The following is a 52,243-nucleotide window of genomic DNA, read 5'->3' on the forward strand; positions in this document are numbered from 1 at the left end:
TTGGTACTTACTATGAAGACTATATGCCAACACTGGAAAGTTATGTTAATTCAGGTTGTTGGAAGCCTTGAATGCCAGAACCATTTCATATTTAGTCTTCAGTTAAGGGGAGTCAAAAACAGGGCGCTTGCCCTGGAAGCTGATTCTCCTCAGATCTGAGGAAAAATAAATATCCAGGTTCCTTTAGAACGAAAGTAACAGAAAAGAGATGGACGTTTCCTATGTAAATATGAGGAGAAAACACTAGGCCAGAACAATGAAAGAGAAACCTAAATTCTAAGCTGATTTTGGTGGTTGAAAACTGAATAAACACACTTAAAAAAAAAACTTTTTATTTTGTCTTGGGGTATAGCCAATTAAACAATGTTGTGATAGTCGCAGGTGAACAACGAAGGGACTCAGCCATACATGTACATGTATCCATTTTCCCCCAAACTCCTGTCCCACCCAGGCTGCCACATAACATTGAGCAGAGTTCCATGTGCTCTGCAGTAGGTGAAGAGATAGTTAGGGAGTTTGGGATGAATAACTAACAAGGACCTGAATAACACACTTTTGAAGAATCCATGGGCCAAAGTCAAATGAGAAATTAAAAGTATTTTAAACTAGATTCAAATGAAAATACAACTAATTTTGACAATTTAGACTTTCCCTATACAAGTGTAAAGCATAATTTTTGGAATTGGGGAAAAAACTAATGAATGAAACTAGGTAATTCAAGATTCTCAAGAACTTGAATTATGCTCCTGTGTATTGGCACCCATAGGCTAATTAAGGAGGGCATGGTTAGTACTTTTTGATGTCTGTTTTCAGATCTCTCCCCCCGCTTTCTGGCATCTTCCCTTGTTAGACGCTAGTCCTCTCATTGACTTCTTATTTAAGAAGATATACACTCAAGAACTTTGATCTTTCATCTTTTGAAACTTCCTGTGTTTTCTTTGAAAGTCCCTTACCTTGGTTGTCTGTGACTCTAGGAGACTCTAGAACAAAATTTGAATGTCCTTAATCTTCAGACACACTCAGAGGATCAGAAGCTTTATGGCCTCTTCTATTCCTCAAACAAACAACGTGGCCAGTTGTTCAATAACCCCTGGAAAAGGGCAGCTAGCCAGCTTCCAGGCGATGCTGATGCAGATGCTACCTTGACCCCACTCCTAAGATGAATGAATTCACCACGAGGGCCCCTGAGGCAGCAGTACATATTTTGTTGTTGTTTAGTCACTCGATCTTGTCTGACTCTTGCGCAACGCTGTGGACTGTAGCCCGTCAGGCTCTTTCTGTCTGTGAGACTTCCCAGGCAGGAATACTGGAATAAGTTCCCATTTCATTTTCCAGGGGGTCTTCCCAACCCAGAGACCCAACCCGCCTTTCCTGCATTGGCAGGCACGTTCTTTACCACTGAGCCACCAGGGCAGTACGTGTTTAGCTGACTTTAAAACACGGACTCTCCAAGCCCAAAGAGATCTCAAAGTCCTCTAGTCTAGGAGCCTTTAGCATTGTGTGTGTATGTGTGTGTGTTTGTGTATGTGTGTTAGTTGCTTAGTCATGTCCGACTTTTTGCAACCCCATAGACCGCAGCCCGCCAGGCCCCTCTGTCCATGGGATTCTCCAGGCAAGAACACTGGACTGGGTTGCCATTCTCTTCTCCAAAAGGAATTATAGAAAGAAAGTGAAGTCGCTCAGTCGTGTCTGACTCTTTGCAACCCCATGGACTGTAGCCTACCAGGTTCCTTCATCCATGGAAGTTTCCAGGCAAGAGTACTGGAGTGGGTTGCCATTTCCTTCTCCTCCTTTAGCATTATAACCTTCCAATTCATTGTCTCACCTACCGCTTTCAAAGACGGCCCATCCTGTCACTGGCCAACTTAGCTCCTATAGCTCATGGTTTCCTAGGCTTTGTGCAAAGCACTGGAATCAAGAAATAAATATCTTTCCATCTATTTGTATCATCTTCAATTTCTTTCATCAGAGTCTTATAGTTTTCAGAATACAAGTCTTTTGTCTCCTTAGATAGGTTTATTCCAAGATATTTTACTTTTTTTGATTACCAAAAAGAATTTTCTGATCTTTCATTGTTCGTATATACACTATAGAAAGGCAAGAGTTTCTGTGTGTTAATTTTGTAACCTGAAACTTTACCAAATTTATTGAGGAGTTCTACTAGAATTCTGGTAGCATCTTTAGGATTTTCTATGCATAGTATCATGTCATCTACAAAGAGTGACGGTTTTATTTCTTCTTTTCCAATATGGATTCCTCCTATTGCTTTTTCTTCTCTGATTGTCATGGCTAGGCCTTCCAAAATTATGTTGAATAAAAGTGGTGCCAGTGGACATCCTTGTCTTGTCTCTGATCTCAGAGGAAATGCCTTCAGCTTTTCCCCAACTTACCATACAGCACAGGGAACTCTACTGAATATTCTGTGAGAACTTATATGAGAAAAGTATCTGGAAAAGGATGAATATATGTAAACGTAGGAGGGCTTCCCATGTGGCGCTAGTGGTAAAGAACCGCCTGCCAGTGCAGCAGACACAAGAGACCTGGGTTCGATCCCTGGGTCGGGAAGATCCCCTGGAGGAGGACATGGCAACCCACTCCAGTATTCTTGCCTGGAGAATCCCATGGACAGAGGAGCCTGGCGGGCTGCAGTCCGTAGGATCGCAAAGAGTCAGACACAATTGAAGCAACAGCTAAGCACATGTGCATGCATGTCTAAGTGAGTCACTTTGATGTGCGCCTGAAAGCAGCACAACGATGTAAATCCAAACATTTTTTTGAAAAAATTAAAAAAAAAAGCAGAGATAAATAACAGCTAGCTCTGCTTTAAAGGGGCTTACAGTATAGGAGACTGTTAGAAAGTTCTCTATGCAGAAACAAATCTACCTCCTTCCATGATATTTCTGCCTATTGCTTTCATTTGTTTTTTCATTCATTCAACAAATATTTGTTGAATACCACCTGTGTGCCTGGCAGGTTTGGGTGCTGGATGTTGGTGATATATTAGCAAGTAAGTCAGAGAGTTTGCCCTTTAGTTAATTTAGTTTCTAGGTCCACCCATGGGAGCCTGTAGAGGATAAGCACAGTCCTTCTGCCACATGGGCAGACCTCAGCTCTTCATGAAAAGGTTGCAATTTCCCATTTTAGCAAGGTTCTTCATTTAGCAAGGTTCTAAAACCCCTCACCAGTTTGAAGCTATTCCTCTGAATACACTCTGTTGTTCCTATACTCTGCAGTGGGGGCCCTAGAATGGAATTTCTGATGAATTTGAATTAAGAGGCAACCAGTAGATTCCCCAGGAAAACCTCTTGTCCAAGCCTCTCATGTGAACTATGCTGATGTCACCACACTCCTGGGCACCAGCTGGTTCCATATACAGTTAATGAGACCCTTGGGGACATTTCCCCATAACTACACCATGTACAGATGTAAGCAATATTCACTGAGGTGCCTTGTCCCAGTGACCTTCTCCAAACGATCTATTACTCATGAGCTCCTACCCCAGCAAAACCCTTCCCAAGCACCAGAGGCAAAGCAGAGAAACTCCCACCTCTCAAAAAACTCAGAGCAGAAAGAGGAAAAGGTCATGTAACTCAGAGGAGAGGTCACGGAGAGTTAGAAATGTAGGGGGACATCAAAGAGACTGGATCTGGAACCTTAAAGATAAGTAGATTTGGACAGGCAAAGAGGATTCTCCAAGAAAAAAAAAAAAAAAGGCAAGCACAGGCACTCTCAGAAGCAGATCTATGCACATGGGCTCAAGAGAAGCACTGTGCAACCTCAGAAATGTGAGGTTGCAGCCAGCGGGGGTCGGCCCCTGAATGACACAAAAACAAAGCCCTGAGGACTCACAGTTTGCACTAGTGGTAAAGAACCCACCTGCCAATGCAGGAGACATGAGTCCCAAGTTCGATTCCTAGGTCGGGAAGATCCCCTGGAGGAGGGCCTGGAAATCCACTCCAGTATCCTTGCCTGGAGAATCCCGTGGACAGAGGAGCCTGAGAGGCTATACTCCATAGGGCCGCGAAGAGTCAGATACAATTAAAATAACTTAGCATGCACGTAGAGTCACAGAGCATTTCTAAATTCAATTTAAACTGAGGTGAGGTGAGGTGAAGTCGCTCAGTCGTGTCCGACTCTTTGCGACCCCGTGGACTGTAACCTACTAGGCAACTCGGGCTAATTCATGGCTAAAAACGTGGTCTCCTATTTTTGTAACATCTGCACAGATGACTCTCAAACTTTAGCCAAAACCAGAATCACCTGGAGAGTTTACAAAATGTAGATTGCCAGACCCCACATCAGAGTTTCTGATTCAATAGGTCTGGGGTCACGCCTGAGAGTTGGCATTTCTAACAGATTCCTGGATGATACTGATGCTGCTGGTCTGGGGCCAACACTTTGAGAATAGAAGGGCTGCTCTAGGAAAATAGATGAGCTCTGTTGTGACTATCACCCTGTGTAGATGAAGCCCACTATACCAAAACGGTGTTTGCTGAGTGCAAGAGGAGCCAGTGTTTGAATGATCACATTTAAAATCTGTTAGCCTGTGTTTTTGTCAATATAATGGGCAAGTTCTGTTTGTTTTCCTAGTTTCCTCTTCTTCACCAAGGTTTGTTTTATGAGAACATCTGAGATGGAAGAAAGGAGGGGCAAGAAGGGAAACCCATGCAGTGCTTGTTAATCTTGTGGGTATGAAACAGGTGCGAATGAAAACAATGCTTGTAGAGGACAGACAGAGGTCAAGTTTGCACCTTGGCCTTGACAAAGGTCAAGAAGCAACATTTATTTACATCTATTATGTGTCAGGAATCTCATTTGGCACTTAATATACAGGATTTCATTTCTTTTCTCTCTCTCTGACACACACATACCCCTATATATTCAAAAAGTTGATATACCATATTTGACTATGTGCTACCAAGTAAGGTACACTTTATGCTTCACATATAACCATGTATCTTTTTAAAATACATTATTTGAATTAACCTTTACCACTACTGCTTTCTTGTTGTTACTTCTTTTGTGTATCTGCTCAGTCATGTCTGACTCTTTGCAATCCTATGGACTGTAGCCCACCAGGGCTACAGAGGGTGCATGGGCTTTCCCAGGCAAGAATACTGGAGCTGGTTTCCATTTCATTCTCTAGGTAACCATATCTTAATTATAATTACACTGCAGAGTAGTTTCAAGCATCCCATTGTAGAAAAAGGAAAAACTCAGAGCAATTGGGTAACTTACCTGAGCTCACAAACCTTGAAATATTAGCTCAAGTCTGCCTGACTCTCAAGTCCAGGTTCCTTGTCTCTAAACACCAAGTCAAAGCCACTAGATCTCAGCCACAGAATGTCCAATAGACCCATCTGATCATTATAATCACTCAACAGACAGGTACCAATTTCCTGCTCTGGACCACACACTCATCTAAGAAGCTGGAAATACAGCAGGGGACAGAACAGAGTTCTCCGGTGGTTTTTGAGCAAAAGGGAGCAATGATGAAAAGAGCAGTTCAGGAAACTTAATCTAGTACTAGTACACACCCTGGGGTAGAACACTAAATCTCCATTTCCTGTGCTCTCTAGTACATAATGCAGTGTCTGCTACACAATATATGCTTAAGAAATGTTAAACGGAAGAGTGGAGGGCTGGAGGTGTGTGCAGGATGAACTTGGCAGAGAAGGGATGAGGCCGGAGGAGGCTTTTAAAGAATCCAGACAGCATGTGATAGAAACCAAATCCAGCCACCTGCAGTGCCATCAGAAAGAAAGGGATGGAGAACAGAGATATTACAAAAGAACGCTACAAGTCTGGGCCATGTACTCTATATGGGGGTGGGGTCAAAGGAAGGACTTCCTCAAAGGAAGGAGGACCCCCAAAGTGTGCTTGAGGTCACCTCTGGGTTCCTGGGACAATAAGGTGATGTGAAAGGAAGCTGAGAAGTCAAGGCAGAGAGCTGGCTTGAGAGGAAGAAGCCGAGTTCAAGTTTGGAGCCAGTGAATGAAACTAGCTAATAGGGGCTGCCCAGCAGGGGGTCAGAGATAAAGGCCTGGAGCCAGGAGAGATCAGTCTGGATTCTTTGCAGGGACAGGGAAACTCTTTGCATATGCAGATACTGACATTTATTACACCTGGCAGGCAGGTACAATGGCTTGATTTAGCCCAGGGGCTCATATTCAAGACAGCAGTGATGGTCAGTTAGAGTCCCTCCTCCCCTTGCTAAAACTGGAGGGGTGGCAGGCTCCAAAACAGGAGACAGGGAAGATGGTTTGCTTAGAGGGCATGTCATTTGAAAACAATCACCATCTGTATTATAACTGAACTGTCACTAGTTTGTATTTATATTTTGGAAAGTTAAAACAATTTTAAGTAAGAAGGTGGGATTTTTTTCCATATATATTAAATGTAAAGGCATGGTTGAGAAACATGTAATTAGATAGGAAAAAGACAGAAAAATGGTTCAACAAGATGAGCTCATGGAAATTATTGTAAGTGGGCTTCAGAAGAGGCAAATTTGATTTTGTTCTTAGGAAGATGTTGTTCAGTGGCTAAGTTGTAGCCAACTTTTTGTGACCCCATGGACTGCAGCACGCCAGGCTTCCCTGTCCTTCACCATCTCCCAGAGTTTGCTCAAACTCATGTCCACTGAGTCAGTGATGCCATCCAACAATCTCATCCTCTGTCGCCCCCTTCTCCTCTTGCCCTCAATCTTTTCCAGCAACAGGGTCTTTTCCAATGAGTTGGTTCTTCACATCAGGTGGCCAAAGTGCCGGAGCTTCAGCTTCAGCACCAGTCCTTCCAATGAATATTCAGGACGGATTTTCTTTAGGATTGACTAGTTTGATCTCCTTGCAGTCCAAGGGACTCTATAAAGGAGAGGAAGGCAAAGTGGAGCCTTAGAGTCGCATATCATGGGCCATCCAAAAAAAAAATGGTGTCTAAATGAAAAAAATGCTCCTATTATGGAAAGTCTGGAATTCCACCTGTTTTCTTGTCCTCCCAGCATAGACAGTGGTGGGAGCAGAAGTGCAGGTTCTTTCCCAGAGCTCTCTGTGTGGGCCAGTGTCTACCCCAGGGGCCTGCAGGCGCTCATGCTTACTCCTTCCTACTTTGTTAGGATGTGGGGTAAATGCCATTTGGAGTCAAAAGACAGATGATGGATGGAGGGGCCTGCAGAGACTTAACTGGTGTTATTACGTGAAGCTTGGAAAGAAATATTACAGATGAGCACCTTGGTAATACAGGGTGGTAAACAGAAAACTAATGGCTTTACTTATGAAATGGCTCAAAACTGGATCTGGTCCCAAGCCAAGGGAGCAAAACTCTCAGGGGAAAAAAATAATCCACATGGCCAAAATTTTTGTGGCCCAAGTAAAACCAGATACCGAATTCGGGGCCCATATCAGTCTAATCCATGAGGGTAGTGTGATACAGGGAGACCAGAGAGAAGAACCTAGTGGGCAGGTGGGAGAATCACCTGTAAGAAGGGGAGTACTTGGGGTTTGGTACCAGAGGGAGCCCTGAGTCCTCTGGTTGCAAGAATGGACGCGAGTGAAAGCGCAACATCCAGGTGTCCTGGGCCAGAATGGTCACCACCTGCCAGCCTCCCCGGCCTGCAGTCCCCTATATCTGAATAGCCTTTTTCTCCACACCTCATAGCCCTGGGGGTCCCACAATTAGAGTTCATTCAGGATGTGGCCTGGTCAGGCAAGCGGGGTACAGGCCAGACCTCCATGGCCAATCACATGATGCTCACGGCCACTCCTTACAGCATCTGACATTTGAGTTACTTGTTAGAAGAAAGCCTGCAAGAGCCCCCAGGACATCATTGTCCCCTGACTGCCCATAGAAAGCTTTTTGATTTTGGTTAGGCCACTTGGAGTGGAAAACTGAGCTCCAGAAGCGATAGTGGTTTATTTCATCATTGCTTATAAATGGCCAAAGAATGCAGCCAAGCTTCCAGCCCATCCACCTGGGAATGTATGGCCCCTGGTGCTGCTAATGGGTTCTGTGACCGCCTCTCTAGCTCCTCTGTCCCTCTAAGAAGGAAAAACTATCCCTGCGGTTTTCCGGGGGAACCCCATAAACAGATATGCCACAAGTACCTTCCGTATGACAGGAGCACTATATGGATTATCCCTCAACAACAGCAAGAGGAAAGTACAAAGTTTACCACTGAGGAATAGGTCTCAAGGGTGTGTAGTGACCTGGCCAATTTCACTCAGCTAGTGTCACAGAGGTCGGACTGGAGCCCAGGTCTGTCTGACTCGGGAGCACATGCTCTTTCCCCCACACTATGGTACTGTCACCAACCAGGGCTCGTGGCCTCCCACAATCAAAATAAATTGATAAGAGGCCAGACAAGAAATTCAGGTAAGGCATTATGGGGCTCCTGCAGCTGCAGGAGGGAGCAAAACAAGTGAACAGGTTCCCTCACTCACTGCCCAAGGAGGGGCAAGCTGGTTCCTTAACATGCAGCGAGAATAGGGGTGTGTCCAGGGGCCACACCAGAGTGGCTTAGATGGTTGGCCCACCCCTTTGGTGGTGTTGAGTGCAGGGGGCTTTTGCAGTACCCTGCTTTCCCGACTCCCTATTGTTGCTACCAGCTCTTCAGAAGCAACAATTGGTCTTTTTGGTCTTTTTGCCTCTTGTTGTCTAGGATTTGCCTTAGCTGGGCATGCATGCAGTTATTTTTAGTCCCTTATAGTGTCTTTGTATTCTGTTGCTCGAGGAGACATTTGTCTAGGTCCATGGCTTCCCAGGTAGTGCTAATGGTAAAGAACCCGCCTGCCAATCCAGGAGAATGAAGGTTCGATCCCTAATCAGGAAGATCCTCTGAGGAGGGCATGGCAACCCACTCTAGTATTCTTGCCTGGAGAATCTGATGGACAGAGGGTCCATAGGGTAGCAAAGAGTCAGACACAACTGAAGCGACTTAGCACACACTCACACATGCGTGCATTGCAGTAGAGGGTCCCAGGTCCCAGGTTGTCTCACTACCATGAAGAAGAATCGACTCGGCACTGGTCATTGGACCAGGGTTCAAGAGTAAGCTGAGACCTGAGAGTTTCATTCTTCTGGACCCACTCAGCATAAACATGCCAAAAGCTAAATTGACTAGCAGAGCAAGGAGAGAATAGAGCCTCTCGGGTGCTTTGCCATGTCTGCTCTCCCACTGTGTCTGGCCGAGAACCACCTTGGCCAGGGTCAGAGCCACGTCCAAAAGGCAGACAGCACTCACGCCAACTGCATTCTTCACTCCAGTACTTTGAAGGCAGCAGAAGAGGAGACAAGCCTATGCAAAAGTGGCAGCATCTGTCTAGAGAAAAATATAAACAAGAGGTAGGCCAGGACCAAGAAAACTGTCCCCAGAACCCAATCTGGGCTGCCATGTCTAAGAGGATCGATGAGGATCCTGTGCCTTCATGGAAGTGTAGTAGTGCAGAGTTAGCCGCTCAGTCATGTCCAACTCTTAGCAACCTCACAGACTGTGTAGGCCACCAGGCTCCTCTGCCCACGGGATTTTCCAGGCAGGAATACTTGAGTGGGTTGCCATTTCCTCATCCAGCAGATCTTCCTGACCCAGGGATCGAACTCGGGTCTCCCACATTGCAGGCAGATTCTTTACCATCTGAGCCACCAGGGAAGCCTGCCTCTATGAAAGGGGCCAACTCAAATAAGAAAAAACTTGGCAACTTGGCCAAGGCAGCTCTCAACACGACCTCCCTCTGACCAGATTGGAACTCTGAGTTGTGTGATTTTTGCTCTTGGACAAAATACAAGGAGGCTGAAGATGCCAAAAGCACAGTAGGGACATGTTAGTTCTGAGCTGTTCTGAAGGAATTCAGGTTTGGCAACGAACACCACTTCCCTTCACCAGTCAATTGAGATTGATGGGCAAGGTATGTGCACATCCCAATGTCAGCAAAGGGCCTCCATCCAGAGGCTAAGACCCCAGTGCCCCAGAGAGCTCCTAGCAGCGACATGCCAGGGCCGGTGACCACCCAAGGTCTTGAGAGCCAGGGTTCTTTATCACATCACATACATTGTCAAACACCAGAAGCACGTCATACAGGAAGGAGGTTTATTTAGCGCTGAATACAGGAACCCAATTAAATTTGAGGAGATTCTGAAGCACTGGAGTAGAACCAAAATCCCAGAAGAGACACTGGGGAAAACAATAGCTTTAGTGAAAGACCATTACAACATGCAAACAAAAGGAAAAAATACAGCTTCAGGAACAAACAGGAAACCATTGCTTAGAAGATATCTGTTATCCTGTGATTCAGTGAAAATGCCTCCAGTGGGTTTGGTCTTGTTGGAAGGAAGACTAAGCTGGTGAGGGCAATCGTAGCCCCGGTACAAGCAGCCTGGATCTTCTGCACTGGGACACAGACCTTCAGAACTGGCTGTTAGTGCCAGTGCAGGCAGGCAGAGCACTGCTGGGGTAAAGGGTTCTAGAGGCAGGCGTAGAGCAGGGATTGCAGGGGAGTCTGCAGGGAGAGAGAGAATGAGTTAGACCTGGGAGTTGAAAAGTATCTCAGTGATAGACAGAAAGGTAAGACCAAACGTCTTAAGGACAGGTCCACCAGCAAATTACACAGCCCGATGGAATCTACAAGAGCAGTCCTGCTTTCACTCTCACTGGATCCCTCCACACCCAGGAGTCCCTTGGTCAATGTGGCTTAGGGACCCTGCTATCATTCCTGTAACATTCTATCAGCATTGCCGTCTGCACACACCAGGAGAGGTGAATGTTTCACTGGGAGAGCATGCACAGGGAAGCTTGTTCTTTACAATGAGATCTTCCACAAGCACTTCAGTGCTCTGTGGAATGGCGTGGCCAGGAATTGCCTAGATCAGTGATCCCCAACATTTTTGACACCAGGGACTCGTCTTGTGAAAGACGATTTTCCCAAGATTAGGGGTCGCGAAGAGGGGATGGCTTGGGCAATAATGGGAGCAATGGAAAGCGGCAGATAAAGCTTCATTCATCTGCTGCTCACCTCCTGCTCTATGGCCTGGTTCCTTATGAACCAAGAACCAGGATGGCCTGGGGCTTGGGGACCCCTGGCCTAGATCATACATACTTGCAGTCTTCACTCTCCAGAAGGTTCTGGTACGTGTTGATCTCACACTCCAGCCGGGCCTTGACATCCAGCAACACCTGGTACTCCTGGTTCTGCCGCTCCAGGTCAGCCCGGATCTCAGATAGCTGCTCCTCCACGTTGCTGATGAGGGTCTGCATCTGGGCCAGCTCAATGCCAAAGCGGGCCTCAGATTCACACAGCGAGTTCTGCAGACAGTCCTTCTATAACGGGAAATAACAGGGTGAGAGACCTAGCTGCCCCTAAATCATTCAGTGAAAATCCTGGCCACGCTCAGCCACATGGGACAGATTCCAAGAAGTCACAGGACACGCCTGAGCTCTGGATAAACCGCTGTCAATATGGCCAAGGCTTTTCACCAAAAAAAAAAAAAACCTAACTTGAATGGTGTCATGTTTACCCATGCACCCCCCATGCCTGGCATAGACATTCAGTAAAATCATGTAGAATGAGTGCCTAAACCACCACACCTGATTCTGAAGGAAGTGACTTTTAATGGAAACCACTGTCTGGGTCAAAATAACCTTGACAACAAGGCATCAAGTTTCAGAGGACTCAGATCCTGAGCTCTGACTTAACTGCTAATGAAACCAATTAGTGAGACATCTAAGCGATGTTGCTGTGAGCCCAGGGCCTGTGGCCCTCGCAGCGTGGTGAGGGTGAGGAGGACCATACCAGGCTGTGCTGGGCTTGGCGCTCCACCTCCAGGGCGTTCACTGTGCGTCGAAGCTCCAGGATCTCCGACTGGCAGCACTGCAGCTCCTCTGAGCAGGACATGGCCTGCAGGCTGATGCCCTCAGACTGTAGCAGGAGCACACAGAGAAATGACCGCTCCCCTCCCTGGCCAGATGCAGCCGGGTCCCTCCCTGCTCTGCAGCACCGCCCTCACCTGAGTTTGGAACCACTGCTCCACGTCACGGAGGTTGGTCTCCACCACGGCCTCGTACTGGCCCCGCATCCCCTCCAGCACCCTGCCCAGGTCCACGGTGGGCTCCACGTCCAGCTCAATCTTGAGCTTATCTCCCAGCTGACGCTTCAGAGTGTTCACTTCCTACAGAGACAGAGAGACCAAGACCTGCAGTAAGAAAAGGGCATTTCACAGAGCAGAGAGCCCCTGAGCCCCCTCCCCGACAAGCAGCATGAGATGCAACACCACACACGCTGATGTGAAAGGTCTTGCCCTGGGTCCAGTGGGAAGGACCCACCTGGAGACCTGCCTAATCTCACAAGGCGCACCTTTAGAGAAGAAACCCCACTCTGCCACATCCCACTGGGCCAGTCTGACTCTCAGGCCCAGATCAGTCCTTTATCCTGCTGCCACCTGAGCCCAGACTCTAACCCTGGAGACCCTTGGTGGGAGGTGCTCCCTTCTCTGCCCAGCACCCTCCCCTCCCCATGGAGTCTGCAGCTGTAGGACCAGACCTGCTCGTGGTTGCTCTTGAGGCAGAGCTGCTCCTCCTTCAGGGATTCCTGCTGGGCCTCCAGGTCAGCCTTGGCCAGGCTCACATCGTCCAGGATCTTGTGCAGCCCACACAGGTCCTCCTCCACCGCCAGGCGCAGGGAGCGCTCACTCTCCTGCCTTCCATCACAGAAGGCGCAAGTCAACCAGATGCCAAGGAGAGCCCCTCTCCGCTGGCCCTGCCCCAACCCTCTTCACCAGCTTGGACCCTCGTTTGCTCATTGGGCTCAGCACTGGCCTTGGACCTGAGTTAGACACAGCGCCCACTCTCAAATAGTTCACTGTCTAGTGAGACATTCACAGCGCTTAATCATTTTCACCATTGTGAAATGAGGCAACTTTGGTTCAGAAAGATTAACTGACCTGCCTAAGATCATATATCTTAGGACCCAACACAGGGTTCATGCCATTGTATGAGCTATTAGTTAACTAGGATAAGCAATAGCCAACCGCCTGGTCATTGATTTGCTCCTTTATCCCTTATGTTGGGATATTTTTCCCTCTCTCATCTGTCATCTTTGTTTAGTGGAAACACCTGGCACCTGAGAGCTCCATAGATTGCCCCATAGGTAAATCTGGACCCTGACTTATCTCTAAGAGGCCTCCTTAACTTATATGTGAATTTCAATGGCTGTCAATGGCTCAGTTTATTCTAGAAATCACTTTATTTTGCTCCTGGTTAATGAAGTTGGACTGCCTTATCACAACCATTTTAGGAACCATAAATGAAGACAGGCTAATACCAAACTATAGATACTCAATTTGATCTACCTTCTATTAGTTTGGTTTGTAAAAGTCTAAGCCCAGCAAAAAAATTTAATAAGGAAGAAAAAGGACAGTAATTCACTCATCCAACAAGTATTCTGACGTTGGGACTCACAGTGGAGGAAGGAGTCACTCTGAGCCCTCCTTCAACCTTGCTTGCTAGTCACTCAGTTGGGTCTGACTCTTTGCGACCCCATGGACTATAGCCCGCCAGGCTCCTCTATCCATGGAATTCTCCAGGCAAGAATACTGGAGCAGGTTACCATTTCCTTCTCTGGGAGATCTTCCCCACCCAGGGATTGAACCCAGGTCTCCTGCATTGCAGGCAGATTCTTTACCACTGAGCCAACAGGGAAGCCCCAACCTTACTTACTTGATTCTAAAGTCATCGGCAGCCAGCTTGGCATTGTCCACTTGGATGATCAGCCTGGCGTTCTCAGCCTTGCTGCACAGGATCTGAGCAAAGCCAAGAAGATAGTTCACATACAGAGCATCACACTCCAGGTTCCTGCTCTATGTGTGATGTCTATGTTCATGCTCAGGAGACTCCAAGAACCCAAAGCTCCTTGAAGTCTTGGTGGGTGTTTGCCCTCTATGCCCTTCTACCTCCCTCGGGCCCAGCACACCCCACCCGGGCTGCTCCATGCCTCACCTTCTGCTGCAGCTCCTCGACGATGCGGAAGTGGCTCTGATAGTCCGGACACACGGTGGACTCGGGGCATTTGCTCAGCTCTCGGATGCGGCTCTCCAGCTCCGCATTGTCCCGCTCCAGCCCGCGCACCTTCTCCAGGTAGCTGGCCAGCCGGTCATTCAGGAACTGCATGGTCTCCTTCTCATGGCTGTTGAAGAAGCCTTCGCCGAAGGTCCCGCAGATTCCAATGTTGCCGGGAATGTCGCAGGTCCCCGGCAAGGGACAGGCGGTGTTGCAGCTGTGGGGCAGACAGAGGCTGGGTCGACCCAGAGGGGTTGTGCCCACTCGGACTCGGTTGGCGTGTGCCAGGGTGGCCGAGAGGCCCAGAAGGGCAGCACTGATCTCTGCCCCAAGCTGGTCTCCAGCGTCAGTGGAGGAGACACAGATGTTCCTTGCTCCAGGAGTGTTGGTGCAGCCCAGAGAGTGGCGCGAGCTGATGCAGGAGGAAGTCATGGTGGGCTGAGGACACGCAGGAGGTTCAGAGCTGCTGAGAAGGCTGAGCCACTGCATCTGACAACCCTCTTCCCTCCCGGCCCTTTTATACCCCATCCCAAGTGGGTGTGGGTTCCGTGCTTTGACCTCCCTGCCTTGATTCTCTACCTACTGTTGTACCGTCATCCTGTTACTCAGCTGTTGAGTTTACCATTAAGAGTCCCTCACCTCGTTAGAGGCATGTTGATGAATCTGAGGTGCCTCCCGGCTCTTTGATATCAGATGAGCTGCTGGTGGGCTGTCAGAAGCTTTTCATTATTTTTAAAGGAACAATTCAGTCATCAGATGGTTGGCCTCCTTAGTGGTATGTCCACACTGAGCCTGTGACTATTCCTGTAGGTCATCAGAGCAGCAAGAGAGACAAATTTCTGTGACTACAGTGGCACTGACTTGGGCGAAGACTCAACCAGCCTTCCCTATCCAGGGAAGAAACTGGTTTTTGGCAAATGTTATGGGCGTAGTGATTATCGAGAAGTTTTCTATTTCTTCTTTCTTCAGTTGTTTGCCTTTTTACTCCGCTCTAAGAGGCAATAAGACTTCTCTGATACGTTCTTTCATTCAACACACATCTCCTGACACATCCTATGTGCCAGGCTCATACCTGACACACAGTTGGTTAGGCACGATATCATTTCGGTCCATCAAGAAGCGCTATAACTTGGGTAGCCACGGGTGTTTTCAATAGTGTCTGAGAAACTCATTAGTATAAGGGTGACTCTGAAAACCTGATCTAGACCAAGAAAAGTGAGCATAAAAAAACAATAACAAAGGTTATTGATAATAATAATCTTTTTGCATCTCATATAAGAGATTCAAATAATCTTTTTGAATCGCATATAAGAACTTGACCATGAAATGCAAGAGTCAAAGTCACGGCTGTCTCTCTTCCAGTCTTACTTGCTTGATTCTAAAGTCTGTTATGGAGCACTTCTCATGTGTCTTATATTGTCTATATCCTTCCTACATTATGTGAGGTGGGTATTCTTCTCTTAATTTTACAAAAATAAATAAATAAGGCTTTGGGGACCAGTTGTTTTTCTCTGATCAGGCCAATTATAAAGTGTCAAAGCTCTCCTAAGTATGTTTCTTTCCACTTCAGAGCCTGTTCTTATTCCCCTTGTTCCCCCACCCTGGCCCCCAACAGGAGAACAACTGGGTCATTGCTAGATGAAGAAGGATTAAAAGGCTCAGAAACTGAGCAAGAAGTTGAAATTAAAAGAGAAAACTAGAATCTGCTATTCTATATTGTTCTCTTTTGTTCTATATCATTTCTCCCAGAAAATACAAGTGCTGGGGTGCCAGAGCAGGGTTCCCCGAGGACTATGCAGGAAAACGCCCAGGGGAAAAGTTCCATCTCCAAAACAGTTACACATATCAAACACACCTCTAGCTCTTAGTACCAGGGAACCAAAACAGCTGATGGCTAAGGTCTCAAATTCTCTCAAAATTTTTGGCAGACTATAGGCCCCTAGTACTGAGAAAGATCTAACATGGGCCCCTGAGGTGGCTGTAACTAGATCTTTGAGAAAATGAGTATTAGGCAGGGCTCTGAGCATTAAACAAGAGCTGAACAGACATCTTTATAGGGACTAGATATATAGAGTAGAGACTAGATATATAGAGACATCTATAGGGACTAAATAACTATATATATATATATGCTTTCCCGATGCATGTGTGCATGCTAACTCACTTCAGGCGTGTCCAACTCTTTGCAACTCCAAGGGCTGTAGCCTGCCAAGCTCCCCTGCCCATGGGATTCTCCAGGCAAGAATGGGTTGCCATGACCTCCTCCAGGAGATCTTCCCATCCCAGATATAGAATCCACATCTCTTTCATCTCTTAGGTCTCCTGCATTGGCAGGCAAGTTCTTTACCACTAGCACCACCTGGGGTGGCTCAGTGGTCAAGAACCCACCTGCCAATGCAGGAAAATGAGGGTTTGATCCCAGGGTCATGAAGATCCCCCGGAGTAGGAAATGGCAACCCACTCCAGTGTTCTTGCCTGGAAAATTCCATGGACAGAGGAGCCTGGCAGGTTGTAGTCCACGGGGTCACAAAAGAGTCAGACACGACCTATTGACTAAACAACAATAACAAAGTGAGTTTAAACCTATCTCCTGTAAGGTTTTTCTTAATTAGATTCACAATGTCAGGCATTCACATGTCAGAGTTTCAGACTATTCTGAAATGTGTCTCAGTAGCTGAGAAAGAATTCACTTCTAAAAGTTCTTAATATCTTAAGCAATTTACTAACTAAAGTGACTTGGAAGGAAATTCAGGAAAAAATAAATGAGAATGAAACCTCTTTACTACTTTGAGTTCTATCAGGAAGAAATACAGAATTCAAAAATTCCATCTACATTCCCCAGAAAGGTCAGCTCTGGCCTAAGAGTCACTCAGAGTTCATCAATGAATAGCCCTTTCCAGACCCCATAATTAGGAAGCATCCCCAGGCCAGGCCATCCCATCCTTCAGAGGTCTCTGGATGCAATCTGCATAGGTTACATCTTCAAACATTCCTTTGTTACTCTCCTCCACTTCATCACATAGCTGCTCGCTTCCCTATAAACCAGGGAACTAGACTTTTAAAGTCATTTCATTTGACTTGCTAAATAGAAGGTATCTTGACCTTTTGCTCTGACAGGATTCATTCCATTGGTTAAAATGCATAATATCTTTCATCTCAACGCACACTTATTACTGCATTACATCACTTCTGAAGATTTGTATGTCTGGATGATGCCCCTCCCTGCTAGAGTTTGATCATGGTCTTGACATGGGTTTCTACTGGATACACTATCGTGTATAAGGACACTGACGTTCCCTTGTAAAATTGCTTGGTTCCACTGATCTGCATTTTTCTCAAAGGAAGGGAGTATGGGTGAGGATCCTAGCTCCCATACTTAAGATTGCCTTCCTTCCCAGTTCTTTAGAAAGAGTCCCTGTGGCCCTTGGTGATCAAATATGAACCAGGTTCAGTGACAAGAAGAGGTGAACACAGAGCATGAAAGAGGAGATTATGGCCCTCCTTCTTTCACCCATGTGCACAAAGTTCTCTGCACTGAGTCTAACTTTAGGAATACTGATATCCAGAGGCAGGAAGTCTGCTGCAGACAGAAGTGAGGAGCTGTGTCTTTGGGGTGCTATCTTCAAACACAGTGTTGATACACATGGATGTATCTCAACCAGTGGGAGAGAAAGATGCGGAGTTGCCGGCTGGAACCTGGAATGTGCCTCACCTACAAACCTACCTTTTCTATGCCTGCCCTTTGCTGCAGGAAGATGCAGGGGGTTGTTCCCTGAATAGGGACATCACCACCGCACATTGTGATGGATGTAAAAATCAAGACAACTGTTATATGGAGAGCCTTGCATGCCATGTCGCCTAGGTATTAGGAAATGGTGCCAAAGATAATCGTAGGTCAAGAAAGCCATGAAGGCTCGAGAAGCGGCTGAGCATATCAGTTTATTATTCTACGTATATGACTCTTGAGACTTCGATGATGGAAAAGGCACTTTTTTTCCAATTAGATAAAACTTTACCATCTGATGCCTTAGGTCCAAGCCCCATAATCCACAAAGTTAATCATTTATCAATGTTGTTTTTCCACCTACCATGAAATAGCCTAGACACTAGGAGTGTATCTACAAAAGACATGGTCCCTTAGTTGAGGGGGAGACATTAGTAGCAAGTCTCCACCCTGGATCCATGGGGATGCTGCCACACTTACTCTGAAGTCTTTAGACATGTCATTGGCTTTCTTCCCATTATTCTGTTGGTGGCCCAAGAGCAGATCAAGATTGAACCTAGCTTTCTTTGCAACTGTCTGGAGAAAATATGCCTGGTTTTTCTTTACTTGTCCACTCATAATATTTCTGGCTCCTGATGTATGGGTTTTCCACATGTTAGGCAATTCTCTGCAACGCCAACTAGATGTCCTTATAATTCAATTCGATTCTGATACTATCTACCAGGAGTTAAGTGTCAGATCCTGAAAATTAAGGGCTCAGCCCCACAAAACTTCTCCCACTCCAGACACTAATTCCAAGTCCCAGATTGTTACCTGTGCTTCTGACCAAACAACTGGAAATCAGAGCTCCCACAGCCTCCTCTGTGTGTTTAATAAATTGCTCACATGGCTCACAGAGCTCAAGGAAACACTTCCCTTTACTAGTTTATTATAAAGGATATGATAAAGGACACCGATGAAAATGTACAGAGGCAAGGAAGGTAGGAGGGGGTACAAAGCCTCCATCCCTCTCCAGATCATGACTCTCCTATCACTTCTGCATGATCACCAACCTGAAAGTTCTCTAACCTTCCCACTCTTGGGATTTTCATGGAGGGTTCATCATGTAGGCATGATCAATTATTAACCATCTCCAGTCAGTCCCTCTCCCTTCCCCAGAGCATGGGGATAAAGTGGAAAGTTCCGAGCTTCTAATCGTGGGTTGGTCCTGCTGGTGACTAGCCACCATCCTAAGTTTTGCAGGAACCCAACAAGAGTCACATCGTTATAACAAAGAACACTCCTATCACCCAGGAAATTCCAAGAGATTTAGGAGCTCTGTGTCAGTAACTGGAGTCAAAGATCAAATAGTAGGACAAAAGATGCTCCCAATGTTCTTATCATGTGGAAAATCACAAGAGCTTTAGGAGCTCTCTGCCAGAAAACAGAGACAGAGATCAACATATATAGTTCCTGTTACTTCACAGCAACAGAAATAGAAAATACCAAAACCTCCATTTCTGAGCTGCCTGACCTCAACCACATTACCAACCTTTAAAGCATCCATTTTGTCCTATGTTGTTGTTCAGTTGCTAAGTCGTATCTGACTCTTTGCAACCCCATGGACTGCAGCATGCCAGGCTTCCCTGTCCTTCACTATCTCCAGGAATTTGCTCAAATTCATGTCCATTGACTCGGTGATGCCATCCAACCACCTCATCCTCTGTCACCTGCTTCTCCTCCTGCCCTCAATCTTTCCCAGCATCAGGGTCTTTTCCAGTGAGTCAGCTCTTCGCATCAGGTGGCCAAAGTATTGGAGTTTAAGCTTCAGCATCAGTCCTTCCAATGAATATTCAGGGTTGATTTCCTTTAGGATTGACTGGCTTTATCTTCTTGCTGCCCAAGGGACTCTCAAGAGTCCTCTCCAACACCACATTTCGAAAACATCTATTCTTCGGCACTGAGCCTTCTTTGTGGTTCAACTCTCACATCCATACATAACTAGTGGAAAAATCATAGCTTTGGCTATATAGACTTTTGTAGGCAAAGTAATGTCTCTGGTTTTTAATATGCTGTCTAGGTTTGTCGTAGGTTTGTCTAGGTTTGCTTCTTCCAAGGAGCAAGCATCTTTTAATTTTGTAGCTGTAATCACTGTCCGAAGTGCTTTTGGAGCCCAAGAAAATAAAAATCTGTCACTGTTTCCACTGTTTTGAAGTGATGGGACCAGATGCCATGATCTTAGTTTTTTAAATGTTGCATTTAAAGCTAGCTTTTTCACTTTTGTCCTATGAACATTTACAGTAATATTTACACACAGGGCTACTGGTAGGAATAAAGGACACCAAGTGGTAGCCCTCTAGCATAATACCTAGTACACAGCAAGCACTTAATAATGTCAGTTCCCTTCCTCTTCAGGATCTCCAACCATCACCATCACCCCCTTTAAAAAGTTTCATGTTTTCAGAAAAATAAGAGTAAGAAGGGCTTAATATATGAATGAACGTTCACTGATAATTAAGAAATAGAAACCAAAATAGTAAGGAAATACCACTTTCTCCTTTTAGGATTAATTTAATTGGATAGTGCACCATGTTGGTGAGAGTGTGGGGAAACAGGTCTTATGGAATCCTGGAGATGGGGAAGTTAATGGGTGCAATCATGAGCTTGCACCTGCGCTCACAGGCAGAGGGATTGGTGGTGCCTGTGAGCCTCTGATCCCACCCTCTGCTCCTCCAGGTGATCTATCCTCCTTGCCCTGGCCAGGATGATGGGGAAAAAGGCTCCAGAGGTGGATTGGTAGAGTTGGGGTGTCCTTGATAATCAATGCTCTAGGGAGGGAGGAAACGCAGAATTGTGTTTCAGCTAGACTAAAAATAGATCTTTGACATAGATCAAAGATTCCAATGGTGGGAAATAGAAAGGTACTGGAAATGGCTTTATTTTGCTTATTATAGATCCATTATTACTAGATATCCTGAGTCTGAAACACCTAGGGGCAACGACTGTCACAAATGAATGAGCACGTGGGCTCAACTGCACTCCCTCTGAAGCCTTCCTGAGCCTCCTAGGCAGATAGCGCAGCCCCTGCTGGCACACTCCTTCCATCCGTGAAAATTATGGGTGTGTCCCCCCCACTGCTGAGAGGGGAAATCCTTGAGGTCAGGGAGTCTATCTTGTTGCTTCTCTTCCTTCATTTCTGTATCCCCAGAGCCCAGCACAGAGCCTGGTTATAGTCTGCAAAGAGACTAAGTACTCCATCGATGTGCATTTAAGTGAGTAGAGAATGAGAAACATCCTGTGACCACTCGAAGGTAGTTGTATGTTGAACCAGTGAAGTAAAATCAGAGATTCTTAAACAATGTGGAAAAACACATACACCAACCAGGGGTACACCAGTAAATCAGCTTTCTGGGAAGGGTAGGAAGCCTCTATTTATAATGTATGCCAATTTCTGTGCTGTAAATACTTCCATAATAGCCAACATCAGGTACCCATACGATATCCTTGAATGTGGAGCTGCGAAGAATCCATAGGAGTCAAGTCCATGTTCCACTCAATGCCACTTGCCCAACCCAAATTGATGACAATATATTTCTTACATATTCGTTTATTGTATAAACCTACATTGAAGTCAAAGGTAGATCACATTGAATGCACATTCAACAGATCTGCCCTTAGGAAAACAGAAGGCAGTGTAGCCATGGGGCCGGCTACAACTGCTTCATCATCTTATCACCTACTGACGTGCTATGCTTCCCTTAGAGTCCAAGATCCCAGCCAGGCCTGGAAAGGGTAGAATCCACTGGTTGGTTTGCGTGTCTCAAGGAACAGCCTTGCTCTGATAGTGCCATGTGCTCTATGCAAGGGCCATCTTCTCATTTCTCAGATTCTGACACTGACCCATGAAATGTGCTAACCCAAGTGAGCCTTTGAAAGGGTAAGGCAGGAATGCATCAGCACAGAGAGGTGCTTTTTGATAAGAAAAGCTCCAGAGTTATGTTGGTTTCCACACTGTGCTAAAAAAAAAACCAGGGTCTGGACATTTTCTAACCTAGCTTTATCAGCCTCCAGGGCAGTGGTTCTCAAAGTCTGGTTCTCTGGCCAATAGCATCAGGATCATCCAGGAACTTGTCAGGATACACATTTTCAGATCCAACTCCAGATACACAGAATTCAAAAACTCTGGGGTTGGAGCCAAGCAATGTGTGTTTCAAAAGCCCTCCAGGAGATTCCAAAGGATGCTCAAGTCTGGTAACCACTGCTCCAAAAAGGGGCAACTCTCCTGAATGTGGCAGTTAGAAACATCTGGGGCAATGTCTCCCCCCTTAAAATCCCATCAAGAACAACTTCTAACCTTAACTGTGCAGTTTCTATAAATTTCTTCTAGGAAACTTATAGAAGTTCTGATACCCAGACCACACCCAGACCAATAACTTCAGAATCCCTGGACATGACAGAGACATCGGTATTTTTTAAAGCTCTCCAGGTGGTTCAAATGTGCAGCCGAGGTTGAGAAGCAGTAACTTGGAAGAACAAGAAAACAGACCATGGAAATGTGATATAATGAAAACCAGCACTTTGGAATCCAGCAGAAGTGTGGGTTCTGGCTTTAAGCCACAGAGCTTTCATTTTCTGTTGTAGGAAATGAAGATTATAAAATCTGTCCTGAGAGTTACTGGGCAAGAATCATATCCCAGAAAGCAGAATTCAGGGGAAGCAGAGAAAATAATGGTATAGTAGAGAGAGCGAATTCCTTATTTACCATAACAGGAAGGCTAGATAGCATCTAAACTTGAAGACTCTAAAGTTAACCATATTCACATATTACTCAGCATTATAGAAATGTACACACCAGAAGAAAGAGCTAAAGGCTGAAAACAGTTGCTTCTGGGAAGACAAATTGATGAAGTGTAATTTGAAGTCTTCAACTATTTGCAATGTATTAATTGGATAAAATAAAAATTATCTTTAAAATACAAAAACTACTTTTCCTAAAACAGTAGAAAGGCACAAAGAGCTTATCTGCAATTCTGAAATCTAAAAAATTCTGAAGACTGGATGTTTCCTTGTAACTCCCTTGTCTTCATATGGTGTTCATTTAACCCACTTTGTATCACTAGCCACACCCTCCATAGGGAGGAATTAGTCATGTTTTACAAGGTCTCCCCCGCCCCATCAAAGGTGAGGGAGAAAGAGCTCAGCATGGGAGCACAGACACTGGGACTCTGTGAGGAGCTGACTCTCATTCCCCGGGGACTGGAGTGTCGAATCCGACGTGCGGGTGAGTCTGTGACTGTAGACCCACACCGGTGGCATGAGGGGGCCCACCTGACACATCCTCACCTGCAAAGAAGGGTCATTCCCCAAAACAGAAGAGGCAATTTCTGGACACCCAGAAGTCTTGTTTCTGAAACGGAGCTCCTGGGAACATCTTGGGCTGGGTACTGCTTCCTGCCCGCAGAAGGAAATGGGAGCTAGAAGAAGGTAGATCTTAAGACAAGCTTGTTTTCCTGGAAGGACCAAGTGACTAGGACAAGACAGCAGCGAGCCAGCTTATCTAGACTTGAGATCCATAGATCCCCTTTGTTAATCCTCAGCGTGGGTCTGAGTCTCCTCTCAACCACCACCCTCCACCAGCAACGGGGAATCTGGGTCCTTTGTCCAAGTCCTGTTTGGGATGTTTAGTGACAGTCCCCCAGGCAGGCATGACCAAATCACTCAGCCACTTCTCCCCACAGAGGAGAGTCTCCTTCGAGGGCAGACAGGGCAGGATTAGGGTTTTGTTCTCACTAAATAGGAGACATCTTTGTACAGGGTCTGCTCCCAGCAAGGTCACTCACTAGCCAAATGGCCCAAACTAGTCAGTGAGCTCTCTCTGGTCCCTGATTTCTCATCTGAAAAGGCAAGTTCTGGAACAGACCATGGACTTGAATTCCTGAGCACAAATCAAGGAAGAATTACACCATATGTTTTGCAACCCAAGACTATGTACATATACATAAAGATTCAATTTCCCATAAAAATGCTTCTTTTCTAATTTCTATTGTTTCATTTCAGTCTGTGTGTATGTGTGTGTGTATCTCAAGCTGATTGAAAACCAGTAAAATGACTTCATAGACCATCAGTCACTCACAGCCATCATTTAAAAAACACTGGACCAGTGCCCACTGTAACTCAGTGAAACAACCCAACAATGGTAGATTCAGATTCACCATGCAACCTCACTAAATTTTTCATTTCATTTATCAGCTAGGATCCAGAAGAGAGACATGCAGCTCCCCATATGCTGCAGAAAGAAAGTGGCCCCACTAAGAAAACTTGAAAATCAAGCCAAGCCACAGGGAATCTCCCCTTGCCCCCATCAGAGATGAGCCACTTGTGAAATCGGCTTCAGTTGCTTCCCACCCTACTCTCATCTGCAGTGATAGGAGAGTCCCCACCAACCCCTGGGTGACCATTAGAAGGACCAGGCAGAACTGGCCATAAATCGCAGGCTCTGGGAAGATCCCTACTAGGTTTGTTACTCTCTCATGTAGACCCCATGTAATGCTGGAGGCTGAAGGTCTCCCTGGATCTTAGCCTTTCTGAGGCAGGCACCTGCCCCAGCCTCCCTGCAGTAAAGACAGCTTTTCACAGAACCTGAAGAGCAGGGGTTCCTGCTTTCTAGAAGCCATGGTCCTAGAAAGCCCAGCTGCGGGTTAGTGACCAGGGCCAAGCAGGGCCAAGCAGACAGCTAATTTCTGCTGTCTAGCAGAGATCCAGTTATACATATACATTTATTTATGCATTATTTTTAATATTCTTTTCATTATGGTTTATCATAGGACATTTTATTTTAATTCTACGGGAATAATTTGTTAATATTTATTTATTTGGCTGTGTGGGGTCTTAGTTGCAGCACGCGGAATCCTCATTGCGTCATGCGGGACCTTTCATTGCAGCACACAGGCTCTCCAGCTGTGATGCCCAGGTGTAGCAGTTATGATGTGCAGGCTTAGTTGCTCTTTGGCATGTGGGATCTAAGTTCCCTGATCAGGGATCGAACCTACGTCCCCTGCATTGCAAGGCAGGTTCTTAACCACTGGACCACCAGGGAAAGCCATATCATAGGATATTAAATATGGTTCTCTATGCTCTACAGTAGGACCTTGTTGTTTATCCACTCTCTATATAAAAGCAAAGCAGATTTTCTTTAATCAACACTTACCAAGCACTTACCCTGTGCCAGGCATCATGATAGGCATTTTCACATGCATTCTATCCCAACAACTCTGTGAAGGAGGTAGAATTATCCCCATTACCACAGGGGAGGAGACAGAGATGCACAGAGGTTAGGCTATCTGCCAAAATCACACAGCACGTTAGTAATAGAATTCGAACTCTAGCCCAGGTTTTCTAAAGCCAAAGTCACTGATGATTTCCATTATGGCAAGATGCTAGTTTGTGTGTCTGTCTGGTTACTTATTGATGGCTAAAGAAGAGGTCTAATTTGGAAATACACTTGTCTCAACCAATTATTCGAGAAGATAGACATCAAACAATCGTAGGAACTTCTGTTTTGCCAAACTGAGATCATTGCATTCATAGGCTAAAATTTATGAAACCCCAAAAGAGAAATGTTTCATTGTGAATGATTCTCCCAGTTCTCATGTGGCATATGTTGTTTTGATCATATTGTGAAAGCTTTCTTAACAAAGTAGGGAGGGTACCATTAAGCATAATTCAGTCCACAAATCACCCGGCCTCTTCATCACTGTGTCTGATTCCTGGGCCCTTCTCTCTGCAAGTATCACCTTCTGGCCATGCTTCTTGAATGGCTCCTTTGCCCCAGTGGGCCCCCACTCCCACCCCATAAGGAGGCCTTGCTCTAGGACCATGAGTGGTGGCAGATGTGAGGCCCAGTCTCCTTAATATTCTCAGGGAAAGTTGCATCTTTGAAACTCAGGTCCTTTCTTTCCTAATCCCCACTCAGGGAGTATCCTGCTACCCGTGGGAGTTTCTCCTAAACATCAATTATGCCAGAGGCTTTATTACTTTGCTGTGGCCCTGCCAAGGTTCTCCAATAAACCTGAGTTAATTAAATCCAGAGACTTTGATATGAGTTCCTCTGAGAACCCCCACATGTGTAGCATTGGGTCCAGTCTCCAGGAGGTCCTGGTGCTGGTGGGCAAAAAGCCTTTCCAGAGTTTATGCCTGAGGCTTTCTCATCCATCAGACAAGAGAGATGGGTTGGGTGGGAGGATCCCTTGTGGTGTTTCTAACTTGGAAATGCAAAGCGTTAGTTCCTCAGTCGTGTCTGTGTGACCCCATAGACTATAGCCTCTGTCCATGGGATTCTCCAGGCAAGAATACTGGAGTGGGTTGCCATGTCCTTCGCCAGGGAATCTTCCCAACCCGGTAATCACACCCAGGTCTCCCACAGGACAGGCAGATTTTTTACCATCTGAGCCACCAGGCAAGCCCATTGGAAGGACCATCCGAACACGAAAGATGATGGCCATCTGTGACCAGCAGGGGATAGCACTCCCGGCCCTGGGCTGTGGGGCTTGGTTTCATATTAAAAAGCTTGAATGAGCATTCGAGTGGTCAGACAGGTCTTGGCAAGTCAGAGCGACACACAAGTGTGGAAACAATGACCAGGTCAGATTAGACAATATGTGATGGGGAGCAAGGAACCTACAGAGGCCCCCAAAATGCCTAGGGGCCTGGACTCCTGGCCCTCAACTCCCCGTGTGATTATGTCTGCTGCAGCACTGGCTGCAGGCACCTACTGAGTCAAATGTTAAAAGAATGAGGAGAGACAGAAAACAACAAAAGTCTGTAAAGCAATTATCCTTCAATTTAAAAAGTAATTAATTTTTAAAAAGGATGAGGAGATTCTGGGTTTGGTGGTTTGTTTTAATTTTTGGCTGTTCTTCACAGCTTGCAGAATCTTAATTCCCCTACCAAAGATCAAACCCACGGCTTCATAAGTGAAAGCGTGGAGTCCTAACCACTGGACTGCAAGAGAAGTCTCAGGTAGTTGCTAGCTCGTTTTGAAAGGAGAATTATATTCCCGGGAAAGAGTTTCAGCATCTCAGGGGGAAAAAAAGTCTCTATTCTTAGAGATGGAAAAGTAGGAGAAAGGGGAAAATATTTATTAACCTGAAAAAATAATAAAATTTGTTTTTAAGTTTTTATTTTATTTTTATTTTAAAACCTTAGCGCTTGGAGAAAACATACAGAGCTCAGAGAGACCTGCTAGGCTTGGGGCAAAACCTTTGGTTCCAGTTTCCACCCGTTGGTTGTGTATCTGTGAGGACATCTTTCCATTCCCCTAGGCCTTAGACTCCCTGTCTATACATGGGAGAGATTGGACCAGTTCATCTGTAAGGCTCTTTGTGATTCTGACAGTTCAGGACTGTGGCATCCAGTAGAACTTTCTACAATAGTGGAAATATTCTATTTTCTGCACTATGTGGTACCACCAGCCACATATAGGTATTGGGCACTTGAAATGTAGCTAGTACAACTGAGGAATTGAATTTTTCCATTTTATTTCATTAAAACTTAAATAGCCACATGGAGGTAGTGGCTACAGTATTGGAAAGCAAAGGCCCAGGATTCTAGAACTGAATGAAGATTTGGTTCTGTTCAGTCTGTTGTGTTTATCAAGCTAAGCACATTCTAGACAAATTTTGCACAGCGAGAGCAAGTAAAAGGGCCTCCCAGGTGATAGCAGTGGTAAAGAACCCACTTGCCAAGGCAGGAGATGTAAGGGATGCGAGTTCAATCCCTGGGTCCAGAAGATTCCCTGGAGGAGGGCATGGCAACCCACTCCAGTATTCTTGCCTGGAGAATCCCATGGACAGAGGAGACTGGTGGGCTATAGTCCATGGGGTAGCAAAGAGTCGGACATGACTTAAACGATTTAGCACACAGACGGAAAGTCAGAAGGAAGTCTTGTTCGCACTCAGTTATTGGAGCATCCAGTGAGAAGCCCCTGTCCCTTGACATTGCAGCTCACTGAAGTTACTCCAACCGGTAACCACAGCTAGCTAAGCAGTGTGTTTGTGTCTCCTGCCAGGCTCATGACCCAGTCCGTCAGGCATGCATGCAGGATCATGTCCGGAGAGTCCCAGGCAGCTTCAGGATCCAATCCATTTCTCATCACTTCTTGGCAAGTCTCGAGGGCAGATCCTTAATAGAACTATCACCTCAGCTCATTAAAGAAGGACTGTGTATTTGGAAGTTGAGGTTCAGAAAGGTATTCAAGGTTCCAGCTCTCTCCTCTTCATCTGCCACAGCCAATCTGTTGCCCACTTGGCTCCTTCACTGAGTTGCTCAGATTGACCCTTCATTTTTCCATTCCCACTGTCATTTCCTTAGTCAAGACCCTGTGAGTTTCTTCCACTCACTTTCTCCCTGCCTCTCAGCCACCTTCTTTATACCCCTTGGTGGAACTTTCTAAAATACCACTCCAGTCAGGTCATCCAGGGGCCCAAATCCTGCAGCCTTCCCCCTGCCTTCAGAATAGAGTCCAGGCTCTTCATAGGGTACCTGAGGCCTCCCAAGGGCTGATGCCTTCCTACCATTTGAACTTTATTCCCACCAGTCTTTCCCATGAGCCTGCTGCTTCAGTCAACAGGTCCATTCAAAGCCTCCTGGGCCTGATTTCTGTTTTCCTACAGACCCCAAATACCTATTCCTGTCCTTTGCTCTGTAGACATCCTCATCAACTTTCCAGGCCCGTCTCAAACACCACAGGCTACATGAAGCCCTTCTGCTCTCCCTCAAGCTAGTACTTCTCCCAATCTTTGTCTTTCTAAGTAGGAATTTGGGGGTGTAGCAGAGTGGCTAGAATAAGGCTGCAGTGGAGCTGGGTTCAAATCTTTGATCATGCCTATAACCTGGGGCAGCTGACTAAACCACTCTCTGAGCCTCTGTTTCCCATCTGTAAAATGAACATGATGCCTGATGCCTACCTTACAGAGTGTTTGTGAAAACTGCATAAATCAATTTACTCAAGATGCATTGTGCGTGCATGCATGTATTGTGCATGCTCAGTCATGTCCAACTCTTTGTGACCCCACAGACTAACCAGCCAGGCTCCTCTGTCCATGGGATTTTTCAGGCAAGAGTACTAGAATGAGTTGCCATTTCCTACTCCAGGGGATCTTCCTGACTCAGGGATCAAACCCACATTTCCTGCAACTCCTGCATTGGCAGGTGAATTCTTACCACTGGCGGGAGGAGAAGGGGACAACAGAAGATGAGATGGTTGGATGGCATCACCGACTCAATGGACATGAGTTGGTAATGGACAGGGAAGCTCCAGGAGTTGGTGATGGACAGGGAAGCCTGGCGTGCTGCAGTCCATGGGGTCGCAAAGAGTCGGGCACAACTGAGTGACTGAACTGAATTGAACTGAACTGAGCCACCAGCAAAGCCCACCAGGGGCAATATAAGTGTTCAATAACTGGTAGTAATAGTTTGTTTGTTTGTTTGTTTTTTTAATTGCTTCATTGTGGAAGGAGTGTGGCCTTACACACACTGGTAAGCTCTCTCTAATTGTAAGTGTCTGGACTGTGAAAATTGCTTTGCTTGCATTTTTTTGTATCCCCTGCGCTCAGCTGTGTTTGTGATTAGTGGGGACAGAGAATATGAATTGTTTGAGTATCTCTGGGGCCTGAAAGTCTATATTTGAGTCCTGGGTGCACAATGTACAAGCTGTGTAACCTTGGGCAAGTTTCTTAATCTCTCTGGCCTCAATAATGGTACATTTTTCACAGACTGTTTCAAGGGTTAAATGAAGTATTAACAAGGTTCTGGAGGACTACCACAGTGGGTTTGTCAGCCCCTAATATGGAACCTGCATGAAGGCTCTTTGAATGAATGAATGAATGATCCCATTGTACGAAGTATAATGAGATTTGGGGGTGGGGTTATCAGATACTCAATTAACAGTAGTCTGGCATAGGATTCTGGCATCATAACCACCCCCTTCTCTTTATTCTTTTATTACTTGGCTCTGGATGGATGGCCTGGTTTTAACTCGTTTGTGGCATGCAGGTCTTTTTAGTAAATGCCCCCTCAAGTCTCTATTGAAGCAGAAAGGGCATAAAAATAAAACAAAATTTGGCCACATTCTTCTGGAGCCCAACTGAGCAGCATTGGCTGGTGGATACAGCAGCATACGTGACGAGGAGAGGGAGACAGGTGTGCAGGACCCTGGATGAGGCTTTATTTACTAGCTAACTAAGAACAGTGCTCCAAAGCGCAGCCCGGACGGCCAGAAACACCCGCGAAGAGAGAAATACGAGCAGCCATTTCTAAGACGCGGGAGCTAGAGCGCCCCCTGCAGTATCAGAACGCAGTTGCTGACAGCTCACTTCTGGTACTGCTAGTGGCCTTCCTTGCTCCCAGGGGTTGGCCCTGCTCTATTGGTGGCCGCTGAACTGCAGGCAGGCGCAGCCTCAGGAAGCACCAGCCACCCGGTTCGCATCCCTCAGGATCCAGCATCGCTGAGGGATTTCAGTGGCAGCTCGGGTGGCAGGGCACACAAGGCACACAGACGGTGCGGGGCACGCAGACGGTGCGGGGTACACTGGAGGAGGGCTGGGAGGGAGTGGAGCATGGGTTACACGGCAACCTGTGGAAGAAAGGCATGCGGAGAGGTTTAGAAAGAAGGCCAGCTCGCCAACAAGTCCTGTCAATTCTGCATCCCCCACCCCCACCTTTGTGCTTTCCAATGGCTCCCAGTGGCCACCATCTCCACTCTTTTCCCTGTCGTAACTTCATTGTCTTCACCTATGTGAGCCCAGCGGCTTCTTAACTGGTCTCCCCAACCCCTCTCTTACCCCTCCTAACCGTCCAAGCATCCTCAGTTTCTTAGCCAGAGTGACCTTCTAGCATGCCCCCTCCCCGACCAAGGAGAGGGGGGAGACAGAGGATGAGATGGTTAGATAGCATCACTGACTCGGTGGACATGAGTTTGAGCAAACTCAGAGATAGTGGAGGACAAGGAAACCCGGCATGTTTCAGTTCAAGGGATATCAAACAGGTCTTAGCGACTGCATAACAATCTCTGTCCAAAACCTTAGTGGCTCCCCCTTGTGCCAGGAGGAAGAGCAGCTTCCTTCAACTCAACTGCCACAGCCTCCCTGAAGCCTCCCCTGATTTCTATCAGATCCCCGCAGGGCACCATGTCCCTCCTTCCAGAGTTTTCTGTCATTGTTCTACTCTGGTCTGTCTCCCCGCTAGCCAGAGAGATCAGCAGTCCCTGTGCCCACCCTGCATACCTGGCCTAGAGCTGGCGCTTGATAAGAATGTTTTGAATAAGATGAATTCATCAGTTGTTAGAGAAGAAATACAAAAGGAGGATCTCAGAGACTGACAGGTGTGGGTTCAAAACCAGCAACAACACACTGGACATAGGATGGAGGCCAAATAGCCCAGAGACTGGATAGGCAGCCTAAGGACCACATCCAGCGTGAAGGGTATTCCATTTGGCCTGGATTTTTTTTTTTTTTTAATTTGGAAGTACTGGATTTTTTTTTAATTTTTTAAAAATCATGAGGACTTAACATTTAAAAGAAAATCAGCTTCCCTTGAATAATGGGAAGACCCAACAATACTGAATCTTCATCTCACGTGGTAGAAATGGTCCTGAGGGGGCAGCACCATCCTCAATGGACAGGACAGAGCTCCCTGGTTCTCCACCATCCCTCAGTGACCCACATCACTCCAGTATGTTCTTGGCCTGGTCCTTGAAAAAGATTTGACTCTGCAACTCTTTGCTCCGGAGGACAGGATTATAAATGATAGAAAAGCAGGGCTGAATGTCTACCTACAGTCATCAGCCACCTGCTATCCAAGGCCCAAAGATATCCTGCCTCCAGACAGCCACCAACCCTCCCAGTTCTACCTGTACCACGGCTAGGAGTGGATGCCTCCACTGCCTGGATTCAGACCCTCCCCATTTCTTGTTACCTAGACCACACCCAGGGCCTCCTGAATGGCTCCCCTGCCTAATCCTCCTCCTTCCTTCTTTCCACTCAGTCCTTTCTGCTGCCATCTTCTTGAAAAGTAGTGTTGAGCTCTCATTGCCTTGATCATTTTCTGAGCATTCACTATACCAGATACCAGGTACAGGGAAGGAAAATATCTTCTCCTGGGCTTCCCTGGTGATTCAGTAGTAATGATTCCACTGCCAGTGCAGGAGACATGGGTTCCATCCCTGACTGGGGCAGATCCCACATGCCACAGGGCAGCTAAGCCTGTGAGCCGCAACTACTGAGCCTGTGCTCCGGAGTCTGGGAGCCACAGCAAGAGAAGCCAGTGCAATGAGAAGCCTTGCACACTGCAACTAGCGAGTCACCCCGCTCGCCACAGAGGAAACCCTCCACCGCAACAAAGACCCAGCACAGTCAAAAACAAATAAATAAAAATCAGCATCAAAAAATAAGGTTGTTTTTTTTTCTCTTGTCTTTGAGTTCAAGGGAGTTAGTCAGTTAAGCAAATTTTATCCTTTCCTCCTCAAAAAAAGTAAGGCCTCCCAACAGTCTATTAAATAAAATCCTCCCTCCCCAGCATGGACCTTAGTGGTTCTCCACTGAATGAGGCCCAGTTGACCTTTCCTGTCCTCCCTCCCTCCGCAGCTTATCACATGAAGTTACATCATCCTCCCAAGTGTCAAAGACATCCCCCTACACACACCCGTGTGATCTCCAGTGGCCTGTCTGTCTCCCTGGAGATGGAAACGACCTGAGAATAGACACTCTGGCATCATCCATCTCTGTTCCCCCGTGCTGCCTGGCACATGTGGGCACTTGGAAGGAGTTTGTCAGCTTGGAGCAGAACGGTCCCAGTGGGCCAGGGGTGAGATGGCACCATAAGTACCTGCCTGACTTCTCCGGATCATGCCAGCTTCCTAATCACTTCTTAATCATGGCTCTATCTTATAGGCAATTACTTCCTATAACCTCTCCCAAACCTCACACATGCCACGTACTTGCAGTCCTCACTGTCCAGCAGCCCCCGGTACGTGTTGATCTCTGCCTCCAGCCGGGCCCTCACATCCAGCAGCACCCGGTACTCCTGGTTCTGCCGCTCCAGGTCACAGCGGATCTCAGCCAGCTGGGACTCTACGTTGGTGACCAGGCCCTGCATCCGGGCCAGCTGGGAGGCGTAGCGGGCCTCCGTCTCTGTCAGGGTGTTCTCCAGGGAGTCTCTCTAAGGCAAAGGGAAAGACAAGATAACTAATAAGAATGGGCCTATTCTCCATGGCCTGGCTCAGAAAGAACCAAGAAGCAGTCACTGTGAAAGACAGCGTGGAAGTTTCTCAAACAACTAAAAAGAGAACTACCATATGACCCAGCAGTTTCACTCCTGGGTATATATCTGAAGAAAAAAAAAACACTAATTCAGAAAGATACATGGACCCCAGTGTTTACAGCAGCATTACATATAATAGCCAAGACGAAGTAACCTAAGTGTCCATCGACAGATGAATGGAGAGAGAAGATGCGGTCCATATATACAATGGAATACTGCTCACCTATAAAAAAATAATAAAGTAATGCCATCTGCAGCACCGTAGATGGACCTGAAGAGCATTAGGCTAAGTCATGTGTCAGATACTGTATGACATCACTTATGCATGCATGCGAAGTCACTTCACTCTTGTCCGACCCCTTGTGACCCCATGGACTGTAGCCCTGCAGGCTCCTCTGTCCATGGGATTCTCCAGGCAAGACTACTGAAGTGGGTTGCCATGCCCTCCTCTAGGGGATCTTCCCAACCCAGGGATCCAAACCACATCTCCTATGTCTCCTGCATTGGCGGGTAGGTTCTTTACCACTAGTGCCACCTGGAAAGCCCATATCACTTATATGTGGAATCTGAAAAATACAATAAGCTAGTGAATAAAACAAAAACAAAGAGGAATCACAGATATAGACAGCAAACTAGTGGTTACCAGCGGGGAGAGGAAAAGAGTGAGGGGCAATACAAGGGTAGGGGAAAAAAAGATTATTATAGGATTATATGAAATCATGTGTGTGAAACTATTGAAAATTGAAAAGCACTATAGAATTTAAAGACACTTCCATTCAATTAAAAAGAAAGAAAGGAAGAAAGAGCCAGGGAGAACCTGGGCAGGGACGTTCTGCAGAACTGAAGAAACTGAAACCCAGAAAGGTCAAGGGGCTTGTTCAAGGTTAGACAGCTGGTGACAGACCAGGATTTGAACCCACGTTCATGTGACCCTAAATTCCATATTCCTTCTTCAACCTTAAGCTTCAGGCCTTAGATCTGAGGCTCCTCCCCTACAAGCATCACTGAAATCAGTGGTCTTCAACCCTGGCTGCATGTTACAGTCCACATGGGAGCCTCTAAAAAGCACCCAGGCCCAGGCCCCACCTCCAGAGACTCTGATTAAATTTATCTGGGGAGGAACTTGGGCAGGGAGCACTTTTAAAGCTCTGCAGGTAAGGGTGAAAAGCATGGGTTTGGAAGGGCAGGCTAAGCAGAGATCAAGCCTTCTTGGGAAGAGTAGTTGACAGTGGTCACTTAGCCCACATCAGATCTGAACCATGGCCTGTTTATCTCTGAGCTGGGTCTTGGGAGAAACATTCCTCCAGGAGAGGTCAGCTGGGCAAGCAGCAGTGGTAGCTGAAACTGAACCTCCTCCCCATCCTCCTCTCCTCCTCCTCCTCCTCCCCCTCCTCCTTCCTAGAAGCCTGCACCCACTCTCCATGCTGCCTGGCATCCAGAGCTGGGGGAGAGGAGCCCATCAGCACACTCACCAGGCTGTGCTGGGTCTGCAGCTCTATCTCCAGGGTGTTGACCGTTCGTCTCAGATCAATGATATCTGACTGGTAGCTCTGAAGCTGCTCAGAGCTCGTGACCACTTGCTGGTTAAGCTCTTCCATCTGCAATGAGGGAGACAGGAGAAGGCTGGGAGTGCCTCTCGGGGACCCTGGGGAAGCCAGCCCCTCTGCGAGAGACCCACCTGCCTGGTAAACCATTCCTCCACGTCCCTGCGATTGGTCTCCACCAGAGCCTCATACCGACATCGCATCTCTTCCAGCACCGTGTTCAAGTCCACTGGGGACACAGCATCAACCTCAATGTTAAGGCGGTCCCCAAGCTGGCATCGGAGAGCACCAACTTCCTGAAAAGAGGCAAGAGCACCAGGCAAATATGAAGTCACGTGATCCTGGCTCACCTACCCAGGGAGATGTGAGAAGATGAAGCAAAGGATGCTAAAAATCTCCACATTAGAGGGGCCCTGTGAGGGCTGCAGCCACTCTGCAGCATCCCAAGGGTCTTTCAGCTCCACCTGGACCTCCCTGTGATGGGAGAGGCTTCCTGTTGCTTTGGCAGAAGCCGAGAGCAGCATGAGGGTTTGCTTGATCCATTTGGACTAAAACTGGACAGCTGTGCCCTGTCTCCCCTGCCACCATCCCAGCCTGCATTTGTCTGGGAAGGAGAGCAGCAGGAGCCTGGCTTTACTTGGTTCAAGGCCCCACTTACAGCAGGCGCCTCCCGGGCTTGGCAGCCAAGGAGAGAAAGTTGTCTCTGAGGCTGCCAAGACTTGGTGATAGCTCCTCATTAGCAGCCTCTTGGGGCAGCTCCCAGTTCTCTGATTTAGATGGAATGAGTCAGGTGCCTTCAAGCATTCGGTGAGTATGTGGTAACTGATGGTTACTTTTCACTTCAGTCTAGGAAACCTAGCCAGGATTCAGAGACACTTGTGCTTTCAAATCCCAAGTCAAGAGGTTGAGTGTCAACCCAGGGAACGAGGGAAGGAAACACCAGAGCTCAGGTGAGCTTTGCAGCACACGGGTGCCCAGGGCAGAGGGGTTGCATACCAAGGACCTACATTAGATGAGGAAAAGCAGAGGTCGACCCATGCCTTTTGGATGAAGTATGTTATGTACAAACAGATGAAAGGAAGAAGAACAAGGATGGGGAGAGAAAGCAGAAGAAAACCACTGCCTCTCCCTTAGAAGAGGTGGGGGCCACCTCACAGTCCAGCCTAGCAGAGACAGACAGCCATTTCATGTCAATTCTGGAAAATAACCCCTCCTCATCCCTACTGGGCCACTCTACTCCCGGGATGTAGTTCTCGTGAGAAAACAAGCCACCGCAAGCACTTGGCAATCACAGAAGCCCAAGAAATGCAGAAGGGAAGGTTGTTAGCATTTCTGAGCACCAGCCAAGGGACAGGCATTTGAGAACCTGTGCGTGCGTTCGAAGTCACTTCAATCATGTCCGACTCTTTGCAACGCTATCAACTATAGCGCACCAGGCTTCTCTGTCCACAGAACTCTCCAGGCAAGAATACCGGAGTGGTTTGCCAAGTACTCCTCCAGGGGATCTTCCCGACCCAGAGATCAAACCTGCGTCTCCTCAGTCTCCTGCACTGGTAGGCTGGTTCTTCCCAGCACCAGCTGGGAAGCCCTTAAGACCCATAACCTCACAGAAATTCTCACAGCAGCCTTGTTGATAGAGCCAGCCCCATTTTACAGATGAGGACGCTCAGAAAGTTTTAATAAACTGGGCGAAGTCACAGATACAATCTGTGGCCAGCCTGGGAATTTCAACCCATGTCTAGCCAACCCCAAACCCCAGGTTCTCCCCACTGGGCTCCCCAGGGCCACCTTGGTTAGACTTCAGGCCTCACCTCCTCGTGGTTCTTCTTGAGACACATCAGCTCCTCCTTCAGGGACTCCACCTGCATCTCCAGGTCGGCCTTGCACAGGGTCAGCTCATCCAGGATCCAGCGCAGGCCATTGGTGTCAGCCTCTACCAGCTGCCGCAAACCCAGCTCCGTCTCATACCTGTGTAAGAACACGGTCACCCACTGAGAGCTGAAACTGAATACCAGACCCAGGGATGACCTGGAGCCACTGGCACTTTTCCAACTGTCTATGAAAATAACAGAATGCTGTCCCCAAGCACCTGCCAGGAGACAGGGCTCTCCCCCTGCCCCACACCCCACCCCACCCTCTGGGCCAAACTCACTTGCTCCTAAAGTCATCTGCAGCCAGCTTGGTGTTGTCAATTTGCACGACTATCCTGGCATTCTCTGCCTTTGAGTACAGAATCTGGGGCCACGGCACACAGAAGGGATCGGTCCAGGACAAGAAGAAGCAGAAAGAACCCAAGTGAGTCCTGCAGCCACCCCTGCCAAAACCCCTGGAACTCTGGGGGATAGTCATTGAATCTAAATGCTTGTTTTGGAGGCAATGAGCAACATGGAAGGATAGACTTTATTAGACATGACATTAGAAGGGTCCTTAACAAGCCTTCGTGTTTACTGAAAACTCACCATGTATTAAGGGCTACGCTAAGTACTTTACCTATATTTGCCCATAGAATCTTCTAGACATAAGGACCCTTATTATCCCCATTTTCCAGATGAGGAACCCGAGGCCCAGGGAAGGGACCTCCTAGAGTCAGGTAATGAAGCAATGTCAGAACTGAGACTAGATCCCAAGCCTCTTTCCACATGAAGGACTCTGGCTGAGCACTCGAATTATGAGAAAATGCTGTGCCCTAGGGAAGTTTCTTTTCCCTGAATGTAGCTAAAGAAATGAATGAGATTCAAATCTGGATCTCAGCTCTTCGAGTCGCCCTCCCAGGGAGTCTGTTCACCACTTGCCCTTACCTTCTGCTGGAGCTCCTCAATGGTCTTGAAACAACACAGGTAGTTAGGACCCACAGTGGGCTCTTGAAAGTCGCAGGCCTCTTGGAGTCGTCTCTCCAGCTCCACATTCTCACGCTCCAGCTGCCTCACCCTCTCCAGGTAGGCAGCCAGGCGGTTGTTCAGGAACTGCAGGGTCTCCTTCTCGTTGCTATTGAAGACACTTTCATAGTACAAACTGCAGGAACCCATGGAGCTGAAGATGCGGCTAGTTGGCTGGTAGGTGGTGGACACACAGAGAGAAGGTACACACGCCCCAGGCTGGCAGATGTAACCCAGACACCGCTCTGGCCAGCAGCTCATGCAGCTGGAGCTGACAGAGGAGGATCAGAGTCAGCTCTTGATGGGGGCTGGGAAGCAGTCAGATGGCGTGTCGGAAAGGCTGCAGCTACCTGAATTGCAATGTGGTCTGCCAACTGCATTCTGCTCGAGCCTTTTTATACTCATGGAGTGAGGGGCCTTTTGCTACCAAATCATTGTGGAGGGGTGTTGATGTTTAGACTCAATCCCAGAGGAAGCTGCTAATTAATTTGTAATTTGGTTTCCAATAAGGAGTTCCTTTCCTCATAAAAGAGGCCAAGCTTGTCATTTGGGCAACGCAGGACTCTGGTCTTCTGTCATTGATCAGGGGAGAGAGCTCCAGGATACATCTTCAAAGGACCAACTCCAAGCCCAGGCCCTCATTTCCAGGCCAGGGCTGCCGGGCCTGACCCTGGGCTGCCCGGGACCTTGTCCCCTGCACCCCTGCCTTCTCCAGCCCAGAGACAGGCCACAGTTCTGGGGCAGAGGCACCTGCTTTTAATGAGAGCATCCTTTGCTGGAAGAGGAAGCCTGGCCCCTTAAGGAGGAGATGTGTGGGTGACAGAAGCTGCAGGATCCTGGCAGTGGTATAAATCCAGGGGGAAGGAAAAACAGCCTCTGAGCCTCATTCATGAGCATCATCTTCCTCCCAGGGGAAGAAAAAAATTAGAGGAGAGAAAACAAACAACACAGGGATATCATTTCAGCTGGACACTACTGAGGAAGAAAGAGATGAGAACCCTACTCTTGGGAAAGGAGGTCAATGTCATGAGTACCTCTGTGCAGAAGCTCAATTTAGACCTTCTCTAGATCCTCCCCTTCGTTTCTCACTGCTCCACAAACAGAGAGTTCAATTACTGTTTGTTGAAGAGGCTGAAACAGCTTCTGCTCTCACTTTCTGCAAAAGCTGGACAGGTGGTGGGGTGGTTTACTTTGGGACCTCAGAGACCAGAGGCAGAGTGAATCAGCTCTCTCAAGAAATGACATGGCAGCACCGGGATGAGTGGAGCCAGGAGATCAGGAGCAGGTATCTCCGATTCTAGAAGTCTTTGAGCACTTCCCAAGAAAGCAACCTAAGGAGAGACCAGTGGTTTTTAGGCCTGAGTGCAAAACTCGTGGGCTCACACACTTTGTGTTTAATATGTGTGTGTTATGTAGTCACTTTTTATTCATGCACCTTCTCAATATAATATGGAAGTATAAATAGTTGTCTTATTTTTCATGTATTTCTAGAAGAGTTGGTGAAGGGGCAGGGAAGGAAAAATGCCACCCCGTCCTATTCCCCGAAATACGTTGCTTAAGAAAAATCAAGATAGAGACCTATCTCCCTGTGTGACTTCGGAAAGTCACCCCACCTCTCTGGGCTTCAGTTCCCTCCAGCAAATTGAAAGCGTTAGATTAAATCATCCCTCAGTTTAAGTTTTTGCAACAACCATCAATTCTAGTTCAAGAAGACAGAAGGAAGGGTGATATGAATACCAACTACATGGAATGAGACACATCAGACCAGCCTTCAAGATCATCACCAGTGCTTATGGAATGTGTACAAGTACCAGGTACTGTGCTGGGAGTTTGGCATTAAATTGTCCATCTAATCCTCACCCCCCAGGACTTCCGTGGTGGCCCACTGGTTAATAGTTTACCTTCCAATGCGGAGACACATCCCTGGTCAATCCTGGTTCAATCCCTGGTCAGAGAGCTAAGATCCCACATGCCTTGCAGCCAAAAAGCCAAAAACTGTAAATACAGTTTTTAAAAAATGCTAACATAAAACAGAAGCAATATTGTAATGAATTCAATAAAGACTTAAAAAATGGTCCACATCAAAAAAATCTTTTTAAAAGTCCTTATTCTCAAAATATAAGATATAGTTATACCCTGAAGATATTGCAGGGTTAGTCTCAGACCACAGCAATCAACAGGTTACAGGTTAATGGTACAGTTTCTTGAGTTCATCCCAGACCAGCTGAATCAGAAATTCTGAGAACGGCACCCAGTCATCCATGTTTAACAATCCTCCAGGTGGTTTTGGGAACCACTGAGTGATTGGAGCATAAATATCTCTAATTTTTTTTAAGTATAATTTCCATTTTATTGTTTTTTCAGAGAACAGTATTTCTTCCGTCTTTGAGGGCTCAGCTTAGCTCCACAGGTCTAAATGGGAGTGAGGTGTTTGGTCCTTCCAGCTTTCACAAGAAATGATTCCTGACTACCTTGGTGTGAATGGCGCAACTCACAAGGTAATGTAATTCCACATCCAGCTTGGGAAGCGCATAGGTGTCAAAAATGCTCACTTCAGAAATGTCCTTGCTGGTACTATGTGTGGGGCTTCCCAAGTGGCACTAAAGAACCCACCTGCCAATGCAAAAGACATAAGAGATGTGGGTTCGATCCCTGGGTTGGGAAGATCCCCCAGAGGAGGACATGGCAACCCACTCCAGTATTCTTGCCTGGAGAATCCCATGGACAGAGGAGCCTGGCGGGCTAGAGTCCATCAGGTCGCAGAGTCGGACACAACTAAAGTGACTTAGCATGTACACACAGCACGAGGGAACTCTACTGGGTACACTCAAGGGCTGGGGGAGTCTCAGGATCACCTCAGTCATCTTTCATCAAACTGTTCTCCACCTCCGGCACTGTTCCTTAGTGGTGCTCTTCACATCTTTTGGAGAGCATGTGGCTATCTGGGGACAACTTTTCTTCCTTTCTGTCTCAAGGAGTTTAGCTTTCATCCTTCTCCATTTCCAACTGGGATTGGAAGCGCTTGCAATTTGCCTGGTCTGTTGAAAAAGGACATTCTGGGCACAAATGAGTCTTTGGTCCAAGAGACTGAGAGCTCCCACTTCCCAAAGGTACCATGTACCTCATCAGAGGTCAAGAGAACTCCAGAACATGATGAGTCTCTTAGGAACAAGACTCTCTGAACTGTAGGAGGAAGCACAATGGCAGGCTCACTCCCCTGTCTCCTGCTTTGGATGAGCTGTGGGTTTGGTTTGGTTTTTTGTTTATTGATTTATTTGGCTATACGGGATATTAGTTGTGGCACTCAGGATCTCTGATCTTTGTTGCAGCATGCGGGAGGTGGGATCTAGATCCCTGACCAGGGATCGAACCCAGACTCCCTGCATTGGAAGCACAGAGTCTTAGCCACTGGACTACCAGGGAAGTCCCTAGGCTGTGGGGTTTTAAGAGAGATGCTGAACTGGAAGGGCTGTGTGAGGGACTGAAGATAACGCGTTTCTAAAGCATGGGGCTTTAATGGAGTTCCCCGGGTGTGAGATTCCATACTGCTGCTCTTATAAGAACCATAGGCATGAGGCTAATGAAGTGGCCTAAAATGCTTCACATTCTACTGATCTCATGTTAACCATCTTCCCCTGGAACCCCAAGTCGACCATGTATACTAAGGGGGTACGAGGGGCCTGTAACACATGTCACCACAGTAGAACCTTGGAAAGACAATGTTAGTCGCTCAGTCGTGCCCGACTCTTTGGGATCTCATGGACTAAAGCCCACCAGGCTCCTCTATCCATGGGATTTTCCAGGCAAGAATACTGGAGTGGTTTGCCGTTTCCTTCTCCGGGGGATCTTCCTGACCCAGGGATCGAACCAGGTCTCCTGCACTGCAGGAAGACTCTTTTCCAACTGAGCTATCAGAGAAGCCCTTGGAGAAGGGTCTTAAACAGGAAAACTGAGCTAAACATCCCACTGTAGACCGCTAACCACCCCAAAGAGAGACATAGGGACCCTGTCATCCCCAGGGTCATACATGGCCAACCTCCCCCATTCATCTGCCTAAGAGTCACCCCTCTTCACCCAAACCAACAGAGACCCAAACCAACAATATCAGAACAGAGCTGGTTAGGCTTAGAGAACCAGAGCAAATGTGCTTTATTGTTTTTACAATAGAAGCCCTTTGCTGCATTTCAGACACCACTGAAACAGCACCCAGTAGGAAAACCTGACCCAGGAGGCAGCCTGAGAACAGAGGCTCTGGCCCCCATCAAAATGATAAGGAGCTAAGGCCTTCGAGGTCTTATTGCCACTAAGGCCTCCGACCCTAGTGGCAGGCTTTGAGAAAGATAAAGTGTGTAATTGTCTGGGCCTGGGCTAGGCACAAAGTTACAGGGGATTGGGCTTTTACAGTTGAATTGAGGCCAAGTCCAAGCCCTGGATACAATGGCCTTGGCTTTCTGGACTAGTCACTCTCAGAACCGGCTTCCCGGGCAGGACACACAGATGGGGCGGGGGCTACTGGTGGTGTGGGCTGTGCCAGGCCCACAGGAGGCCGCAGGAAGACAGGGGAGGCAAGACTTAGAGGGCGAGTGGTCCGGGGCACACGGGTTACAAGGGAGCCTAGGAGGAAAAAAGAAAGTCAGATCACTATGATTTTCCAATTGCTGTTTTTCAATAACCCAGAGCCCCTTAAAAATCCCTCAAGTCCTGGCGCTCAGGGATTTTGCACATGAGCCACCTGTTCTCCTTGCTGGGCCCTGCAATTAACCTTTCTCTGCTCCTGACTCTGATGTTTTGCCTTGAACTTGCATTCAATCACACTTAATCAAAGAAAGAAGCAATTATAATGCATCATGTAGTTCAGCTATGAAAAATACAATGATGTCATAATGATGAAAACTTTAAATACTGATTTAACAAAATGAAATACATAATAATAAATTACATTCAAGAATTAATAATTTTTTTCAAGTTAATGAATGAAGAGGAAAAATAGTCTTCTAATCCTGCCCCCTCATTTGACCAGTGAGGAAACAGAGGCCCAGAGAGTAAAGGAGCTTGCCAAGGTCAAAGGATGACTATATAACAAGACCTAAACCAAAACCCAGGGCCACTGAATTCAAATACCAGGCTCTTCCCAGGCCACCACGCTGTCTCTCCAAGGCTTCATAGACGAGAGAGCATGCAGGGTACTCACTTGCAGTCCTCGCTGTCCAGCAGCCCCCGGTACGTGCTGATCTCACACTCCAGCCGGGCCCGCACGTCCAGCAGCACCTGGTACTCCTGGTTCTGCCGCTCCAGGTCACAGCGGATCTCTGCCAGCTGCGACTCCACGTTGCCGATCAGGCCTTGCATCTGGGCCAGCTGGGAGCTGTAGCGGGCCTCCGTCTCCGCCAGGGTGGATTCCAAAGCATCTCTCTGTGAGGGCAAGGATTGTGTAGGAAGGAAGAATCACTTCAAGCCTGGATGAGCCACAATCAGATATCTCATCTGAGATGAGTCAATTAGCCCTTTAGCTTCCTGATCTAGAGAGGAGCTCCCCTGTTAATGGTATCTCTGAGTCACTGATAATTACTCAGAATGAATCTGTTCTCACAAATACAGGAGATGCTGCCAGGACAGGCCGAGTGCTACTAGTTACCTGTCTTTTACCCCTGGGACCTTGGTGAATGGGAGTTGGGCCCTTCTTCCTCTTCTCTGCACAGAAAATCCCTGACACTTAATAACTTGACCCTCTGGAACCTGCCCACCTGGTCAGAGCATGGAGGCTGGGGTGGGCGGGCCCCTGCACTGCTAGGCTTGGTCCAACCACGGCCCCAAGCCAGCCTCGGGCTCACCATGCTGTGCTGGGCCTGCAGCTCAATCTCCAGGGCATTGACCGTACGTCTCAGCTCAATGATCTCTGCCTGGTAGGACTGCAGCTGCTCCGAGCTGGACACCACCTGCTGGTTCAGTTCCTCTGTCTGAAACACACACACATGGGACCCAGTCGGAAATACTGGGGACTCAGCTTCAGAAGTCGACAGAAGCTGCTTAGACTCATGAGCCAAGAAGGACTGTCCAGATCACCCCGTCCACCCCATTCATCTCACCCTTGAGATCACTGTCGCCTTCAGGATAGCAATATGCCCAAGGTGAACAGTGAGGTTGAGACAGGGCTGGGACTCAAACTCAGGTTTTTGATTCAGAGCCTCAAGGTCACTTCTGTGACCTACCATGTGTCTCTATTGCACTGACGGTTCCCAGGTACCCACCTGGGTGTTGAACCAGTCCTCAGCCTCCCGGCGGTTATTTTCCACCAGGGTCTCATACTGGCACCTCATCTCATTCAGAACACGGTTCAGGTCAACGGGCGGGGCAGCGTCCACCTCGACGTTGAGTCGATCACCGAGCTGGCAGCGCAGTGAGTTCACTTCCTATGGCACAGACCAGGGTCAGCACTAGCCTTCCCAGATGGATGCCTCCCCCATGCCTACCTGCTCCCCATGTTCACTTGCTCCCCGTGCTCACCTACCCCCCAACCTCACCTTCTCTCCCAGTTTCACCTGTTCCTCATGCTCACCTGCCCCCCATGCTCTTCTATTCTCCATGCTTGCCTGTCCCCCAGCCTCACCTTCTCCCCCAGCTTCACCTCCTCCCCATGCCTACCCTAGCTACCCATGCTCACCTGCCCCCATGCTCACCTCCTCATGATTCTTCTTGAGGCAGAGCAGCTCCTCCTTCAGGGACTCCACCTGGGCCTCCAGGTCGGCCTTGCACAGGGTCAGATCATCCAGGATCCTACGTAGGCCATTCATGTCTGACTCCACCAGCTGCCTCATAGTTACCTCAGTCTCGTACCTGGTAGGCACATAGCAGGGCGCCTGAAGCTGTTTTTTTCTTTCTTTATCTATGTCAGATCCCACCCCAGACTGGCCTGGTGCTGTGCATCCTGCCTTATGTCTCAGTGATTCAGGGTAACCCAAAACCTGAGTCTGGACGCCACCCATGTTCAGCTGTACCAGCCCCAACCAAAAGGCAAATGGGACAACTCACTTGGTCCTGAAGTCGTCTGCAGCCAGCTTGGCGTTGTCAATCTGTACCACCAGCCTGGCGTTCTCAGACTTGGTGCACAGAATCTGGGGAAATAAGGAAGTGACTTCAGGGAAAGAAAAGACATTCTGCTGGCAGGAGCTCCCCATTCTGCTGCCCAGCTCAGCTGGCATGGGCTGTCTTTGGAGGGAGAGGGTCACCCATCCCTGGGTTCTTGGCAGCTGAGGCTCCATGAAGCTTATGGGCGTGCTGTAGGGATCAGAGCGGGAAACCCTAAGGTCCCTAGCAACACAGGGCATCTCAGACCTGTAACCTGGGTTAGAGGCAGGGAAATGCTGCAGGGAAGACCTGACATGGCAGCTTCTTCCTGTCTTCCTGTCTTCCTGTCTCCCAGGACTGGAAGGGGCTCTCAGCAGGTCATTAGCAAGAAGATACTCTGATTCCCTGGACACAAATGATCCCTTCCAGGAGTTGGCTAGGACTTTCTGGGTATGCAGGCTGGGCAAGAAGGAAACTTCTGACAGGCTCTCCCAGAGTTAGTTATATGAAACTTGGTCTGCACCTAACACTTCAAACCCAATCCCCTCACCTTAGAAAAGAAAGAAAAAAATAAATTCAAACCCATAGAGGTGGCTTGTGGGATTACATTAAAGGTCTCACAACCAGTTAGTTCATAGAGTTTGTACTCAAGCTCAGACTCCACTAACCACCCCCTGGATCAGTCAGTTAACCAGCCTGAGCCTCAGTGTTCTCATCTGTAAAATGGCCAAATGATACCGCCTTGGAAGGAGCAAAGGAAGCTGCAGATGTGACCAAGCTTTATGACCTCTGAAGCGTCCCATGGGAACAGAGTTACCAGGCTAGTGCTGGTGGCCCCGGGCTCCGTCTCAGACCCCCTCACCTTCTTCTGGAGCTCCTCGATGGTCTGGAAGTAAGACTGGTAGTCGGGGCACAGGTAGGGCACCTGTTGCTCACACCAGTCGCGGATGCGGCTCTCCAGCTCCGCGTTCTCCCGCTCCAGCTGCCGCACCTTCTCCAGGTAGCTGGCCAGCCGGTCGTTCAGGAACTGCATGGTCTCCTTCTCATTGCCTGTAAGGATGCCCTCGCCGAACCAGCCCCCGGCCATGCCGTAGCTGGTAGCAAAGCCTCCAGAGGGGAGGCAGAGAGCAGGGAGGCAGCTGGCGGCCCTGCAGCTGCTCTTGCCCAGCCCGACTGAACAGGCAGAGAAACTCCGGGGCCCCCGGGACAAGCCGGGGAGCTTGCAAGAGCTGCTGGAGAACATTGTGGACACGCGAGCTGAGCCCCCACCAGCCCCTCCTGGGACCTTGAGAGACCCCGATGAGAAGCTGGCCTTGAGGCATTTGGAAGCCATGACTTGGACAGCACACGTGATGGAGCTTCGAGCCCGGAAACCCCCTGAAACAGAGAAACAGCTCCTTATGCCCGGGTTTATATCTCCACCCCAGTGGGCGTTGTTCTTTACAAAGTGTTTTCTCCTTGTTAAAGTTAATACCACTTTCCATCAGAACCCCTCATTAACCTCATGTTTAGCTTCCCATGAACATTTCCCGGCCTCATAAAAGAAAAAGAGCCCCGTTGGACCAGGGGCTACGTCAAGACTCATCTCCAGCTCCCCATGTCCCCCGGAGGACCAAGTCTTCATCTGTTCTTCAAAGGAGCCTGTCATCAGCGTCCAGAGGTGTGGGAGTCCCGCCGCTGTCTCAACTTTCTCCAGCAGCGTCTCCTTTGATGAGCCCTAGGGCATAGAGGAGGTCTCGGGCTGGCTTCTGGGAGATGGACGAGCAAGCCTGATGGTTGCAGAAAGATGGGGACCTTGTGCCTAGGGAGACACAGAAGGCTCTAGAGTGGGCTGGGAAATATGGCTCTGGTGACCAACTCTCCCAGTTTCTCCAGGATTGTTCTGGTTTCTGTGATAAAGTCCCACGTGCCAGGAACCCCTTAATCCTGGGCAAAATGGGACAACTGGTCACCCCAGACACAGCAGAGCCTCGAAAGACACATCCCTGCTCCTTTTCTTGTCAGGAAATCTCTTCCAGTTGTGTAGCCTCAGCGCTAGCCAAAACCACCAAAGGGCGGCTAACCGAGCACCTCCCCATGGTGACACCTCCCATGTGTAGGAAGGCATGCCTTTCCAGGCCCTGGGTAAATAGTGGAGAAGGCTTCTCTCCTGGTTGCCTGGGGACAGGGGAGTGGTCTTGTTCACAGCCCCTCAGAAGTGCTTAGAGCTTGACCATTGATTTTATTTCTGCTATAGTTGTCTATTTCCCTGATGGCTCAGCTGGTAAAGAATCTGCCTATGATGCACGAGACCCCAGTTCAGTTCCTGGGTTGGGAAGATCCCCTGGAGAAGGGATAGGCTACCCACTCCAGTATTCTTGGTCTTCCCTGGTGGCTCAGCTGGTAAAGAATCTGCCCACAATGCAGGAGACCTGGGTTCGATCCCTGGCTTGGGAAGATCCCCTGGAGAAGGGAAAGGCTACCCACTCCAGTATTCTGCCCTAGAGAATTCCATAAGCTGTATAGTCCATGGGGTCGCAAAGAGCTGGAGATGACTGAACGACTTGCACTTCACTTCATTTCATAGTTGTCTGGACGGATGCTGAGAGCTCGACAAGAGTGGGTTACTTTTCAGCAGATCCGATGTGCAAGCAAGAGAGACCCATAAGAGGGACCAGGAACTGAGTCAGTTTGGGAGTATCAGGAAGAGCTCTGCAGGACTTGCCCTCTGGGTGGACCTGCAGTCTTGGTTCCTGCTCACTCTTGTTATTGTTTAGTCGCTCAGCCGTGTCCAGCTCTTTTTGCAACCCCACCTACTATAGTCCACCAGGCTCCTCTGTCCATGGGGATTTTCCAGGCAAGAACACTAGAGTGGATTGCCATTACCCTCTCCAGGGGATCTTCCTGACCCAGGGAACAAACCTGCATCTCCTGTATTGCCAGGTGGATTCTTTACCACTGAGCCACCTGAAAAGCCCACTCACGCTTCTAAGGACATATAATTCTTCCCATCAGGAGAGTGACCATCAGCCAAGCACTGCATTAGTCCTCACATTGCCTTGTGAGCCCCAGTGTATCATCTCCATCTTGAAGCTGTGAAAACCAAGACCCAGAGTTAATTAGAGCTCACCTGAGGGCCTCCAGCTACAAAGCCAAGCTGCCAATCTGAGTCCGGCTGAGCCCTCTCCACTACGCTGCCCGCCTGCACCTCTGCTCTAGAACCAGCTACTGGACATGGTCAGGCTCATGCAGAATGGAAAGGACAGAACAGAGTGGCCTTCACATAGGGATGGTCAGCAGCCTCTGTCGTCCCAGGAGAAGCAGCACAGCATTGAGGTTACATATAGATCCTGTGGGTTCAGATCCCAGCCCCACCATGTCCCCAGTCACTTGCCTTCACTTCTCTCCACCTCTCCATTTCCTTCCCTGTGAAATGGGAGGAGGAAAATATACCCACTTCCTAGGGCTGCTGTCAGGACTACATGAGTTTAAAGAACTAGAACAGTCCCTGCGCATAGTAGGTTCTCAGTGACAGCAGCTGCTAAGACTGCCTGTCCCCATGTGGGTACAGTCTTGTCGTCAGACCAGTGATGCTAAGCTCATGTCATGGGGGAGTATGGACAGGTTCTGAGGACACAGGCCACCATCCCATGGGCCAGGTATGTGTATTTGGGGCCCTCAGGTGTAGAGCTCCCATGAGTCACTGTGCCCTTCCCACACCCAGGAGCCTGGTGTGACCAGCACCCGCCCGGCACAACCCCAGGATCCCATTGGCTGCCTCAGCCTCTCCTTCTTGGAAATCCATGCTCCAGTGCAAAGGACACAGCTGAGCTGGAAGCCTGGCTGCACCTCCTTAGGTGTTTGCCTTTCCCACCCATGGGGGTATAAGGCCCCACCCAAGCCCTCCTAAGCCCCAACCTCCTGAGGACGTGCTCTGGCTCAGCGAGGGCCACCACAGGACCCAGAGAAGCTACAGCTGCCAAGGCCTGGGAAGCCTCAGGCTGTTTACACAGTTTGAGGGCCACATGGCTTCCCAGGCAGGGCCCCACAGCTGTGCTGCCTGGAAAGGGTTCCTTTGCCCAGCCAGCCCTGTTATTAATGAGGCTAAAGGGACCAGCCATTGTTCACCAAACTCTCTTTGCTCAACCTCTCAACAGCCTCATGAGATGGCATCACCAATATCCCCCTTTAGCAGTTGAGTAAACTGAGGCTTGGAATGTTCCAGGAGCCAACCTGAGGTCCCACAGCTGGTGAGCAACTGAGAACTAGCATTCATACAGGCATTCCAGGTGCATCTTTCATTTAAGCCCCCCACACACCCTGCAACACAGGAAGACACTGACTTCCAGGGCAGGGGTTGCTTGCCAACATTAATACAGTCTTCTTCCCAGGGAGACTGAAGCCCAAGCCTTCTGGCTCCAGACCGAGGCCCATTCCATTGCCACTGGGGACCCAGCCCCAGCCTGACCTTCCCCGTAGAGCCCACCCCTTACCCCAGCCCCACAGTGCCTCCCGGCTCTGATCACCCAAGGCAGTGGCCAGTGGTTGACCTACTAGCCCTCCATTCACTTGTTGCTGTTCAGTTGCTAAGTCATGTCCGACTCTTTGTGACCCCATGGACTACAGCACGCCAGCCTTCCCTAGCCTTCACTATCTCCCAGAGCTTGCTCAAACTCATGTCCATTGAGTCACTGATGACATCCAGCCATCTCACCCTCTGTTGCCCCCTTTTCCTCTTGCCCTCACTCTTTCTCAGCATCAGGGTCTTTTCCAATGAGTCAGCTCCTCGCATCAAGTGGCCAAAGTATTGGAGCTTCAGTTTCAGAATCAGAATCAGTCCTTCCAATGAATATCCAGGGTTGATATCCTTTAGGATTGACTGGTTTGATCTCCTTGCTGTCCAAGAGATTCTCAAGAGTCCTCTCCAGTACCACTTTCGGCTCTCAGCCTTCTTTATGGTCTGATTCTCACATCGGTACATGACTACTGGAAAACCACAGCCTTAACTATACAGACCTTTCTCAGCAAAGTGATGTCTCTGCTTTTTAATACACTGTCTAAGTTTGTCGCTTTTCTTCCAAGGACCAAGCGTCTTTTAATTTTATGGCTTCATTCACTGTCTGAAGTGATTTTGGAGCCCAAGAAAATAAAATCTGTCACTGTTTCCACTTTCATTGATATCTTCTAATTGTTTCATGTTCCAACCTCTCTGCCTAGGGAGACCATAAGCACTTGGAGGCCAAGGCTGACCTCGTACTTCTCATGAAACCTCCATAGTGTCAAGCACTGGGCTTCCAGATGTTTCATAGCAAATGGATGGATGGGTGCTTTCCATTTGGTGAATTGTGCTAAATAAGGAAGCAAACAAAGAATTTTATTTTTTTGAGAGGAAGGGAACACAGAAAGGGAAAGAAAGAAGAAGGAAGAAGAGAAAAAGTGAGTAGAGAACAGGGAGTGAAAGATACTTCCAGAGTCAGCCTAACTATCCCTACTCTGACAGATGGGGAAACTGAGGCTCAGGATGGCTAGAGATCAAGCATTCCTGTGGAGGTGCAGCACCTGCCCAGAATGACCAGCCCTTCAGCAAAGAGCAAAGTGTTCTCTCAGCCAAAAGCCAGAGGGAGGCAAGCCCATAAGCCAACCCGGTGCCAAAGGTGTGGCTAAGAATTCTTGATCGGTGTGTTTAGATAATTTTATAAAACATATCGGTAATATTTGTATAAGGAAAAGTGTTTTTACACTGTTCACCCAGCAACCCCCTTCTCTTCCATCTTGTTATTTGATGCCTTGAGCTGCAATATTTTTGTTTTGTTTTGATTGGATTGGAGTATACTTGCTTTACTATGTTGTGTTAATTTCTGCCATACAGCAAAATGAATCAGCCACACATACACATATATCCCCTTTTCCTTGGATTTCTTTCCCATTTGGTGGTTTAGACCCTAAGTCGTATCCAACTTTTGCAACCCCATGGACTGCAGCCTGCCAGGCTCCTCTGTCTATTGGAATCTCCAGGCAAGAGCACTGGAGGGGGTTGCTATTTCCTTCTCCATCAGTTCTCATTCATCTATTATACACATAGTGGTGTATGTATGCCAATCCCAATCTCCCAATCGATCCTATCTCCCCTTCCCTCTTTGACATCCATATGCTTGTCCTCTACGTCCATGACTTGTTTCCTGCTTTGCAGATAAGTTCATCTGTACCGTTTTTCTAGACTTCGCATGCATGCATGAATATACAATATTTATATTTCTTTTTCTCACTTACTTTATTCTGTATGACTGTCTCTAGGTCCATCTACCTCTGCAAATGGCCCAGTTTCATTCCTCTTTATGGCTGAGTAGTATTCCATCGTGTATATGTACTGCACCTTCTTTATTCATTTCCCCGTCAATGTACATTTAGGTTGCTTCCATGTCCTCGCTGTGGAAATAGTGTGGCAACGAACATTGGGGTGCATGTATCTCTTGAGCAGCAATATTTTTAAAGCTATGAAATTGTTCTGATCTATTTCCATTTTTCTTAGCATTCTTTTTAATGCAACAAAATAATTACTTAGAACCTCATTAGCAAGAGCTAATGATTCTTTAGCAAGTATCCTAGTAACTTTCTCCACAGGACTTTTGCACCCTGCTCAGTTGGAGTCTGTGCTGTCCCCAGCATATACCATGAAGACGCTTGGCCATGTCCTCAAATGCCCTTTTTCCTCCTTCCTGCTACTGCTGCCCATCCTTCAAGGTTCCTTATCAATTCTGAATCTCTTCTAAAGCCTTCCCTGGATTCCCCAGCTCTTAATGATCTCCCTGCTCCAAAGAACTTGAAAACCAGTCCCTCACCCACACCTTCCATCTCTGAAGCTGTGTGGCAGTGGATGGGTGGTATCTTCACATCAGGAACATCAGTAACTATCAAGCTGTGCCCATTAACCACTGTTTGGTCCAGCTGCTTCCCCCACCCCAGCTTACCTGACATAAACTCCTGTAGTAGCATCTTCCATGCACAGGGTGCTCAGCACTTATCTGTCAATGGGTTAATTGATCTGAGTACATGTGAATGAGAAAGCCAGCCAGATGTCATAGCTAGAAAGTGCAAACAAGATCAGATGCCTTAAAATGAATTTTATGTTCACTCTGGGGAAATTTGATCAAATGTAAGACTTTCTATCATCTCTCTGTTGATGGAAAACACTTGAGAAGGGATCCTGAGCCTGCCACTTGCTATGCGAATACCCACTCCAAACAGCATTGAACTTTAGTGTGAACGGCTGGAGAGGTACACTGGACTCAGTAACGGGTGTGCATTTGAGGTTGAGAGCAGGGGTTCCTTAACCAACACAGATGCTCTGAACAATTTGATAAAGTGTTAGACAAAGCTACATAAGTAAAGCACCCCTGACACGCAGGCCATCTGAATGCATGTGATGAGGCTGTGAAAATACTCTACAAACTGTAGAGTTTGCATGCACAGGGCACACACTGTGTGGTTCGAGGAGTTGACAACATGATTATTCATCAGGTCACAAGCCTGCACACTCTTGTCTACCGCTTCCACGCAGGAGCCAGGCAGCTGGAGCCGTGGCAGGAACGGAGGTTCAGCCCACTCCCGACCCCTGACTATTTCTATGGAGCAGCGCACAAGGGTGTGGTGCACTCTCTGAGCATGCCCGGCTACCCACCTCTCATCACCTGAGCCCTGGGCAGAGCAAGGGTCTGAAGCTGAG

The 52,243-nt window shown here is 47.8% G+C and overlaps 3 protein-coding genes across 3 annotated transcripts; all 3 read right to left on the bottom strand.

Moving 5' to 3' along the window:
* On the bottom strand, positions 8,962–15,726 carry KRT38 (keratin 38). Its single transcript, XM_005693812.3, has 7 exons — positions 13,979–15,726; positions 13,700–13,782; positions 12,525–12,681; positions 11,992–12,153; positions 11,778–11,903; positions 11,085–11,305; positions 8,962–10,487 (listed from the first exon to the last, which is right to left on the bottom strand). The coding sequence occupies exons 1-7, from the start codon at positions 14,564–14,566 to the stop codon at positions 10,394–10,396; spliced, it is 1,431 nt and encodes a 476-aa protein (XP_005693869.2). The 5' UTR covers positions 14,567–15,726; the 3' UTR covers positions 8,962–10,393.
* KRT32 (keratin 32) lies at positions 29,943–37,837 on the bottom strand. The gene is made up of 7 exons (XM_005693811.3): positions 37,399–37,837; positions 36,753–36,835; positions 36,412–36,568; positions 34,735–34,896; positions 34,529–34,654; positions 32,734–32,954; positions 29,943–30,372 (listed from the first exon to the last, which is right to left on the bottom strand). The coding sequence occupies exons 1-7, from the start codon at positions 37,735–37,737 to the stop codon at positions 30,255–30,257; spliced, it is 1,206 nt and encodes a 401-aa protein (XP_005693868.2). The 5' UTR covers positions 37,738–37,837; the 3' UTR covers positions 29,943–30,254.
* Positions 41,593–46,528, bottom strand: KRT35 (keratin 35). The gene is made up of 7 exons (XM_005693810.3): positions 45,404–46,528; positions 44,506–44,588; positions 44,154–44,310; positions 43,725–43,886; positions 43,308–43,433; positions 42,668–42,888; positions 41,593–42,090 (listed from the first exon to the last, which is right to left on the bottom strand). Exons 1-7 carry the CDS (start codon positions 45,872–45,874, stop codon positions 41,943–41,945), a joined length of 1,368 nt encoding a protein of 455 aa, XP_005693867.3. The 5' UTR covers positions 45,875–46,528; the 3' UTR covers positions 41,593–41,942.

Source organism: Capra hircus, chromosome 19, assembly GCF_001704415.2.
Source record: "Capra hircus breed San Clemente chromosome 19, ASM170441v1, whole genome shotgun sequence".
NCBI classification, from domain to species: Eukaryota; Metazoa; Chordata; class Mammalia; order Artiodactyla; family Bovidae; genus Capra; species Capra hircus.

Excerpts from the sequence above, each read along its gene's own strand:
- KRT38 (XM_005693812.3), bottom strand. The coding sequence starts at position 14,566 with ATGGGGTATAAAAGGGCCGGGAGGGAAGAGGGTTGTCAGATGCAGTGG. Across the intron at positions 12,682-13,699 it reads GCCGATGACTTTAGAATCAA|GCAGGAGAGTGAGCGCTCCC; the intron begins GTAAGTAAGGTT and ends CTGTGATGGAAG. Across the intron at positions 11,306-11,777 it reads GCCAAGCCCAGCACAGCCTG|AAGGACTGTCTGCAGAACTC; the intron begins GTATGGTCCTCC and ends TTCCCGTTATAG.
- KRT35 (XM_005693810.3), bottom strand. The coding sequence starts at position 45,874 with ATGGCTTCCAAATGCCTCAAGGCCAGCTTCTCATCGGGGTCTCTCAAG. Across the intron at positions 43,887-44,153 it reads TCAAGAAGAATCATGAGGAG|GAAGTGAACTCACTGCGCTG; the intron begins GTGAGCATGGGG and ends TCTGTGCCATAG. Across the intron at positions 42,091-42,667 it reads CTGGACAGCGAGGACTGCAA|GCTCCCTTGTAACCCGTGTG; the intron begins GTGAGTACCCTG and ends TTTTCCTCCTAG.
- KRT32 (XM_005693811.3), bottom strand. The coding sequence starts at position 37,737 with ATGAGCTGCTGGCCAGAGCGGTGTCTGGGTTACATCTGCCAGCCTGGG. Across the intron at positions 36,569-36,752 it reads GCAGATGACTTTAGGAGCAA|GTATGAGACGGAGCTGGGTT; the intron begins GTGAGTTTGGCC and ends GTTCTTACACAG. Across the intron at positions 34,897-36,411 it reads TCAAGAAGAACCACGAGGAG|GAAGTTGGTGCTCTCCGATG; the intron begins GTGAGGCCTGAA and ends GCCTCTTTTCAG.